This window comes from Gorilla gorilla, chromosome 2, assembly GCF_029281585.2.
Source record: "Gorilla gorilla gorilla isolate KB3781 chromosome 2, NHGRI_mGorGor1-v2.1_pri, whole genome shotgun sequence".
NCBI lineage: Eukaryota > Metazoa > Chordata > Mammalia > Primates > Hominidae > Gorilla > Gorilla gorilla.
The window spans coordinates 160,484,339-160,556,427 of NC_086017.1; the positions used below are offsets into that span (position 1 = coordinate 160,484,339).

Here is a 72,089-nt window from a genome sequence, read left to right on the forward strand (position 1 = left end):
TTGTTTCCTGACTTTTTAATGATTGCCATTCTAACTGGTGTGAGATGATATCTCATAGTGGTTTTGATTTGCATTTCTCTGATGGCCAGTGATGATGAGCATTTTTTCATGTGTTTTTTGGCTGCATAAATGTCTTCTTTTGAGAAGTGTCTGTTCATGTCCTTCGCCCACTTTTTGATGGGGTTGTTTGTTTTTTTCTTGTAAATTTGTTTGAGTTCATTGTAGATTCTGGATATTAGCCCTTTGTCAGATGAGTAGGTTGCGAAAATTTTCTCCCATGTTGTAGGTTGCCTGTTCACTCTGATGGTAGTTTCTTTTGCTGTGCAGAAGCGCTTTAGTTTAATTAGATCCCATTTGTCAATTTTGTCTTTTGTTGCCATTGCTTTTGGTGTTTTGGACATGAAGTCCTTGCCCATGCCTATGTCCTGAATGGTAATGCCTAGGTTTTCTTCTAGGGTTTTTATGGTTTTAGGTCTAAAGTTTAAATCTTTAATCCATCTTGAATTGATTTTTGTATAAGGTGTAAGGAAGGGATCCACTTTCAGCTTTCTACATATGGCTAGCCAGTTTTCCCAGCACCATTTATTAAACAGGGAATCCTTTCCCCATTGCTTGTTTTTCTCAGGTTTGTCAAAGATCAGATAGTTGTAGGTATGCGGCGTTATTTCTGAGGGCTCTGTTCTGTTCCATTGATCTATATCTCTGTTTTGGTACCAGTACCATGCTGTTTTGGTTACTGTAGCCTTGTAGTATAGTTTGAAGTCAGGTAGTGTGATGCCTCCAGCTTTGTTCTTTTGGCTTAGGATTGACTTGGCGATGCGGGCTCTTTTTTGGTTCCATATGAACTTTAAAGTAGTTTTTTCCAATTCTGTGAAGAAAGTCATTGGTAGCTTGATGGGGATGGCATTGAATCTGTAAATTACCTTGGGCAGTATGGCCATTTTCACGATATTGATTCTTCCTACCCATGAGCATGGAATGTTCTTCCATTTGTTTGTATCCTCTTTTATTTCCTTGAGCAGTGGTTTGTAGTTCTCGTTGAAGAGGTCCTTCACATCCCTTGTAAGTTGGATTCCTAGGTATTTTATTCTCTTTGAAGCAATTGTGAATGGGAGTTCACTCATGATTTGGCTCTCTGTTTGTCTGTTGTTGGTGTATAAGAATGCTTGTGATTTTTGTACATTGATTTTGTATCCTGAGACTTTGCTGAAGTTGCTTATCAGCTTAAGGAGATTTTGGGCTGAGACGATGGGGTTTTCTAGATAAACAATCATGTCGTCTGCAAACAGGGACAATTTGACTTCCTCTTTTCCTAATTGAATACCCTTTATTTCCTTCTCCTGCCTGATTGCCCTGGCCAGAACTTCCAACACTATGTTGAATAGGAGCGGTGAGAGAGGGCATCCCTGTCTTGTGCCAGTTTTCAAAGGGAATGCTTCCAGTTTTTGCCCATTCAGTATGATATTGGCTGTGGGTTTGTCATAGATAGCTCTTATTATTTTGAAATATGTCCCATCAGTACCTAATTTATTGAGAGTTTTTAGCATGAAGGGTTGTTGAATTTTGTCAAAGGCTTTTTCTGCATCTATTGAGATAATCATGTGGTTTTTGTCTTTGGCTCTGTTTATATGCTGGATTACATTTATTGATTTGCGTATATTGAACCAGCCTTGCATCCCAGGGATGAAGCCCACTTGATCATGGTAGATAAGCTTTTTGATGTGCTGCTGGATTTGGTTTGCCAGTATTTTATTGAGGATTTTTGCGTCAATGTTCATCAAGGATATTGGTCTAAAATTCTCTTTTTTGGTTGTGTCTCTGCCCGGCTCTGGTATCAGAATGATGCTGGCCTCATAAAATGAGTTAGGGAGGATTCCCTCTTTTTCTATTGATTGGAATAGTTTCAGAAGGAATGGTACCAGTTCCTCCTTGTACCTCTGGTAGAATTCGGCTGTGAATCCATCTGGTCCTGGACTCTTTTTGGTTGGTAAACTATTGATTATTGCCACAATTTCAGCTCCTGTTATTGGTCTATTCAGAGATTCAACTTCTTCCTGGTTTAGTCTTGGGAGAGTGTATGTGTCGAGGAATGTATCCATTTCTTCTAGATTTTCTAGTTTATTTGTGTAGAGGTGTTTGTAGTATTCTCTGATGGTAGTTTGTATTTCTGTGGGATCGGTGGTGATATCCCCTTTATCATTTTTTACTGTGTCTATTTGATTCTTCTCTCTTTTTTTCTTTATTAGTCTTGCTAGCGGTCTATCAATTTTGTTGATCCTTTCAAAAAACCAGCTCCTGGATTCACTGATTTTTTGAAGGGTTTTTTGCATCTCTATTTCCTTCAGTTCTGCTCTGATTTTAGTTATTTCTTGTCTTCTGCTAGCTTTTGAATGTGTTTGCTCTTGCTTTTCTAGTTCTTTTAATTGTGATGTTAGGGTGTCAATTTTGGATCTTTCCTGCTTTCTCTTGTGGGCATTTAGTGCTATAAATTTCCCTCTACACACTGGTTTGAATGCATCCCAGAGATTCTGGTATGTTGTGTGTTTGTTCTTGTTGGTTTCAAAGAACATCTTTATTTCTGCCTTCATTTCGTTATGTACCCAGTAGTCATTCAGGAGCAGGTTGTTCAGTTTCCATGTAGTTGAGCGGCTTTGAGTGAGATTTTTAATCCTGAGTTCTAGTTTGATTGCACTGTGGTCTGAGAGATAGTTTGTTATAATTTCTGTTCTTTTACATTTGCTGAGGAGAGCTTTACTTCCAACTATGTGGTCAATTTTGGAATAGGTGTGGTGTGGTGCTGAAAAAAATGTATATTCTGTTGATTTGGGGTGGAGAGTTCTGTAGATGTCTATTAGGTCCGCTTGGTGCAGAGCTGAGTTCAATTCCTGGGTATCCTTGTTGACTTTCTGTCTCGTTGATCTGCCTAATGTTGACAGTGGGGTGTTAAAGTCTCCCATTATTAATGTGTGGGAGTCTAAGTCTCTTTGTAGGTCACTCAGGACTTGCTTTGTGAATCTGGGTGCTCCTGTATTGGGTGCATATATATTTAGGATAGTTAGCTCCTCTTGTTGAATTGATCCCTTTACCATTACGTAATGGCCTTCTTTGTCTCTTTTGATCTTTGTTGGTTTAAAGTCTGTTTTATCAGACACTAGGATTGCAACCCCTGCCTTTTTTTGTTTTCCATTTGCTTGGTAGATCTTCCTCCATCCTTTTATTTTGAGCCTATGTGTGTCTCTGCACGTGAGATGGGTTTCCTGAATACAGCACACTGATGGGTCTTGACTCTTTATCCAACTTGCCAGTCTGTGTCTTTTAATTCGAGAATTTAGTCCATTTACATTTAAAGTTAATATTGTTATGTGTGAATTTGATCCTGTCATTATGATGTTAGCTGGTGATTTTGCTCATTAGTTGATGCAGTTTCTTCCTAGTCTCGATGGTCTTTACATTTTGGCATGATTTTGCAGCGGCTGGGACCGGTTGTTCCTTTCCATGTTTAGCGCTTCCTTCAGGAGCTCTTTTAGGGCAGGCCTGGTGGTGACAAAATCTCTCAGCATTTGCTTGTCTGTAAAGTATTTTATTCCTCCTTCACTTATGAAGCTTAGTTTGGCTGGATATGAAATTCTGGGTTGAAAATTCTTTTCTTTAAGAATGTTGAATATTGGCCCCCACTCTCTTCTGGCTTGTAGGGTTTCTGCCGAGAGATCCGCTGTTAGTCTGATGGGCTTCCCTTTGAGGGTAACCCGACCTTTCTCTCTGGCTGCCCTTAACATTTTTTCCTTCATTTCAACTTTGGTGAATCTGACAATTATGTGTCTTGGAGTTGCTCTTCTCGAGGAGTATCTTTGTGGCATTCTCTGTATTTCCTGAATCTGAATGTTGGCCTGCCTTGCTAGATTGGGGAAGTTCTCCTGGATAATATCCTGCAGAGTGTTTTCCAACTTGGTTCCATTCTCCGCATCACTTTCAGGTACACCAATCAGACGTAGATTTGGTCTTTTCACATAGTCCCATGTTTCTTGGAGGCTTTGCTCATTTCTTTTTATTCTTTTTTCTCTAGACTTCCCTTCTCGCTTCATTTCATTCATTTCATCTTCCATTGCTGATACCCTTTCTTCCAGTTGATCGCATCGGCTCCTGAGGCTTCTGCATTCTTCACGTAGTTCTCGAGCCTTGGTTTTCAGCTCCATCAGCTCCTTTAAGCACTTCTCTGTATTGGTTATTCTAGTTATACATTCTTCTAAATTTTTTTCAAAGTTTTCAACTTCTTTGCCTTTGGTTTGAATGTCCTCCCGTAGCTCAGAGTAATTTGATCGTCTGAAGCCTTCTTCTCTCAGCTCGTCAAAATCATTCTCCGTCCAGCTTTGTTCCGTTGCTGGTGAGGAACTGCGTTCCTTTGGAGGAGGAGAGGTGCTCTGCGTTTTAGAGTTTCCAGTTTTTCTGTTCTGTTTTTTCCCCATCTTTGTGGTTTTATCTACTTTTGGTCTTTGATGATGGTGATGTACAGATGGGTTTTCGGTGTGGATGTCCTTTCTGTTTGTTAGTTTTCCTTCTAACAGACAGGACCCTCAGCTGCAGGTCTGTTGGAATACCCTGCGGTGTGAGGTGTCAGTGTGCCCCTGCTGGGGGGTGCCTCCCAGTTAGGCTGCTCGGGGGTCAGGGGTCAGGGACCCACTTGAGGAGGCAGTCTGCCCGTTCTCAGATCTCCAGCTGCGTGCTGGGAGAACCACTGCTCTCTTCAAAGCTGTCAGACAGGGACATTTAAGTCTGCAGAGGTTACTGCTGTCTTTTTGTTTGTCTGTGCCCTGCCCTCAGAGGTGGAGCCTACAGAGGCAGGCAGGCCTCCTTGAGCTGTGGTGGGCTCCACCCAGTTCGAGCTTCCCGGCTGCTTTGTTTACCTAAGCAAGCCTGGGCAATGGCGGGCGCCCCTCCCCCAGCCTCGCTGCCGCCTTGCAGTTTGATCTCAGACTGCTGTGCTAGCAATCAGCGAGATTCCGTGGGCGTAGGACCCTCCGAGCCAGGTGTGGGATATAGTCTCGTGGTGCGCCGTTTTTTAAGCCGGTCTGAAAAGCACAATATTCGGGTGGGAGTGACCCGATTTTCCAGGTGCGTCCGTCACCCCTTTCTTTGACTCAGAAAGGGAACTCCCTGACCCCTTGCGCTTCCCAGGTGAGGCAATGTCTCGCCCTGCTTCGGCTCGCGCACGGTGCGCTGCACCCACTGGCCTGCGCCCACTGTCTGGCACTCCCTAGTGAGATGAACCCGGTACCTCAGATGGAAATGCAGAAATCACCCGTCTTCTGCGTCGCTCACGCTGGGAGCTGTAGACCAGAGCTGTTCCTATTCGGCCATCTTGGCTCCTCTCCCGATAATATGTATGGGTGGTAAAATTATTAAATGAGAGGCTATATAAGGCCGGGCACGGTGGCTCACGCCTGTAATCCCAGCACTTTGGGAGGCCGAGGAGGGCGGATCATGAGGTCAGGAGATCAAGACCATGCTGGTTAACATGGTGAAACCTCATCTCTATTAAAAATACAAAAAATTAGCTGGGCATGGTGGCGGGCGCCTGTAGTCCCAGCTGCTCGGGAGGCTGAGGCAGGAGAATGGCCTCACTACACCATTTTTAAAAGTTATTATTTTCTTTAGTGATCATTTTTGTTATTTACTAATTTTTATATGTCAAAAACAAAGTCAGATCAAGTTAGAAAATTTTAAAGAATGTATTGTACTTACAAAAGAACAGTTTTCCAACCAGGAGACTTTGAATAAATGTAAGAAGGTAATAATGGTAAGAAGCTCACCTTACAGCAGTTATAGCACAGTGTATAAAGTATAAAGGAGAAATTATTTGGACCTTTTTCGTGATTGGCTATTATACATTAACATTCTTTTTAGGACAAATAGTGCTGTTCAAGCTAATTTATCTATAGCTGATTGGCTTAATTTCACTGAATTATACTGGCAAGGACATAAAGTTATGTTTTGTGTTTTATTTATGATTAGAAATTAGCATTTCAGAAAATCAAGATGAATAAAGTTTTGGTTATATGGTTAAAGATGGTTAGCCTTGGGGTATATCTGAACTGTAGCCTCCATTTGTATTTTTCTTTAACACGTAAATACTTGGGTCTATTTGGAAATGTCTAGTCTGTTCCATTTTTCTGTCTCTCTATTCATGCTGTATACTTTTTAATCATATGCAAGTGTTACTCTCCTATTTCTCTTGAAAGATAATTATAAGGAAAAAGTGCTGTGCCCATGGGACTTGGTGACTAATTGAATGTGGAGTTTGGAATAGAGGAAAGTGTCCAGGATAACTCCCATACTTCTTTCCCAGATGGCTGGGTTGGAAAGTAAGGCTGTTTGCCAAGATATGGCATGGAGACAGTATAAGGGGAGAGTATTAACAAAGGATGGAAACTTTGTATTGCACTAGGAGTATGCCTAGGAAGAGGAAACCAGAAAAAGGACTGAGAACAAAGAGTTAAAGAGATGTGTATTCATTTTACTACCTACCATGGGGGTCTTGGGCTCTCAATGCAATAAAAATTGAGGCCAAGTTTGGTGGCTCATGCTTGTAGTCCTAGCACTTTGGGAGGCTGAGGCAGGAGGATCCCTCGAGGCCAGGAGTTTGAAACCAGCCTGGACAGGATAGTGAGACTCTGTCTCTTAAAGAAAAAGAAAAAGAAATTGACATGAGATCAAGAGTTTTCTCAGACAAGGTTCAAGCGTAAGGGAGGTAGCACAAGAAAGAGATTCTCTGGCTGGCCTCCTCGGTAGGTGACAGAAAGGTAGTTTTAAAGGAGTGAGGTTTAGGCATGCAGAGGCAGGGAACTTTTAGCACCTGCACAGTTTGATTTCATGCTCCTTCAAATATCACACGTCTTATTAGCATATTAACTCTCTACCTCTGGATGTGATTTTTAGTATTCTAATGAAGCTAACGTTAGGGATTGGTCACTCTCCTGGCCTTGTATGCATGCGGGAGATAGGGTTAACTTCCTTGAGTAAGATTTGTGGTGGGAGTTGCTTATTTCAGCTTCCTTAAGGTCCTGCAATCAGTGGGTATAGCACCTTGAGCAAGATTTATAGTACAAGGTCTGGATGGTCTGGTTGGGGTCTGGTCCATGCTTGCCCCCAACAGCTTGCAGTAGAGGTCCTCAGTTGTCACAGGGCAAGTAGGCAGTGAGTTCATTCCAGATCTGTCGCAGCCTCTTATAGCTGGCATAACAAATTATCACAAACTAGGTGGCTTAAAACAAGAGAATTGTCTGTATTGTATTGTCTCCCAGTTCAGGTGACTAAAGGTCTGAAATTAAGCTGCTGGCAGGGTTGGTTTCTTCTGGAAGTTTTGAGAGACAATCTGTTCCATGCCCATGTCCTAGCTTTGGTGGTTGCCAGCAATCCTTGATGTTCCTTAGTTAAGCAGCAACACTTCATCTCTGCACTTTGCACAGAGTAGATTCTTTATAACTGTTTGCTGAATGAATGAACTAATGAATATATTTTAAAGTAGATGACAATACAAAGCATATTATTCTATAAATTGCTTTTTTGTTGTTGTCATAATTTCCTTTTTTTCCTCTTAACAGTAAATTAATTTACCTGGTAACTTCTCATACAGATTTATGTAGCAATATTTGAAACTCTTCTCTAACCACTCCTGGACTCCTGGAGTGAGGACTCTCAAATTGGGTATTTCAGTGTTAGTTTCTCACCACTAAGATGTAGATTAATTTAAAGTCCCATATGGTCTGTTTATACTGATGCATCTTGGAGTAAATTACAGATGATATAAAACTGAGTTAAAAAGTATATTTTATTTAGCACTTATATGGTGCTTACTATCTTCCAGCTACTGTTTTAAGTGTTCTACCAATACTAGCTCATTTAATCCTCACAACAATCCAATGAAGTGGGTACCATTACTATCTTCAAGAAATTAAGGCACAGCGAGGTGAAATTACTTGCCTGAATTCATACTGCTGGTAAGGGTTAAGCTGAGATTCAAACTGAGTAATGTGGCTTTGCATGGAGTCTATGCTCTAGGCTGTCTCTTAAGAAAGTGCCTTTAACATTTTGTTAGGTTGGCAGTTGCCTTTTTCTGCGATGTGGGTTGAAGAGATCAGCCTGCATATTTGTCCTGTGATCCCCATCTACAAGCACCACAGCTGCATCCAGCTGCTCACAACATAACACACACAACTCTGTAAGAACACACAATCATGTACACACACACACTAGGCAGTCCAAATCAGAGAACAAGAAGCCATTTTCCAAAGTCACCACAACACAGAAGGCATCTTTCTGCTTAAAAAGCATCCTTCCACCCCCAAATTGACATGACTAATTAAAATCCTTAATTCGAATTCTGGTTACTTTTTATCTTTCTCTATAAAATTTCATGAATTTTGGTGCTCTATATTTGCATAACAAAAAAATATAGTAATTATTTTTCCATAACAAAGGAATCATTAGGCAGAGCCTGCTGGGTAAAGGGGTGTTTTTAGATGAATTTTAGATTTGTCATGATAGGTCATTGATTAGGATAGAAAATAGAGCGCACTGCAGTATTGTTTTTGTGAAACCTTGTATACAGATTTTCTGTTTTATATATAACAATTCCCTATACAAGGTTATTCTGTATACAAGATTTTATATGCCTGAATTAGCACAGCTCTGCTACAAGGTGGTAGAAAAGTTAGCACTGGACAGCAAAAGCTATGACTTATGAAACAGCAGTTTTTACAGTTTCAGAAAGTATAATGTCTAATCTCCACTGGGTACTTAATTCCATTCATATATCATGGTTTACAATGTACTTTACTGACACAGTCTCATGGACCTAATAACTACTCTGCTAGGTTGTAGGAAGGACACTGTCATCTCCATTAACACACAAAGAGATAAGAAAGCCAAGATGGGAGAGGTGGGAGAGGCAGTCTCTTGGCTGTGCTAGGATGGAGCTGCCCCTGGAATCCACCTTTCTAGGCATTCCACAGTTGCTGGTTGAGGAACCTGACCTGGTACTGATAGGGTCACAAAGGCCTCAAGGGTTTAACAGGATGGGAGATACAGTTAATTTTGAGCACCAGTTGGTAGAGGTGACTCCCTTTCCCAATGGTGTTTCCAAGATCACTTCTAGCTCAGAATGTGGGTTTATAAGGGGAAAGTCCTCATCAGCAACTGCTCTGGTTGTCTGTGACCCAAGCGTAGATCTGCTCAACCTCCATAGTCAGTTAAACCAGTGGGTCCCAACCCTGGCTGCACATTAATTCCTGATTAAAAATCCTAAACCCCAAAGCATACTAGAGACCAATTGTATCACACTATTTGGGGTTGAGGTCTGGGCGACAGTATTTTTAAAACTCCCCAGGTGATAGTATTTTTAAAACTCCCCAGGTGATTTTAATGTGTAGCTGAGGTCAAGATTCATAGAATTAGAGAAATATGGTGTTCAGTTAAGTTCAGCCTAAAGCTGCCTGCTTACATATTTTAAATCTGGCCTAAAGTTTTCTCCATACATAATGAACTATTACCTAACTGGATATCTAAACAGGCTGTTACCTACTCTTTTACTCTTTTACCAGTCACTGAGTTTTGGCCACTAAAGGTGGCCAACTATTCAAACCATGTTCAAATAATGCAAATGCCAAGCTGTAACCAAGCCAACTATTTCTGTTCATCACTTCTGTTTTCTGTATGCCACTTTCCTTTTTCTGTCCATAAATTTTCTTCCATCACACGACAGTGCCAGAGTCTCTCTGAACCTATTTTGGTTCAGGAGGCTGCCCAATTCGTGAATCCTTTTTTGCTCAATTAAACTCTGCTAAATTTAAATTGTCTAAATTTTTGTAAAGAGATAGGGTCTCACTCTATCACCCAGGGTGAAGTACAGTGGCATGATCATAGGTCACTGCAGCCTCAAACTTCTGGGCTCAAGCCTCCCGCCTCAGCCTCCTAAGTATCTGGCACTACAGGTGTGGGCCACTATACTTGGCTATTTTTTTTTTTTATTTTTTAAAGATGGGGTCTTGATATGTTGACCAAGCTTGTCTCAAACTCTTGGCCTTAAGTGGTCCTCCCACCTCAGCCTCCTGGGTTGATAGGACTAAAGGCATAAGCCACTGTGCCCAGCTAGAAAGTTTTTCTTTTAATAATGGTGAATCTCATCTGGTCTAAACCTGTAGCTCTTTATTAAATGGATTCAACTCTTGATGTGAACATAAGAAAAATGCATCGATGATCTGATTGATCTACAAATTTTTGATTCAATTTCATGATTATAATAAAGCTCAATGTATAAAGCAATCCTGCTCAGTATTTCACTTTGCCAGTATTATCTAATTTAAACCTCTTTTAAGGTAGATATATATTCTTTCTAAATCACAGATGAGAAGGCTGAGGCACATAGGGTGATGTGCTCAGATCACACATTTAGTAAATGTGGAACTGGGATTCAAAACCAAGTATCCTTGACTCCAACACCTGACAATTTCTGAGCAGCATTCCCTCCCATGTAAATTATTGATTTCATGAACTGGTTCTACTTTTGATTTTCGGTATTTGTACATGCTTTTATGTCTCTCAAAGTTAGTGGCAGCAACTGAAATTAGCTCAGATCTTCCTCCTCTCTGCTCCTAAAACTGTCCTGTGCTTCTCTCCAGCCAAGTAGATTCCTTGAGTGGAGAGGTTGTGTTCTGGTCTATACTGCTGTCTGTTCCATGCCCAGAACAATGCCTGACACTTACTGGGGCTAACACTCTAAACCACATGAACTATAGACATTGACTAATTCACACAGTCATATTCCTATATATTAAAAAATGCCATAAGAAACAGACTGCGGTGTTCAACTAGAAATAAAATCAAACATTCCAACTATAAGACCATAGTGAGTGGCATGAATAACTTTCCCAGGAGATTCTTTAAAAATTAAACAGTTCCATATAAAATTGTAGACATTTCAACTGAAAGATACGTTAGAGAAAAACCTAATAATTCAGTGTAGTGTTATTTGAAATTCAAAAATTGGGTCATCCCACTCTTCCCTCTTCCTCTTTAAAAACAACAACAACAATAACAAAAAAACAAGTTTGCATACCATGAAGTGAAACAAGAAATGAAATGAAGCTGTGTTCAGTGGCCTGGAGTGTGATGCTCAAGGGCTCCCAAGAACTTGCAAAAGTCAATATTATGTAGTTATGAATTTTCAGAAATATAAGTAAAGTCAACTTGTAACATTTGATTTAACCAATAGGAACTGCTCCAACAACTCAATGTATCAACTCTGAAAACAAATTACTGTATCCCCTGCCTACTCTAGTAATTAGAAGGTCAGTGCCTCCCTCCTGAAGTGTACCTCTCAACGGCCCAAGTTTGGGTTTAGGCTGGCCAGGCATCTTCAACCCAAAGGGAGAGATCATTGGTCAGGGCTGTCTTTACTGCTCTAGACCACACGGTGTCACTATTGAAGACCAGTTGGTTCACCAAACATCTCTGCTGTGAGGAGCCGGGGGTGGGGCGGTGGTGCCAGTCCCTGCTGGGGCCGCATGGCCCTTTTTGGAGGACAATGGCCTCCCACAACATGTAGCTCTGCCTGGGGCCCCAGTGTGGCAGCCCTTTAAATTCATAAACTCAGTTTACGTACACTGGAGCTGGCCCCAGAAGCTTTGAGTCAAATGGATTCCACTGTTTACAGAACTGCCTCCCATTGTTTCTTTCTAATCATGGCCAAGGGGTAGGTGGCAGTGTTATTTCCAACACAACTCTGCAACTCAGAAAACATAAAGGGTCTCTCTAATACCACCTTTTTCTAGACAATCTAGGTTACTCACCCTTTACTTACCTCTCTTCTGGTTAAATGATATGTATCCCCTTAAGAAAAAACTCCTCCTGGGAGTTCATAAGGCTATTTTTCATCCTGGCCCATAAGAAAAAGTTGCTTGCACTTCTCTTACTAAAAACTGAAGAGCCACAAGAGAAGATTAGCTTCTCTTATAGGGCTAAGATAAAATAATACCAAATATATTTTCATTCATTTTTATATTTTAGTAAAGTTATAGATCTGTGATATAATACCTTTGTGATTTTAAATATATCTAATCCCTCAGGGGTATTTTATCCTTTTATTTTCCCCACCCTCAGACCTGCCCACATTTCCACCATACTCTGCTTAAATATTGTCTGGCCTAATGCCATGTTTATTGAGAAGGAAGTGAACTTGATCAAGTCAGGGGCAAATGTGAGACTGAGAGCCCTGACTACTAGTACATGCTCTTTCCACAGCATGATCCTGTGTCTCCATTTCTGGAGGTATTATTAGGTTTGGAAGGCTGAAGAATTACGTACAGACTGGATGGAAGCTGGAAGTGAGTCGAGGTGGGTGGTTAAGTTAGGTCTGTCAGCATCTGCACTGGTTTTCTACTTTCCAGCACTGAATACACAAGCATTTGACCAGGGGCCACTGAGTTCCAATTGCAACTGGTCATTGGAGCCACCTCACTCTGCTCTCTATTTTCCATGTCCCTCTCTCCATCCCAGGTACTTGTGAGGTTCCCACCATGTCCACTCATAGCAACCATGTATTATTGTTTTGACCACCTGGAATCTCCTTTTTCTTGCCTTTTGAGAACTACCCTCTAGCATTCATGTGATCCTGTTCAGTTGGCCAATCACAGTGGTCTGTTCCAGCTACCCACTGAATTAGGTAGATAGACTTTGCATGGACTGTCAAAATATCTCAACTCCGGGGCCACAGTGAGTTGTTCTTGTGACCTATCTTAACCCTTTTGTACTGCTATAACAAAATACTACTCTCTGGGTGATTTATAAACAATAGAAATTTATTTCTCACAGTGCCTGGAAGCTGAGCTGTCCAAGGTCAAGACAGTGGAATTTGGTGTCTGATGAGGGCCTTTTTGTTGTGTCCTCATGTGACAGAAGCCAGAAGGACAAAAAAGGGCCTAAGCTAGCTTTCTTCAGCATTTCTTTCAAAACAGATGTCAGTAAAATTCTAAGATTTTCCAACTTGATACAAGATAGGTGAAAGCTCTTCATCTGTCACCAACAATACCAACTAGTCAAACACAAAATACACTCTTCAGCATCTTTCTCTCATTCCAGTTGCCACTCCAGATATGCAACTGGAGTTGATATAGACTGAAGTTATTGAGTTTGATGATAATACAAATTCAAGTGTAGACTCAATCTCTTTCAACAGCATCCACATGAGGTAAAAAGGAAAGAAACTAACACTTATTTCTTATTTTATTTTCATCATTCAGTGTGTTGAATTCTATGATGGCCAGTCTCCAAGGTGGTTCCCAGTGATCCCTGCCTCCTGTGTAGTCCCTTCCCATCTTGTACTGTTGTTGCCCAGTGTGACCAATAGGATATGAAAGAAGGAATAATAGGTAACTTCCAAGATTAGGTATAAAAGACTGCAGCTTCCATTTTGGGCTCTCTTTCTCATCACTCACTGTAGAAGAAGCCAGTTGCCTTATTGTAAGAAGCTCTGTGGAGAGGCTCACAGTGTGGAGAACTGAAGCCTTCTACCAACAGTTGTGTGGGTGATTTTGGAAGTGGATCCTCCACTAGCAAGCCGTAGATGGCAGCAGACCCAGCTGACACCTTGACTGTAACCTCTTCAGAGACCCTGAGGCAGAACCTGAGCTAATCTGCTCCTGGATTCCTGGCCCGCAGAAACTGTGAGAAAAAAACTGTTGTTTTAAACTCTTATGTTTTGAAGTAATCTGCTATGTAGCAGTAAATAATGAATAAGTGCTTTTCCAAGGTTACCCCCTGCACAATCCTGAGAGATAGTTACTGTCATATTTAACTTAATCTAAGATGCCTCAATTTGAAGATGACCCATCTATGAGCCCTTCTGTCCATGAGCTAGTCTATGAAATAGTTAAAAGGGCAAAAAATGCTGCTAATGAATCTATGACCTGCCCTCAATTGTAAGATACGCGCAAATTTCAGGTATGTTATCGGGTGACAAAAATGTGCATCTTATAATTGATGAAACATATTATCTGCATTTTGTAACAGGGATTTCTTCTCATACACTGGGAAAATAAAAGCTTTCTTTTCATCCTCATTATTCGGTTTGATGAGGAGTAGCCAGTCAGTATATGTTTGTTGAAAGGTTTTGTTCTTAATAGAGATGGATATAACATGACTTCTAGGATAAAGCAGGACTCAGCAGAGAGTTTTTTGTTTGTTTGTTTGTTTCTGAGATGGAGTCTTGCTCTGTCGCCCAGGCTGGAGTGTAGTGGCGTGATCTTGGCTCACTGTAAGCTCCGCCTCCCGGGTTCACGCCATTCTCCTGCCTCAGCCTCCCGAGTAGCTGGGACTACATGCACCAGCAACCACACCCAGCTAACTTTTTGTATTTTTAGTAGAGACGGTCTACTAAAAATACAAAAAGTAGAGGATGGTCTCAATCTCCTGAGCTCGTGATCTGCCCGCCTCGGCCTCTCAGAGTGAACACAGATCTTGTTCTTAACTATTGATCCGCATGGGAAGTGTTTTGAAGACATAATTTCTTCTCATTCTCATGTTAATCAAAGGAAGGCTCTTTTCCAGATTCTTAATCAGCACTGTCCTCTACATTTTATTCTGCTTAATTGAGAATGTACTGCCTATGTGGCTCTTTAAAATCAGCCTAAGGCAGTTCCCAGCTCCTTAGAATAACTGACACTGAATGTCTACTCCATGCCAGCATTCTCACTTACGTTACCTGAGCCAGACATTATCATTCCCGTCGGACATATGAGGGAAGAGAAGCTGAAGGATGCTATGAAACTTGCTTAAGATCACAAAACTAAAAAGTGATAGAAGCTGGAGTTCTACCAGGTTGTTCTCACTGCTCCCCTTCCCATGTCACTGCACCTTCTCTAAAGAATGGTGGTGTGGCCCATCCCTTGGCCTTAAAGGATTTTCACCGCAAAGCAAAAAAGGCAGCCAAGTTGGGCGACAGTTTTCAGAGACCTCTCAATGTGCCTTTTACGTGAATAACATGCTGTCTCTCATCTTGGGAACACAGAGTGTTTCATAAACATTATCTCATTAGACCTCACAACGCCAGACATTTTCAAACAAACGAGTTAATGTTTGCAGAAAGTCCTTGAGATATGAAGATTGTAGGCACAGTATGAATGTACAGCATTGTCCTAAAGCCTGAACAGCTGTCAAAGGGTCACGGCCTTGGAGAGCTTTCCTATGAAAATGTCAGATTTTTCAAGTCATGGAGATGGAGGCAGGAATGGACTGGTCAGGTCCAACAAAGCGATCTCTGGTTGGGGGATGGAATAGATGTACAATTCAGAGATGCCAAAGGGAATTCCACTGGCAACTCAGATCAATTATTGATCCTGCTTGACAGGCTGAGGAGAGGTGGATTTCAAAGCCTAGGCTCACTGGCAAGCAGAATGAGTAGCGATGTTTGCCATGGGGGTAGAACTGAGCGTTGGAAGCATATGTTCTAGGAATTTACCATTCTTGAGATCAGTGATTCTCAATCATGGCTTTATAATAGAATCATCTGAAGAGCTTTTAAAAATACTAATACCTAGGCGTTGCTCCAGATCAAATGAGTCAGAATTTCAGCAAGTGGGGCTTGGTTACCTATATATATATTTTAAAGTGCCTGGGTAATTCTAACTGGCAGTTCTAATCTAACTCTAAGTGAGATTCAAGTGGTGAGTCTAACCTAACTCTAACTGAGTAGCATTCTTTAGGGCAGTAGTTCTCAGCCTTGGCAGTACTTTGAGATTCATGGGCTCTATTAAAAACTTACTGATGTCTAGGTCGCACCTCATATATCCTGAGGTAATTGATTTGGGGTTTGGCCTAGGCTTTGAGAATTTTGAAAGCTATTGGGTGATATTTTTAATGCAGACCTTATTTTATTTTATTTGGTTTTATTTTTCCAAATATACAATTTGTTGGGCCTGTTCCTGCATCTTCACCAGAAGCTGGAGCACCTCCGCACTAGGTGTTTCTGGTGTAAATTATTTGAGCTCTGTGCACTGAAACTAGTTTGATAAGTCTGTTACTAAACAGCTCCTGAAAGGCTGCCCTGGACAGACAACTTTTAATTTTCAGTCTTTCAGAGACCTCAGTTGGGGTTATAAGCTTACTGTTGGGACTTTCTTACTGAGTATGTCATATGTAGCTTTGTCAAACAAGACTAGGTTATTGAGCTTGTCCCAAACTTTGCCTTTGGACCACTTCTTCTTTCTGTCCTTGCCACCAGATTTGTTCATTGGGTCTCTGTCTTTCTTGTCTGACTTTCCAGTGTCTTTCTTCTTCCTATCGTCCTTGGGCAGCATCACGATGCCCAGGGGACAGCAGCAACCACTTTAAGCTTGCTAAGATGTCAGACAAAAAGCTATTTAGTTTTAAGATCACTTTTAAGTTCACAGCAACATTGAACTGAAAGCAAAGAGGGGTCAGCTCACATATACCTTCTTTCCCCACCCCCAACCCTGCAGCCACCTCCCTACACACAAAATCTCCCTCACTTCCAACATCCTGCATCAGAGCAGTAAATTAGTTGTGACTGATGAACTTCCACTGACACATCATTATCACTAAAAGTCCATAATGTACATTAGAGTTCACTTGCTGTTGTATATTCTATCGACTTGGACAAATGAATAATGACATATATCCACCATTATAATGTCATACAGAGTAGTTTCACTCTCTTAAAATTCCTTTATGCTCCACCTATTCCTCCCTCCCTCCTCACTAACACTTGGCAACCACTGATCTAGTTACTGTCTCCATAGTGTTGCCTTTTCCGTGGCATTTATAGTTGGAATCATACCATATGTAGTATTTTCAGATTGGCTTCTTTCACTTCATAATATACATTTAAGGTTTCTCCATGTCTTTTCATCATTTTATAGATCATTTCTTTTTAGTGCTAGATAATATCCCACAGTGCAGAAGTCCAGATGTATCACAGTTTATTTATTCATTCATCTAGTGAAAGACATCTTGGTTGCTTCCAAGTGTTTTGGCAACTATAAATAAAGCTGCTATAAGCAGCCTTGCATAGATTTTTGTGTGAACATAAGATTTCTACTTATTTGGGTAAATACCAAGGAGTGTAATTATTGGATTGTATGGTAAGAGTATATTTAGTTTTGTAAAAAACTGTCAAACTGTCTTCTAAAACTGCATTCCCATCAGCAACGGATGAGAGCTCTTCTTACTCCACATCCTCACCTGTATTTGGTGTTGTCAATGTTAAGGACCTTGACCATTCTAATAGGATTATAATGGTATCTTGTTTTAATTCGAAATCTCTAATGATATCTGATGTTGAACATCTTTTAATATGCCTATTTGTCTTCTGTGTATATTTTTTGATGATGTGTCTGGTCGGGTCTTTCATCCATTTATTAATCAGGTTGTTTGTTTTCTTATGTTGAGTTTTGAGAGTTCTTTGTATATTTTGTGTAACAGTCTTTTAACAGATAAGTATTTTGCAAATATTCTCTTCCAATCTGTTATTTGTCTTCTGATTCCTTTTGATAGTGTCTTTCGTAGAGCAGAAGATTTTAATTTTAGTGAAGTCCAACTTGTCAATTATTTCTTTTATAGATTGTGCCTTGGGTGTTATATCTTAGAAAGTCATCTCCATAGGTCATCTATGCTTTCTACAATGTTATCTTCTGGGAGTTTTATAATTTTACATTTCACATTTAGGTCAATGATCCATTTTGAGTTAATTTTTGTGAAAGGTATAAGTTCTGTGTCTGGATTATTTTTTCTGGCATGTGACGTTCAGTTGTTTCAACACCATTTATTGAAAAAAACTGTCTTTTCTCTATTATATTGACTTTGCTCCTTTGTCAAAGATCACTTGACTATATTTATGTGGGTCGATTTCTGGGCTCTATTCTGTTTCATTGATCTATTGTTCTATTCTTTCACCAATACCATATTGTCTTGATGACTGTAGCTTTTATAGTAAGTCTTGAAGTCAGACAGTGTCAGTGCTGTAATGCTGCTCTTCTCCTGCAACATCATGTTGGCTACTGTGGATCTTTTGCCTCTCCATATAAACTTTAAAATCAGTCTTGACACCCGTAAAATGACTTGCTGGGATTGCATCAAACTAAAAAGCTTCTGCACAGCAAAGGAAACAATTGACAAAATGAGAAGGCAACCTATGAAATGGGAGAAAATATTTGCAAATCGTATATCTGATAAGTAGTTAATGTCCACAATATATAGGGAACTTAATAGCAACAAACAAACAAACAAACCCAAATAGACATTTTTCCAAAGAAGACATACAAGTGGCCAACAGGTTTATGAAAAGGTGCTCAGCATCACTAATCATCAGGAAAATGCAAATCAAGACCACAGTGCCATATCACCTCACACCTGTTAGGATGACTATTATAAAAAAGACAAGAGATAACAAACATTGTCAAGGGTGTGGAGAAAAGGGGACCCTTGCACACTGTTGGTGGGAATGCCTTTAACATTAGTACAGCCATTATAGAAAACAGTATGAAGCTTCCTCAAAAAAATAAAACTAGAACTAATATATAATCTAGCAATCTCAATTCTGGGTTTAATACATTCAAAGGAAATGAAATCAGTACCTTGATGAGATATCTATACTTCCATGTTAATTTCAGTATTAAGTGTCCATTGACAGATGAATAAAGAAAATATATATGTGAAATATTTTAAGTCATAAAAAAAAGTAAATTCTTCAACTTTCAACAACATGGGTGAACTTGGAGGACATTGTGCTAAGTGAAATAAGCCAGATATAGAAAGAAAAAAATACTGCAGGATCTCACTTATATGTAAAATCTTAAGAAGTTGAACTTATAGAAGCAGAGGATAGAATGATGGTTGTCAGGGGCCTGATGGTGGGGAAAATCAGGAGATGTTGGCAAAAGATACAGACTTTCTGATATAAGATAAGTAAATTCTGAGGATTTAATGTACAGAATGGTGCTTATAGTTTATAATACTGTATTGTATACTTGAAATTTGCTAAGAGGGTAGATTGTAAGTGTTCTCACTGCACGCATACACACACACACACACACACACAGAAATGGTAACTATGCGGAGTGATGGATGTGTTAATTAACTTAATTGTGGTAATCAATTCACAATGTATATGTATATCAAATCATCACATTCTACATCTTGAATATATAAAATTTTTATTTATTCAGTTATACTTCAATAAAGCTGGGAAGAAGAATCCCAAAGTCCTGTGAGGAAGGGGAAAATGGGGCAAGAACTAAGGAGGCAATTGTATAATAGAACTACAGTTCTAATTTTTTGTGGCCAAAATAATCATATCTGACACATAACTTTATAGTTTATGATGAATTTTCATATGGGATCTAATTGAACCATACCAATCTTGGTATTCAGGTAGAGGTAATATTATAATCTCTATTTTACAGATTAGGAAACTGAGGCTCAGAGAGAAAAAGTGACTTGTCCAAGATGAGCAACCACGACCCAAACAAAAGATTCTTGAGTGAAGCCCAGCACCCTGTTTCTTCAGTTATTCAAATCATATGGGTGCTCAGCTACTTAAAGCTACTTTCTATGTATTTCACAGTTGTTATTTAATTCCCTGTGACATTAAGAACACAATTGTCATTTAATTCTCTGTGACATTAAAGAGAGACTAATTTCCAAAGAAAAAAATTAATATTCACAAAGCCAAATGGGAAAAAAAACGCCTACTTCTGGTCTATGGGAACTGTTTAGTTTGCTGTACCTTCAAACCTGTTTCTGAGTGTTGCCAATGGAAGAGTGGAAGATGGGGAAACATGGAAAGGGTGGTGGTTAAGGAGGACCCAGGGAGCCTCTGCAGCCCTCCTCATTCTTTTTCTCTGTACCTGAGCCCAGTTCTCCCACCTGGCATGGCTCTACAACCATGAAACCCTGATGCCCTCACATGCATAAGAAGCCCTGACAAAGTGGATGTGGATATTTCTCTCCCTCTGCAAAATGAGACTCACGATGACCTGCCGTGTGATGCTTCTTTGGGCCAAAAAAAAAAAAAAAAAAAAAAACCCCACCTCATTGCTTTCAGGTTGCCTGACTCACAGGGCACCTTGATGCTCTGGCCAGGGACACTGAAGACTGAATCACCTAGCTTGCCTTTGCAGAAACTATTTACTAATATGTCATTTCATTTCTGTCTTTTTCCAACCTCAAGCTTTGTGTGCCCCTCATCCACAGCATGTCCTTGCCCCCCATACCTCTACTCCCATGCATAAAAGGATGCATAGGCAAATGTACATGGAAGTCTCTTTTCAACCTCTGCAGGGGATTGTAGGTGAAATATACTATTGCCAACACTTATGTACAAGGATACCCTATGATATCCTTGGGTATCCTTGTACATAGTGGGATTAAGAAATACTGAGTGGTATTTCTATCTCTGAAATTCTATTGTCTCTCCCACTTAGAGAAGACTATTACAAGTCAGCTACAATAGGACTTTTTTTCTCCAAAGTTGTGACATTGGAAATCAGGACTCCCCTTACAAACCCAGGTAGCTGATTTGTTTAAAGAACACATAGTATTTTCCTAGAGAATTGGAGCAAGAACAACAGGGTAGAAGCCCTGCAGACCTGTTTGAGTGCAGAAGACACGGACAAAGCGTATCCGTGTTCCCATCCATTGAACAGGCAGCAGCTAATAATGTAATGAATTCTCTTCTGTCATCCTAAGCTTTTGGTTGTGGTTGAAGTACTCTTCTGAATTCCACCTATTATCATTTAATGAGTGTTTGCTATGTTTCCAGCTCTGTGCTTTTTTTTTTACATCTGCTATTCATTCTCTTTCCAAAGCTGTAGCCCCACAGTCTCATAGTTAAATAATTCAGATGTTTTGAGTTAAATAGGTTTTTACAACAAGACTTTTCAGAGCTAGTGGAAGGTCCATGTGTGTAGTGAATCTTTGGGAAGATTTATTTGGTATATATTATTTCCCAGATTTTTTCAAGGGCATCTCATAAGACATGTTTAGTTCAGAAGATGCTACTGAGGTCTCAGAGACTGCTATCTCTTTCTCTGTTATGAGTTGAGTTGTGTCTTCTTAAAAAAGACATGTTGAGGTCCATACACTTTAGAGTGTGACCTTTTTTGGAAATACAGGCTTCACAGAGGTAATCAAGTTAAAACGAAGTCATTAGAGTGAGCCTTAATCCAACATGACTAGTGTCCTTATAAAAAGGAAGAAATTTGGACAGAGGGGCAGACATGAGGGATGACAATGTGAGGAGACACAGGGAGAAGATGACCATCTACAAGCCCAGGAATGTCTGACGTTTCCCGGAGCTAGGAGAGAGGTCTGTAACAGATCCTTTCCCAGTGCCTTCAGAGGGAGCATGAGCCTGCTGACACGATTTCAGACTTCTGGCCTCCAGAAACATGAGACAATATATTTCTGTTTTTCTAAGCTACCTACCAGTTTGTCGGACTTTGTTTTGGCAGCCCTAGGAAACTCATATGTTCTTCTAGCTGGGTGGTGGGTAAATCAGGCTCAGTTTCTCCCCTCTTTACTTCTTTATTTTAAAAAATATATTGGAAAACTTCTATCATAAGTATAAAATTAACAAAAATACACATTTATCTCCTTTTCCATTGTAATAGAAGTATCCATTTTTATCTAGGCAAATAGCCAGCTACATTAGAAACAAACTTTTCCTGCAAAAGACCACAGAATAAATATTTCAGGCTTTATGCGACATGTAGTCTCTGTCAACTGTTCAGCTCTGCCATTATAGGGGAAAAGCAACCATACACAACATGTAAACAAATCAGTGTTGCTGTATTCCCATAAAATTCCATTGACAAAGCAGGCAGCAGACCAGATTTGTCCCGTGGGCCATAGTTTGCTGACCCTGGATTACTGAGCACCTACTATATGCCAGGCACTATTTTAGAAGTTGGCAATGCAATAGTGAGCAACACAGTCAAGGTCTCTGCTCTCACAGAGCCTGGAAAATCTTGTTCACAGCTGTGTCCTCAGCACCTTGTGCAGTGCATGACATGCAATGAGCAATCCATAAATACTGAATCAGTGAGTGACTGGAAGTCCCCCAGGCAGGAAGAGATGAGCCAAACCTTGAGAGTGCTAGGCTAGAGGAAAACTCTGGGAACTCTGGGATGCTAACTAATGCAAAACAAAAGAAGCTCCACTAGCAGTTTGATTCCTTGACAACAAACAAACAAACAAACAAACAAACAAAAATCAATGTGTTCTCATATGCACCGAATGCACCAAAAGACATGTACAAAAATGATCACAGCAGCATATTTCCTAAGATCCCTGAAAACAGCTAAGATCCCTGAAAGCAACTCAAATGTCCATCAATAGAATGATGGATATTATTCTACCCCATTGAAACATTTCACACACAAGTTTTGTGTTTTATTTTTATTTATTTATTTATTTTTCATGTCAATGAATTCAAAGGAATCACACATAGGTTTTTGTATAGAAACAACACTACATTTCTGTAAGAGGTGCTTTTTCAAGATATCTATGTTCACTAGTTGTAGCCTACAACTAGAAGGCTCTGTCTCAAACATTCCACTTGCTACTAATTCCTACCATACCCCTCTTTGTTCCCAGAACATTGTACCCCACATGTACCCCAGAACTTAAAAGTATAACAAAAAATAAAAATAAAAAATAAAAATAATAATGAAAAAACTTAAAAAAGAAAAAACGAAAAGAAAAAGAAAAGGAATGGTGAGAGGAGATAACTTTGCTTTGTACACAATCTTAGTGGGAAAGTTTCTAGTTCCTCACCTTTAAGTATTATGTTAGCTACTTTTTCATAGATGTTCTTCATCAAGTTGAGGAAGTTCTCCTCTATTTCCAGCTTGCTGGGAGTTTTTATCATTAAAGAGTGTTGAATTTTGTCAAATACTTTTTCTGTATCTGGTGATATAATCCTGTGATTTTTCCTCTATACCCTGTTGGTGTGATGGATTACATTACTCAATTTTCAAATGTTGAACCAGACTTTGATACCTGAAATAAATACTATTTGGTCATGGTGTTAAAAAAAAAAAAAAGAAACCCAAAGACAGGAAGCCTTCAGTAAAGATTATGATATGATTGTTTAAGACTGGGGGAAACAGCAAGGCAGGACTTTGAGGTAGGGGGTTCAAAGGCTCTTGAGATATAAACTGTTGATGTTTTCTATTGAGGAGATGGTGGATCTTTCAGAGATCCCAATGATAAATAATAAAGTTATTTGCTTAGGAAAGAGTCTCCTGGAATAGTAAAACTGTGCTCAAGAAGAGTATGGAATAATACAATCATGAGAATGTTAACAGTAAGCTGTGGAGCAGTTTATGGTTTCGATTCTCCTTGCCCAATTTATGTGAGTCTTGGTGGAGAAGGGAGTAGATGGTTTGGGTTCTTAATATTTGTGGGAGTCTTTCATGTACTGAATATATGACAGTTTATTATATGGATATCATCTATCATCTGAGACAGTAGTGGCCATTTCAATTGGCCCTTAGTCTTGCACACGAATCAAGGATATCTGTACACATGTAACAAAGAGGGGTGTGGTGAAAATTAGTAGCTAGTGTAATGCTTGACACAGAGCTTTCTAGTTGCAGGCTGCAACGACTGATCACAGGTACTTGAAATGGCACCTCTTGAGAAACTATCATTGCTCCTATACGAAAATCTGTGTGTGAAATGTTCATAAGAGATCTACTGTCTCTGTCACAAGGAGTTAGCTGCATTAGCTGAGATTACATCCAGAACTGGGGGGCAGGGAGGGAGGAGAGATTGTTTTGAGTCTATTTATTTATTTATTTATTTAAGACAGATTCTCGCTCTGTTACCCAGGCTGGACTGCAGTGGTGCCATCTTGGCTCACTATAACCTCGACCTCCTGGGTACAAGCGATTCTCCTGTTTCAGCCTTCCCAGTAGCTGAGATTATAGACATGCACCACCATGCCTGGCTAATTTTTGTATTTTTAGTTGAGATGGGGTTTGCTATGTTGGCCAGGCTTGTCTTGAACTCCTGACTTCAGGTGATCCACCTGTCTTGGCCTCCCGAAGTGCTGGGATTACAGGCCTGAGCCACAGCGCCTGGCCTTGATTCTCATTATTTACAAGATTCATCCACGTTGTCTCATGCAGCAGTAGTTTGTTCTTTTTAATTGCTGTATATTAGGAAAGTGTGTGTGTGTGTGTGTGTTTGTGTGTGTGGGTGTGTGTGTGTGTGAGAAAGAGAGAGAGAGAAAGAGAGAAAAAGAGAGAGAGAGAAATGAGAGCAAATAATTGATTCTAGGAAGTAACATGAAATCTAGCTCCAGAAAAACCTAGTAGACTTCTTTAACTACAATAATTAAAATATGTGTCTAAATTGGCCAGGACTTGCGTACACAAACTATTTAATGTTAAGAGAAGGAGGGCCGGGTAGGGTGGCTCACACCTGTAATCCCAGCACGTTGGGAGGCTGAGGTGGGAGGATCACGATGTCAGGAGTTCGAGACCAGCCTGGCCAACATGGTGAAACCCTGTCTCTACTAAAAATACAAAAATTAGCCAGGCATGGTGGCATGAGCCTGTAATCCCAGCCACTTGGGAGGCTGAGACAGGAGACTTGCTTGAACTCAGGAGGCAGAGGTTGCAGTGAGCAGAGAAAATTAAAATAAGGAAAATCCAAGCTGTAGTACACAAAGCCCTGATAAAAAGCCAATGTTCAAAGTAAAGGTATGCCATTTCGTTTTAAAATACAGAAAACAGATACGTGGTTGATATTTGTAAAAATCTTACTTAGTGGCTAGTCTAAGAAGAAACTGTGCACTTAACATTTCCCAAACACGCAATTGAAATTATAGGCTCCCCATTATATTTTTAGCCTATGGTTACTGCCAGCCTCACCTGGCCCATCCCTTCACCTAATTACAGGCATAATTATTCCCCTGTATTTACTGTAGGATGACTCCTCTGTCCAAGCACAAGAACAATGGTTTTCTTACGTACCTGGGGAGTTTCCCTTAAAGACTGAGGGCTCCTCCCTGAATTATTTTAGGACTGAATCTTTCTTCTCATCTCATTTTTGTTTTATTTCTAAAAGTAATATGTGCTTATAGTAGAAATTTCAGAAAGTATAGATAAGCGAAATGAATCAAGACAAAAATCACATTGAATCTGATTGAAATTCCTTTTCAGTAATATATTTAAATGGTATTTATAATATACATATACCTAGTAGAGAAAGACATAGAACCCTTCTTTTCTATATTTTCAAAACTTTCTCTTTCATGTAATGTTGTGCGGTTCATACATTTACCCTGATTTAACAGCCACTGACTACATTTATCAAACCAATTCCTTGTTATCAGAGATTTAGGCTCTTGCCATTTTTCCTGGTGTTACAAACAATACTCCCATAATTATTACTGGAAACTGAACTATTGTGAACATCCTTGATGATTTTCTTAAAATAAATTTCTACAAGTAAAAATACTTGGCTAAAGGATGTGTAGGCTTTATATATTGTTGACACAGATCACCAAATGGCTTTTCTGAAAAGTTGCATCAAATCCCATACCTGTTCTCACCATGGGTAAGCGTCAGAGAAAACAATAAAAAAGATCTCACACACATACAAGAAACTCATACTGTGGTAAAGGTAGCATTCTATCAATTGTCTGAGATTTCAATGCATGAGATTTCCTTTATGTAGGAATGTATTTGTAAATTTGATCACTATGGTAAATTGACACTCAGAGGCCACGTGTACTGTTCAAGTGATTCAGATTCTACAGTAATTTTTATTGTTTTAATGTTGTCAGGTGAGAATGAGCTGTTTTAATACAACCCCTGAGGGAGTTTCCAGCCAAATTGAAAGGCCTAGAATATTACAAACCAGGAGCGTAGGCTATAAACAGAACTTAAGGAGGGTGTAAGGTAATTTGTGTAAGCTATTTCCTTCAGGTGATGACAATGTCTGCTATTAAAAGATTCACAAACAAGGGGAAATGTTGAGTCACTCAAACTTAGGCTCTAGGATAGGGATGACTAAGGCTCTCAGGGGCCTGTCAAAGTCCCCATTAGGTGGGTGGAGTATCTGAGTGCCAGTGTAGGATAGGAGGAAGACTCTAGCCCCTGGGCCCTGGTGGCAGAGCAGGTAGATGAGGCAGAGGAGAGGAGCAGGGAAAACACCATGTTCATGTTACACCGACTTGGAGTCAAATCAGTGTTTTTTTTTTTGCTACAGTTTTTTTCATTTGCTAAAGATGTGGCCTTGGACAGATTACTTAACCCCACTGAGCTTTGAGTCTATAAAATAGAGAGAAGTAATACCTTCTAGGGCTGCTGAGAGATTTCAGTGGAATAGTATGTGTAAAACTAATTACAATAAGTGACATACTGAAGGGACTCAAGAAATTGTTGCTGTTATTATGATAATGGTTGATAATTATTATTGCCATGTCCTTTGAGGATAGATTTAGGAAAAAGTGATGCTTATGACTGATTATTATGCCTTTTATCTTGGATCCTGTATTGCAGGGGTTTTTAATCTGGTGTCCAAGAATTCCCAAAAGACCCCATGGATAAATAACTGGGGGAGTGGGGTGTTAAACTTAGATGGGAAAAAAGTGTCATTTTTTACTAACTTATAACAAAAATTTAATATTTCCTTTAATTATGACTATGCAACAAACCAAAGTAGCATCAGTAATACTGATCATACTTTGATCTACAATAAAAATTTGCATATATTTTCATATCACATTAAATTTGCTGCAGGTATCTCGAAATATCATTTTAATTGAAATTGTATTTCAAAAGTACGATAGTTAGGGGGCTGGGGGGCAAGGGGAGGGAGGGCAAATACCTAATGCGTGTGGTTGATGATGGGTTGATGGGTGCAGCAAACCACCATGGCACATGCATACCTATGTAACAAACCTGCACGTTCCGTCCCAGAACTTAAAGAAAATAAAAAATAATAAAAATAAAAATAAATAAATAATAAAAGTGCTTAGCATATTGGCTAACTCTGCTCAGTGAAAAAAAAAAAAAAGTAGGATAGTTCTTAGACCGACTCCTTAGAAGGCTGTTAGGACACACGTTATTGCTATCCACAGGTGTTGACGTGACAGAGCTGGCTGTCAAGACAACTACACTATACGTTTAAAAAAACATTTTCATAAAATATTCTAGTATATTGGTTTTCTTCATAATTCTATGCATTTTATGAATTTATGAACATTATTCTTCGAAGGTGTCTGTAGGTTTCACCAGCCTGCCAGAGGGACTATGGTACAGAATGGGCTGAAACCTTCAGTCAGGAGCCGCCCACTGCAGGGCAGCTTGCCCATAGGAGGAGCTCTGCTGTCTAATAGCTGGTTATGCTTCTTTATAAATTTGCTTGTCTGTTGTTGTCCAGACCAATGAACACCAAAAACGGAACATTTCTATAGAAAATTCCTAATAAGTCCAGGAATCCTGTCACTTGAAAGAGCCTAACCCTGTACAGTAAGGAGAAAAATGCCTGTTACCCTTCCAGGGAGGCTGATACTTGCAGCACCTGGTAGAAAGGACCACTGCCTAACTGGGCTGATGATCCCACAGGTACAGCAATGGCAATTTACAGACAGCAGAGAAAGAAGAGGAGAAAGAGGATGAGAGAGTAGGATAAAGAAACAAAAAGACAGGAAGCCGTTAGCAATAGGGGCCACATAACTTGCAAACTGGAAAAGAAAAGGGGGGGAGAAAAAAGAGAACTTTTAAGGATGATGAAACTAAACAACAACAACATGGTAGTGAATACTTTATTTTGTTGTAAACAAGTTAGTTTTGAGGGTATTTCCTCGTGGTCCTCCTGCCGTCACTCCTCCCCGTGTTCCAATGATGCTGATCAACTGTTTTATTCAGTTTCCCATCTTTCTTCTTGCCCAGTCATCGTAGCCTTTCTTTTTTTAAACACATGATCCCTAGTACTCATCTTTGGAGGACAAAAGGCTTTCCGTATGTTAGAAAAATTTGAATCTCATAGTACTCACAACAACGAGCAGCATTGTAAGTTGTGATGCATTCATTTGGATTGGAACATTCTCAATCAGTCCTTCCACTCTAAGTAAATATTTGTTTCTCACAGAACACAAGGCAGTTCAAAGGGCCTCTTGTTAGAGATTTATAGGTGTATGAATGGGAAACATCATACAAGCAGTGAAAACAAAAATCTTTCCAGGTTGTCGGATTTTCTCCTTCTTGGTCTTATAAAAAGCAACTAGACATCTTTAATTTAAAAAATACATGCACATATATACAATAGTGATTGGAATGTTATTTTTATCCAAAACATTATAGAGTTTATCTCAGATATACTGAGGACTGTCACTCAGTCTGTAAATTACCCCCAGAGGGTGGTTTGTTTCCTCATTCCTTAAAAAAAACAAAAACAAATAAACAAACAAAAAAGAAGTTTACTAAATTTAAACACTGACATCCTGTGAAGATGCCAGTCTTTATAGGCGTTTGTAAAAGTAGATTGTGGGGAGTATGTTACACTAATACAAAGTTTTACAAATGAATACAAGTGAAATATATAAATTACAATGAAATACAGGAAGATTGTGGCTCTGTCCTGGGGGGGTTCTTTTAGCAGTCATATTGCTGTAAAGAAAATAAAATACCATTAGGTTATAATCAAGATAAATAATGATATTTTAGTCCTTTAAGTTCCTATTTTAAGCAAACATAAACAGACTGATCTCAGCTTCAGCAAAGCTTAGGCCAACCATACTTAAGGCTTGGACAATGGTCACAAAATGTTTCCTAAACAAACCCAGATCCCTTGTCTTCCATGAGTAAAGGCTGCAGAAAGGGCCCATAGAAACTGCAGGATACTGATGTTGGGTTGCTTTGAGTGCATTTGTGTGGGGTTTTAATCTTAGGGATTTAAAAGATAATGCCATGGAAGTTTCACACTGGTATGAGCTCAATGTGGATAACCTTTCAAATTAAATGCTACCGAGTTATGGACCTGACTCTTCTACATGAAAAGGCCTGCCCTTTGAAAGTGTCTTTTGTCTTATAAACAAAGGTAACAGAGCTTCCCTGTAGTATCTGGGAAGAAGCCATCCCTACAGTGACTCAGCTGGGAAACCCGGTGTATTTACTACCCCAAATCAGAGGAGAGTATCATTCCCTGCCAAATCACTTCAGCCATTTTGGTCATTGGCTCTTTATGCCTGTCCCCAAAATGTACTAAGTGTACTAAGTGAGTACATTTAGTACAAGTAATCACTTACTTTGAACACTGCCTTGTATGAAATTCAAGGCTAAAGGTAAGCTGCATGACAGGAATCCCTAGAGGATACTTCTCTGCCCTTCCCCAACCGTATTGCTTGAAAGAAGCTCCATATTGAAGGTTTCCCATTCCCTTATTTTCTTGGAAATTTGCCAAAGAAATTATTAATCTTGCTATACTTGCCTGATAAGGAAAACTAGATTTTCATTTTAACCTTCCCCCAAAATTACAGAAAGTTTCCTTTTATTTTCAGCAAAGTTTTTCATGGTAGCAATGGGCTTTCAGTTTTCATTAGGTTTTTTCTTATTTTTAAAAGAAAGTTAACAGATCTGGCACCAGAGGAGTAAATGGTTTGAAAAATATAAGACATAAAATAACCCTCTCAAAGATAGGATCAAAGCTGGACTTTCATCAATTCAATAAGATATATATTTTAGGAGGATATAGAAACAAGAACTTTCACTGCTACAAACAAATGCATTTTTTTCTCCTAAATCATATCCCCAGGAAACAAGTGCTTCCTGGTTTTCTTTCACAACGAAAGGCTTTTCATGAGCTGCTGTTCAAAGATTGCTAGTGATTCTCCATACCTACTGCTTAGGCATTTTTATGACTCCTTATTAGGAAGGAATTGCAGAAAATCCAACCAAACAGCAAGTGTGGAACACAGGTTAAAAGTAGGAGCTTTTGCACAAAGCGACTCAAGGTTTGAGGCCTGTTATTTCCTGAGTAGGTGATCTCAAGCCTATTGCTTAATATTTGAGTCATAGTCTCATCTGAAAAATGGGTTTAGCATAGTGCCTGATGCATTGAATGGTTGGCTATTACTTATGTATACTAGTTGGGAATATAACAGCAAACAAAGTGCAGACATCACTTTTTTTCTGTCTCTGCAGCGAGAGCAGAGGCAGTGGATTAGATCCTGAAGGGAGCGCTGTGTCTATGGGCAGCATGTTCTTGTGTACATAGAGCCAACTGCAAAGAACTAAGACAATCCTGTGACTGTGAGACTCGAGGAAGCTTGTTACTGACAGCTAAAGTGAATGCTATAATTGTGTTGCTACAAAGATGATATCAGAATAAATGCTGGTAGGTCGAGCATGTTTGGTTTTGCCTTTTTCTTTATGAAGAAAACAATGGTATATTAACACCAGGGCCAGACTACGACATTTTCATGTAGGTTCTTACCTGTTGGCGAGAGCAGCAAAAGCCACATATGCCTCCAAGCACTCCATTTATTACTTGAATAAGACACAAGATGAATTCAATTCCACCAAGAGCCAAGAGGATAGAAAACAGAGATACATTCCATTCCACAATGTGCTTGGGTTCAGTGCACTCGGACCATGTGGAGGTATCCAGAAGGTACCTGTGGGTAAAAAGAGAAACTTCTGACACACGGTCATACTTGAGGGGATACTTCATAAACTACTTTTGTTTGGTGGTTTTTCATTCAGAAAAAAGGAATGAATTATTCAATATCCTGTGTAAGTTTCTTCCACTGCATGTCATTCCACAAAATGGAGGAATTTAGCCCAGATCCTACTGTAATGATAAACATAAAACTATCATTTATAATTTTTGACCCCAATCTAGGATTACATGGTCAGAAATTCTCACCTTATAATGATGTTTATATTCCCTAACAGGCATCTGAATTCTTATAAACAAAAATAAAAATGCAGAAATATATTTGTGCTGTGTTTAAAGCTAGGTAAGATTCATGTATGTATAGGAAATAAACTATGAGCAAATGCGGAAAAATGAAAATAATTCATGTGCTAAAGTAGAGTACGTGTAGGTGTTTTTTAAAACTGTTTTCCAATTTTATTGTTGTTATTGGTATAAAAGATGGGTATTTGTATTCAATATCAAGTGAATATTTAGAAAATACAATCTCTTTAGGCTAGTTTTTTTTTGAACTTTAAAATATTAATTTAGATCATTTTATTACATCTCAATTTGTTACTGCTGTAAATTATCCAGATTCTGGCAAGTTTGGATATTTAATATGCTGGAATTTTTCAACTGAGACCTTTGGAGCAAAGCTATTTTTTGTTTTTAAGGAATAAATTAATTTGCAACATGAAGCAAATTCATGGGATTAAACCCAACTAATTTGATAGCTCTTTACTTTTTTCTGAGATGGAGTCTGGCTCTGTTGCCCAGGCTGGAGTGCAATGGCGCAATCTTGGCTCATTGCAACCTCTACGTCCCGGGTTCAAGCCGTTCTCCTGCCTCAGCCTCCCAAAGTGCTGGGATTACAGGCGTGAACCACCACGCCCGGCTGATAGCTCTTCACTTTCATGATGCTGTGCCCAAGAGTTGATAATAGCATGTAGCACACTGCATTCGCTCATTCAACAAAGATTATTGAGCACTCAGTGTGAGTCTGACACTGAGCCAGAGCTGGGGATATAATGGAGCACAGGGCACGGGCTCTGTCCTGAAAGAGCATAGCTTCTAAAGGAAGAGACAAGTCACAAGTAATCTCAATGCAACAGATATGCTGATCGGTAAACAAAGTATGGAAGAGCCACAGAGGAAGGGCACCTAACCTAGTCCAGGGAGAACACCTGCTTATGTATCTATTCAATAAGGCTGAGCTCCATGAAGGTAGGAGCCAGACCTATTCATCATTGTATATCCAGCCGCTAGAACAATATCTGACACACAATAGCCACTCAACACATTTTAAAAGCAGTTGAATGATAAATAACAACGTGAAGTTGCTTTGTGAAATGTCAGCAAACCATACTGAGGTGATATCTGACTATAGATTCTAGGATTTAGTCGATTTTATAAATACCTGGATATTCTTCCAGTCTGAAAAATTCTACTTCTGATAGCTCTCCTAGAATTTCAGCCTTTGCTACAGAGTATTTGGATTCTTAACGAAATATAATACAATCATGTGGGAAAATCAAGGTTTGACTTAATTCCACAAAGAGGCCTGGTATAATTCTTTTCTTATCACGACTTCCTTCCACAACAGAACAAAGGGGCTTGGAATTTGAGACCTAACTTTAGAATAGTTCATTAAGCCAATCAGAGATTATAGTTGTTCATTTCAAAAAAAGTTCTGTTTTTGTGGCCCTGTGTTTCTGCATGTCAGCAGAACAAAAATCTATATTTTCAGGTCTCAATGTAAAAAAAATTTGTTGGCTCCACCTGGCTCCCAGGCAACTAACCTGTGGCTTGTGACTGTTAGTTATTTCCCATATTGAAATCCTTGGACAGTTTTAAATGAAGAATGACATAGAAGAGGAGGAAGGTTTCTTGTAGAATCCAGAGTGGATAATGGGAGGGGCAAACAGTCAAATAGCTATTAAAACCCGTTTAGTGATACTACCACCTCTCCCTGCATTCTGGCTGCAGAAGTCATGACTTTTCTTAGAAGTCTGTTTGTGCAATAGTTTTGTATGTTTGTACATATGTGAATAGCCATTTTCTACTAGTACATCCAGTATGTTCTGATAAAAGCTGAGTCATGATTGATCACAGTTTTGAACACCAAAATTTCAAACTTCTGTAAGTATCAATTTTCCTTCAAAGGCTACCATTGGGTTATGTTTATTGTAAGGTAGTAGCTAATATTAACAGCTAACAGTGGCAGTTGCACACAATGTGGCAGCCTCTGTGGGGAACATTTTACATATTATTTCATTAATTCTCATGACAATTGCCACTGATTTTATTTTACCAGTGGAGTAACTGAGATACAGAGAGCTCATTTCACCTTTTCCTACAGATAGGTGCAGAGCTGTGATTGAACCCAGCTAATTCAAATTCATGATCTCATAACTGTGCTAAATTTGTGAGATTCATATATCCTCACTACATGCTTTAAATTCATGGGGACAAACATTCTTGATAATATAATTCATTATTAATATTATTTTTAATCATGAATCTCAAAACTAAACCTTTCAAAATTCAACTTCAGAAAGTTGAGTAGGGAAAAGGTAAACTCAGAATCAACTCCTGCTCAAAGAAACATGTCATCCATTCATCACCACATACATCCGTTTCTATCAGCTGTGCTGTTTCTGTTCTTTTCTGGATAACTGATAAAAAAAATAAGTATCAACATAGAATGGTGGAACAGCACAAATTATCCTGATATTATGATTGTGAATAGGCCTTACTTATATAGCTTAATAACTAAAAAAGGGGGCATTGTACATAGTTTGTATGTTTTATATGAGTGTATGTATGTGTATGTTTTATATGAGTGCATGTATACACACGGGTAAGGGCATGATTTGCCCTGGGCTTGGGTTAAATTCATATAGTTGCCATTCTTATTATGTATGGATTCTATAATACTTTCTTATAAAATAGTAAAATGTGTTACACTTAATCGGGCAATTGTTCTGGTATAATGTATGAAGTAATTGAGATGCACTATATGAACACAAACTGTACATCTAGACTGCCTGGGTTCAAATGCTAACTGCCACTTTCTGGCAACGTGACCTTGGATGAATTACTCCATCTCTCTGTGATTTTGTTTCCTCATCTTTAAAATAGGAAGTCACTTCATAGGGTTATTATAAGGACTGAATTATTGAATCTATTCAAAAGCACTTTGTATTTGGGAAGCTGAGGAAGGGGTATTGCTTGAGCTCAGGAGTTAGAGGCTGCAGTAAGCTATGATTGTGCCACTGCATTCTAGCCTGGGTGACAGATCAAGACCCTGTCTCTGGGGGGGAAAAAAAAGAAAGAAAGAAAAGAAAAGAAGCATTTAGAATTTGTTTAGGTCAGGGACTGGGGATCCATCCTTGGATACCTATTGCCTAAACCATGCCTGAGTCAGTGAGAATAAACACTGGCTAGGTGGGTGGATGGATGGATAAGTGGATGCCTATCTGCTTTGATAGAGCTGCCACTATATACATGTGGTGGATAAAAATGTGTAGCCATGTAGAGAATAATTACATACTGGCCCTCGGTGCTGGCAAAGGTGTAGTTCCACTGGCCGAGGGAATCAAGACATAGTGGTCCTTCTGCTAAGCCAAGGGCTGCCACAATGACACAGTAGCCAGATCCTGCAATTCCAATGAGAGCAGCCAGTACAGAAGAAAGCATCTAGGGAAAAGCAGAAACACAGGAAGTGAGCCACAGAGTGCCACAGCTACATCTTAGGAATCATTTTCACCACCAGGGCAGGAGGACCTACCGCACATCGTTTGCCACAGTTTTCATGGCCACAGCAGCCACAGCAGTCATCCTGTTCCAGCCCAATGAAGACAAATGCTGGCAGGAGCATCTGGTTAGGAAACAAACAAAGTCAGGTCATTGACTTGCTCAGGCTCATATGGGTCGGGTTAGGCATCTCTTGGTAAAATATATTTATTTCCAATGACGTTAACTGGCTTTGATTAGGTTGACCAGATATCTCAATGAATGTAAACCTCTGAGGAGAAAAAGACCATCTAAATGTCATATCTGCTTGTTTTCAAGTAATCTGTCAAAGCATTTTTTAGGGTGAGGGTGTAACATGGGAGGAGTAAAATAATAAACTGTAAATGTGTTTATTCCACAAGAGTTTATCACACAACCCCAGATACAAACTCTGTTTTGGAAATATTAAACCCTTTCTTTAAATCTGATTTTTCCCCTTGTAAAATGCAGAATATACCAACAAATCTTTAATAGAATAACTGAGACTTTTTTGTAAATGGGAGACATGAAAGCTATATATAATAAATATGAACTGCTTCCTTGATTATACAAATGCATAGTTTTAACTTAACAATATTAAGCTCTTAAAATATAGTAAATATGAAATACTTCAGGTTCAAGATCGAAAGAAACTTAAGTGTGATGTGTTTAAGACAAATAATCATGTTAACATGATAATAATGATTAAATTTGAGGCAGACGGGCACTGTGGCTCATGCCTGTAATCCCAGCACTTTGGGAGGCCAAGGTAGGAGGGTCACTTGGGCCCATGAGTTCAAGACCAGCCTGGGCAACATGGCGAAACCCCATCTCATTAAATAAAATAAAATAAAATAAAATAAAATAAAATTGAATCTTATTAAATAAATAATTTAGGGCAGATTTACCATGCCATAATCAGTGTATTAGGTTTAAATGTTTTACTATCTTTTACTTGATTAAGAAAATTCATCACGTATGGTACCATTCCATAAAATTTCTCCTTAAAATTTTTAATCCCAGCACTTTAAAGTAGCAAACTTAAGTTTGTTCACATTCTTTCCATGCTGTGGTTGAAGCTAATGCTTTCAGCTCCCAGGTTGGCAGGGAAATTCCTCTCACTTCAATCAAAAACAATTCTTGGAAAAAACAACACATTCCACTATTAGCTTCAGATACCGACCTGCTGCTAACTGTAGGGTTTTTCCTAGACGCCACACCCCAGCATTACATAAAGGAGAAAGCTTAGAGTTCTTTTAAAATAGCAATGCACTCACAATTCATTATTTTTCCCTATCACAGATGGCTGAAAATAAACAGCAGAGAATTTGGATTCAAAACTGTTGATTTAGGCAGAGAACCAGCCAACCCCTTCCGGCTCCCCAGGGCAAATGTTAAATGACTACCCGTTCTAGTAGAAACTCTATAGTCTCTCAAATCTGATTTAAAAGTGAATATCTGTTTCCTACCTATAGAGTTTAGCAAAAAGGCAGTTCACTTTTAGTTGAAAGAGCGTTTTGTAAAACAACATCTCATAAAATTACTATGCTATACTGTACCAATCTCGCTTTTGTATAATCTGCTTTCAAAGGAATGAACAGCAACAAAAAAGTCACTTGATTTAGAAATATGCATTACAAAAAACTTTCCATGAAAATACATAATGAAAACATCTAGGAAACAGGAGAGAATTCAGTAATAATCCTGAATGACTTACCAGCAGGCCCCCTCCTACGATGCCAGAAAAGAACCACACGAAGCGGCTGAGGTGGTTTTCGGAGGCATACTTTGTTTCCCCATTGGGAAAGTAAAGCAAAATATTAGCTGCAATGCACAGGAGGGCGAGCCCCACCAGAGAATGTCCGATGCATCGTGCACACTTCCCATAGCACATGGTGGTCTGCTAGGTTTTCTCCCCCTTCTCTTTGTCTTCAGCTCAGTGATACCCCAAATTAGATGAAAGTGTGCCCTTCTGGTGGAGAAAGCAAACACCACTCTCAGCCCATTCCTGCTACCTCTTAAATACTGCGATTCTTAGTCACTGGGTGGATGAAGTACTTTGCTTTCATTGGTCCTAATGGCAGGCTCTGGCTGTGGTGCGAAGAGGCAGGGGGAATGTCCCGCCCTTCAGACGAAATCCTTGGGACAGGCAAAACCAGGGGCAGGATGTGAGAAACAGCCTCAGTCATAGGCAACAGGGAAAATGATTAATCTTGAACAAGGCATTGACTGTGCAACTCCTCCACAAGATAAAGAATCAACAGGAAAGCCTAACACGACTTTCCAGTAACTGCCAAGTGTCCGAGATGCAACAGCCCTGGTTGAGGCTTTGAAAGACAGTGAGCTGTGCCCGTGCCCCATGCAGCTGTCTGGACAGCTTCCAATCTGAGAGCTCTGTGTTCATTTCTACCTTTGTGTTGATTTAATTTACAACCTGGGGCAAATCTCCTGAGCTCATTTCCTTGTCTATTAAATACAAGGTGTCTGAGACATCTCCCATGGATTTGAGAAGGCTGTTGAGAAAACTACAGAGCAAACTTCTTTACTCTGCCTACAGCAAGCTCTGCAGGATGGATTTCAGTGTTCAGCGTCCCTGGACATCTGCCTCTAAAACAAATCTGCACCACAACGGAGGTGGCATCAGTCAACACAAAGGGCTCAGGTGCTTTTTAAAAATTATTGAGTGTTGCTGTCAGGAAAAGCAATGCCAGGAAGGGCCAAGGAAGGCCTAAAGCATGGGACAAAAATAAAAAGAGGAAGAAGAGAGGGGGAGGAAGAGAATGGGAGAGAAGGAAAGAGGAAAGGAGGAAGGAAGAGAGGAAGGAAAGAAGAGAAGGAGGGAGAGAAGGAGGGAGGGAAGAAGGGAAGAAGGGAGGAAGGAAGGAAGGAAGGAAGGAAGGAAGGAAGGAAGGAAGGAAGGAAGGAAAGAAGGAAGGAAAAAAGGAAGGAAGGATGAGGGGGAGGGAGAGGGAGAAAAAAATAAGACAAAGGGACCTGGCAAGCAGAGTGGAGAAACAAGGTTCAGAGAAACAGAACTGGCTAGGAGTGTCAGAACCCACACAGAGGTAAACAGATGGTTTACCCAGCCAGATCCTGAGACCAGCTTCCACAGGCTCCCCACACAGGGCAGAGAAAGGGTGTTAGACCAACTTTCTAGGTGGTTACCTTGCAGAAGGAGGGGCTGGGCACTGAATAAATTTATGCCTTGAACAGCAGATTGCACCAGCCAGTGGATGGTGGTGGGAGGTGGACAGGGTGGCCGGGTGGGGCCAGGCCTGGAGGGCCTTGTCACCAGGACAAGATAGAGAGTACAGAAAATAGAAAAGGACCAAGGTAGGTAGGCATTAGCTGAGAAGAAGAAGGTGAATGAGGTTCATGAATCTAGAGTCTGAAGGATTTGGCCTGGAACTAGAGGGAGGGACACATACCAAATTTGAGGAGACCAGCTGTGGTTAGTGATGTGGCACGGGACCGGAGGAGGGCCCAAGAAGTGTGGCCTCAGCACACTAACAGAGGTGAAGCCAGAATCCAGGATGGCCTGAGGAAATAAATCAGTGGAGTTGGGAAGCCTGGAACCACCCACCTGCTCAGGCGGAGGCAGGCAAATCCTCACAAGAGCATCATTGGGTCACCACCATGTGTCCAACAACGGGGAACGTGTGTTTGGCCCGACGGCTTGGAGACAGGATTCCACTGGTGACAGAGCCTATGGGTGAATGATGGCATCCTTTGTTGAAGCATAATCATTGCAACCCTCCTGTCTGCTGATCTATCCCACCTGGGGCCAAAATGGGGGAAAGTGATTCTTAAATCACTGATATGGTTAGGCTTCGTGTCCCCACCCAAATCTCATCTTGAATTGTAATCCCCATAATCCTCACGTGTCAAGTGAGAGACTAGGGGGAGGGAACTGAATCATGGGGGCAGTTTCCCCCATGCTGTTCTTGTGATAGTGAGTGAGTTCTCATGAGATCTGACAGTTTTATAAGCAGCTCTTCCCCCTTCTCTCGACACTTGTCTTTCCTGCTGCCTTGTAAAGAAGGTGTCTTGCAGCCGGGTGCAGTGGCTCATGCCTGTAATCCCAGCACTTTGGGAGGCCGAGGCGGGTGGACCACGAGATCAGGAGATCGAGACCATCCTGGCTAACATGGTGAAACCCCATCTCTACTAAAAAAATACAAAAAAATTAGCCAGGCGTGGTGGCGAGCACCTGTAGTCCCAGCTACTGGGGAGGCTGAGGCAGGAGAATGGTGTGAACCCGGGAGGCGGAGTTTGTGGTGAGCCGAGATAGCGCCACTACACTCCAGCCTGGGTGACAGAGCGAGACTCAGTTTCAAAAAAAAAAAAAAAAAAAAAAAAGAAGGTGTCTTACTTCTCCTTCACCTTCCGCTATAATGGAAAGTTTCCCAAGGCTTCCCCAACCATGCAGAACTGTGAGTCAATTAAATTTCTTTCCTTTATAAATTACCCAGTCTCAGGCAGTTCTTTATCGCAGTGTGAAAATGGACTAATACAAAGACTTCACCCTCAAGTGCTTACATTTCCTTTTGTCTTCTTTCCCCCATCTCCAAGTCAGTAGGGCATGGAGAAGAGTGAGGGGCTTGGAAAGAGAAAGCCTGGAGTGAGACCCCCAACTCTGCTATATTCCAGCTGTGTGGACTCAGTCCAGTCACTTACATTCCAGGACTATTTCCTAATCTATAAGACAAAAAGCAGGGCTAGAAGAGTGGTTCTTAGCAGGTTTTTGAGAATCTTAAAATAAAAAATAAAAGATTTTTTTGAAAATCTTATAATAAAACCCTCTCCCCAGAAAAAAGAAACATACATGCTGCAGGATGCTGCTCATATGTAACTTTGTCAAAGAAGTCCTCTCTAAAGACCTATTTAGTGAAGATATTCCCCCTATCTCTAGTTATGCTCCATCACGTTACTCTGCTGTATTATCATCACAGAATTTATCAGCCTCTGAAGTTATTCTGTGTATTTGCTTGTTTGCTTTTCTGTTGCCGTCTTCCCTCCCCTCCCCACTGAGCGCAGACACCTTCTGCCTTGTCCACCATTGTTTCCCCAGTACCTGGAGCATGTCTGGTGCATAATAGGGGCTCAGTAAATAGTATTGAATAGTTGGATGACTAAAATAAGTGAATCTATGAGTTTTTAAGCCTCTTTTTAACCAGGCTGATGCTCCAGTCTCCCCACCCTCAATTTCATTGTGCCTCTCTGTGAGCCCAAGATCTCCCAGCCACTCACACCATTGCTCCCAGGCCCTACCACTGCCTGGTTGTTTGATTTGGGGCAAGCTATTAACCATTGTGTACCATGTACCTCTATTTCTATAGTTCATTCATTCACCAACATCTATTGATTCCTACTATGTGTTATAAGTGCTGAGGATATAGCAGTAAGCAAAGCAAACAACAAAATTCCTGCCTTTAAGGAGTATCCACTCTATCAAAAAGAGAGAGGCAAATAAAAAATAGTAAGTAAAACACAGAGGGTATTAGATGGTGATAAGAGCAGAAAAGGGGGATAGGTGGGAGAAGGAGAAGGCCTTACTGAGAGGACCTCTCTGAGACAAATAATAGAATCTGCCTTATAGGGTTGTGGTATGCAGAAATGAGTCAATGTGTATAAAGCTTGAAGCATCTTGCATTTAGCAGTCACTCAGAAAAAGTTACTTATGATTATTTACTATTTTTTTCAGCCCGCTCTCTCAGAGGAGATGTCTCTATCTGTGATTCATTATATTTACTTTTCTGGGATTCTATCACTCCAGTATATGTTGGATTCCTTTGTTATCTTTCGTGATAAAGTTTAAAATACTGGACTTCCCCCGGTTATAGTAAAACTCATTTCTAGCTCCCTCATCCCTTCTGGAATCACCCTTAATCCATGATACCCTTGGAAGCGGTAGTTTTTACTGCATCACAGAACTGCAGGTTCCAGAGCATGAGCTGCTGGTTCTCAGCCCCATGTTTTGGATATGCCAAAACTGCCAGAAAGGCCCTGCTATTCTTGCCCAGCCTACCCTACCCCTGCCTTGTTACCCTGACTGAACTTGTTACTTCATCCGTGATGCCTTTCGTCACACCCCTGCCTGCTTCCCCCACCACCCCACCCTCAGCCTGCTCATGACTCCCGCTTTGCTCTTACACACCCCACACCTGCATGGCAGCTCCGATCTGACCACGATGCATGAGTGCGTATCCTACTTAGCTTCCCCACCTTCACTGAAGTCTCAGAGAGCAGGGACCTTCTATTTTCTTCTTTGAGGGCACAGCGGCTAGCATAGTGTCAGGCATTTAGTTGGCTCTCAATATTCGCCAAATTTTGTTCAGATGAAGAGGGAAGTTGAATATGTTCAGTTCTAAGATTAGTGTTTAAGCAAAGTCAAAACATCTTATGAAAAGTTAGGGAAAATTGACATTTACTATATTTAAATTAGAAAATGTTCAATTTTACCTATCATTAACATAAGCAGCTGGTATATGCTTCTTAGGGTTAGCTCTTTCAACCTTTTCATGCACAGAATGTGGCTTCAAGAATAATTCCAGGGGAAACTCCTTTTGCTTATATCAAGTGCTATATAAGCATAGATTTTCATGCTGAAAGAAGCCTCATAGAGTGAATGGAATCATTATGGCCATTTTATAGTTAATCCCACAGGGGTTAAAAACTCTTCCCAAGGTCATCTAGCTAGTTGGCAGTGGAACTGGGTTACCTTTAAGAATTAACATAAACAGTCTATGATTCTATGTGGTTGTGAGATTCTAGAAGGAAGATTTGAACTCAGATCTCCTGCACCCCAGTTGTGTTTTTCCACATGTATTTCTCCTTCCTTGTAGTTTCTTACTCATTTGAACATGACAAATGTAATGATTCCTATATAGTAACAATGCTCATTAGAGCATTCTGATTATAGTAACAGAAGCCAGTTGAGTTACCTAAAACAAAGGGGCATTAATTATAAACTTCAAAGGTGGAGATGCAGATAGGATGATGGAACTCATGGACAGGGGAACAAAGGTCTGGAAATTCGGAATGTCATACTCCACATTTTGCATTTTTGACTCTTTCTATCCATATACTTTATTCTTCTTAGTGCAGTCTCATTGTCTCTGGTTCTCAGTTCACACACAAAAAATATGGCTACTGACAGTTCTGAAGTTTATAGTTTTTTCAGTTCAAGAGATTCATCCCAAGTCCAGATTGTGAGAGAAGGGACATGCATTGGACAAGACCAGGCCAGGTGCCCATGCCTGTGGGGTCAGGTGCCCATGCCTGTGGGGCCTGCATAAACATGGCTGCTGGGAGCCGTCCCTGCAACCAGGTACATGCAGGAGAAGTCATTCTCAGGAAAAGGTGAGTGTGGGACCAGGCAGGGAAGCCAGTTGCTGTCCTTTATTTGGAACTATAATCAAGGCAGACAACCACAGTAAAGAGATGCAGAGGCAGGGAGTAGTGTAAAACCACCTTACACACAGCTTCCTGGCTTTCCCTTCACTTTAGGTTGTAGCTCAAGTTATTCTTGGGCTAAAAAATAAGCTCTGTTGGCCCAATTAAACCAGAATTAATCACCAATTCCCCATCTTTATCTAGTAATTTTAGTTCAACATTGCTCAGCTGATGGCTCATTAAGCCAAGAACTCTCCCAGGTCTCAGTTACCATTTTCAGACAAGACACCTCCTGGGGTGCCTGCCCTGTGGTCTGAATGAAGCTCAAGATGTGGCTCTGGGTCTCCCTTCCTGAGGGCTAGCTACCCAGAAGGGCTGGTGTGACTTCCTCTTGAATGGGTGAGCTGAAGGCATCCAGGGCACCTAGGGCAACTAGTGCACAAATACTTGAAGGGGAAAGGACTCTCGTGTTCTGATTTGAGTATCATTTCCTTGGGTTGAATAATTAGAGCCTGGCATGTGAGATGTGGAGGGCTTCAAAGACCATTTGATTTTCAACAGAAAACGGTCTATGGTTTTCTAAAACGACACACCCTGATTCAGCCCAAGTGAAACAGAATGTCTGTGGATGAGGCCAGGAATCTGCATTTTAAGTAAGTCCTCCAAATGACTCCAGTGCCCAAGCAGAGTTGAAGTCCACTGATGTAGGTGGCCCAACTTTCTAGTTTTATACATGAGGCTACACAAGTCCAGCAAGGTTCATTTCAGTTGAGAAGAAAAACCATTGATTAAAATTTAAAAAAAACCCTAAAAAGTTTAAACTGATGAATTCATGTGTTTGCACCTTTTGAACCTGGTTCACCAAGTGGTTCTCTTTGTGAGCCAGGAGAAGTAGCAGGCCACTTGCAGCTCCTCTCTCTGTCTGATGGGAGACCAGGTCCTCCCTGGAAAAAGTAGCAAGTTCTCTCCTGCTGGCCTCCTTCCACAGATCACAGCTGCCTTTGGGGAGAATGACAAAAACTGTTCAGGGTTCCTGGGTAATACGTATCCAGTTTCTGCGCATTCAGGGGAAGAGGAGCGTGGAGCAGAAGGAGAGTGGGAACATGCAAGTCACTCTGATGCCATCATTTAACTTTACAGCTCCGTTGTGCAAAGCTGTTTACAGGTGAGGAAACTGAAGCTCATCTGGGTTAAGCATGCAGGCCAAAGTCACAAGGCTGGCGAGTAATTAGGCCTGGATTCCTCCTACGCAAGTCTCCCTGACTCACATACCCATGCTCTTTCCTTCACACACTGGGCTGATTTTACTACAATGTTGATCAGATTCGGGGACTGTTTCTTTGGCACTTCTAAATAACACAATTTTGAGACATTAATCACTTGGATTCTACTTTAATTCAATGAATGATTTCAAGGTTAACCTGATGTCTCAAAATTAAAGCTACAGCTCCTGTTCTACAAACTTGGTTTTATCGTAGCAAAATAGAACTATCAACAAACAAGAGATGTGTGCAATTAAAAGTTTTTAAAAGAATTGTCTAGATTCAGTAGAGGAGAGAAATAATAAGGCCTATTTTCATTTCCTTTACCCTGGTCTAACTTGTAAAAGGATTTCCCTACCTGTGTCACTGGTCATGATTGCAAGTTGTCCAGGTTCTTGGCGTTTTGAACAATGAATTGGACAAAACGCCCAGCAAAGCGAAGAATGAAGCAACAAAAGAACAAAAGCAGGGATTTATTGAAAATGAAAGTACACTCCACAGTGTGGAAGTGGACCCGAGCACCAGCTCAAGGGCCTGAATACAGAATCTTCTTAGGTCCAAATACCCCTGGAAGTTTCTCATTGGCCACTTCATGCTTACCTCATGTAAATGAAGTGGTAGCTCGCAATCAGTCTGATTGGTTGCAGAAAGCAGCCAACCAGAGGATGAAGTGAAGTTACAAAGGTCACACTCCTGTGCAAACATCTGATTGGTTGCAAAAAGCAACCAATCAGAGGGTAGGGTGAAGTTACAAAGTTATACTTCTATGCAAACTGAAGACTCCGCCCACAATCAGTCTGATCAGAGCCACTATGCAAACTGAAGACTCCGCCCACAATCAGTCTGATCAGAGCCACAGTCAGACCACTCAGAGTCTGGAGTGAAGTTACTAAATTGCAAACAAAGTCTCTACCAGCAATAAGTCTGATTTGTCGCTTACAGACAACTTCCCAACTGCCACGCAGAAAAGGTCAAAGGGAGTAGCCTCTGGTCCTTCTGTTACTGAGGCATGGAAAGTTAGGGTTTTCCTTTCAATTTAGTTCTAGGAAGTCAGTGTGAAAAGCCTTAGGTTCCCTGCCTCCAGTCTCTATTCTCCTGCCTCACATGGCCTTTTGACCTTATATAAAATATGCTTGCTTTTTTGCAGAAAGGTTGGGGTGAAACTCTCCACTCCTGGTTTCATACCATTTGAAGTTCAGACCAGTGAGATTTCCATCAGTTGGGAGTTGAAGATGCCACAAGGACAAGAACTGAGGATGGTTTGCTCAGAGCTGATTTTTAGACACCATTTTCCAGGGATCCCTGGTGACAGAGGGGCATTTTTTTGTGGTTGAGTTCTGAATTAAAAAGTTTCCTACTATATATTTGTTTGGTCATTTCTATGACTTCAGCACTCTCAAAGACTTGGACAGAAGCATAAATAAGAGGCAGTGTGAGCATTCTCCAAGTAATCATTCCAAGTTGGTGAGTTCATACTCCACCTAGACCTCATGGCCTCGCCACTCTCAGTCAAACTGGTTTTTGTGGCTGTAAAAGTCCAACATGGCAAATTTCCCACTGATACTAAGTGAGCTGAAAACTCAAGTTACAGTTGATTTTGCCCTAGGGAATTTTACCAAGAACAGCTTTACAGCAGTGGAGAGTTGAAACGTGTGTGTGTGTGTGTGTGTGAGAGAGAGAGAGAGAGAGAGACAGAACGAGTCAGCGTATGTGTTAGAAAGATAGACACCCAAAAAAATGTGACAGATTTGGTTTGGCTACACTTCTTGCTCTTCTGGCCCAGGTGGACAGTTGACCTTCCTTCCCCCTACCTGTTCATAGTCTCTGACTGGCTTTGATGCGGGAGAACTGAAGTCCAAATAAGCATGACCCTAGCCTCTAATACAAACACCATGCTTCAGATTTCCTCCCCAGAAAGGGAGTTGAGATTCTAACTAGCTGAATCATCTAGTGACAACTCCCTTTATTGTGTTACGTTACAAAAACATAGTTGTTCACTACGGGAACCCTGATGGGAAATCCATTCCACTTTCAGGTTAAACCGTTAGCCTGGCCTGTTTCAAATGACTGTAAGATTCTACAAGGTCCTGATTTTTCAAGAATGCCTTCACCATGATTTGGAAATTACTTTTTCAGACTTAGAAGGTGAGGAAAACTTGAGCAGGAATTGCAAAGGAACTGAAAAACCAATTTGAAACATAAACATTATCTGGAATGTTTGTAATGCATTTATTCCTTGTCCAATAGAAACCAAATAAGCTTCTCTGATGAGACCCTTCAGAATAGCTGTCCCTAAGAGGAACTAAATCAGGAATTGGGGATAGCTGGCAAGAAGACATCAAAGCAAGCTCAGGATGTGGAATCTCTACATTGCCCTGGATCTTCTTTTGCAGGTGCAGGTTCCTAGAGTTCTTATTCACCATCCTGAGGACACCAGGGGAATAAAAAGGATTGCAGGGCCTCGTCCTTCTTGACCTTCTCCCCCTCTGATTTCCTGACTGTCTTCTCAATGGTCCTGATGTCTTCTATAATGACTTGATGTTTTTAGGAATCAGAGTCCTGGACACAGAGACACATCCAGGTTTGGCACCAGGCTTGTGTGAGTTCTTTTCTATTTTTTTTAATGAAGAAGAAGGAAGAACATAAACAAGTGTAAGTGGAAAGCATTTTTTTCCTTCTAGATCACATATGTGACATTTTACAGGGATTTCTTCTAGGTTGTCAATACGTTAAAGACAACTAACAAGATTATTACAGGGAATTCTTAAAGTCTTAAAGGAAGATAGTCTCACAGGAGGATGAGATCTCTGACAAATCAATATGTTAATTATTGTCTGAAAAGGATGTGGAGCAAGATTTTCCCCTCATTTTCATTCTTCAGTTAGAGCTTCTGATCAACATAAGGATCATTCACCCAACAAATATTTACTGAGTAATCACTGAATGCCGGGCATGAGTCTAAGAGCGTCACACTCATATCTTACTACGTTCCACAGCAACCTTCTGAGGTAGGTGCTATCGTAAACACTATCACACAGGGTATAAAACTGTAAGAGCTTAAGTGCCTTTCCCAAGGCTTCACAGATTGTCCAGGATGGCCAGAATTTTAATTCAGGCAGTCTAGATCCAGAGCCTCTTAACCACTATACGGTGTTGCCTCAAACCTGGAGGAACTGGTCTGAAGAGAACAAGTATTACCACGAGTGTTAATACCATTATAGGTAAAATACATGTAGTGCCCAGATATTGGTTTCTCAATATGGTTCTCCAATGAAAGGAACCAAGGCACTTTGGACTTTGGAGAAGTGGCTGATATCAGGGCTGAAACAACAATATGAGATGATTATGGAATATTTTGTGCTGGTGTTCTGTGTTCTTTCATGAGATAATCATTCAGGTGAGGTCACAAGAGGACATACAAGGAGGCTCAGGAAAACACAGTTTACTGTACTCACAGATCCTAAAGACAAGAGGCACAGGACACCACAAAGGGCCTCGGGGGAAAGCTCCGGGGTGGCCAGGAGGCAGAGGGGCAGGAGTGAGAGGAGATCCAGGCCCATGGCCATGTGAAAAGCAGGGCAAGATGAACTGTTTAGGTTTGAATACTTTCCATAGGCTCTAAGCCATAGAGGTGTCCCCTAGTTGCCTGGTACCTGGCCTTGGAATGACTAAAGCAGAGAAGGGTTACCTCTTGTGTGTATAGCCAAATGGAAGAGATAAGGATCTGGTCTGGTTAGTTTACATATTAGAGACATGCTCCTGGCTGAGAGGGGTGTTGGTCTCTGTCCCCAGCTCTACTGGGAAAGGATTCACTTTGAAGCTTACTCAGGTTGTTGGCAGAATTTATTTCCTAGTATTTGTAGGGCTCATGATTTTTCGAAGTCAGCAGGAGAGCAAGACTCTAGAGTGAGTCTACCAGCAAGACAGATCCTTACATAATGTAACACAATCACAGGAGTGACATCCCATCACCTTTGCCTTATCTTATTGATTAGAAGCAAGTCACAGGTCCCACCCACACTCAAGAGGAGGGGATTATATGAGGATGTGAATACTAGGAGTCAGGGATTTGGCAGGGACATGATAAAGTTGGCCATGGTGATGCTGTGTTCTCATTGCATCCTATGAGGTGGCTTACCATACCCCTTAGTCTACTACAAGCAATGTTTACTTGAATCACTTGATGAAGGTGGTGTCCACCAGGCTTCTCCAGTGCACTTACTCTTTTCCCCCTTTGTAAATAGTATTTTGTGGGGAGATGCATTCAGACAATGTCAATATTGCTTTTTCATCAAACTTTTAGTTAATATCTCTATGAACTCATGAAGTCCTATTTTGTTCAATGAATTATAATCTATTACTAATGCTCAAATTGTCCCAGATTTGGCCTGTGAAAGCCCTTTAAAGCTGGCTCCTGTGTCCTTTTCACAGGACATTATTCTTTGGCCACTTCCTTACTTTCTGGATGTATTGTTTATATTTTTTATTTTCTGTATATTATAATGTTTTGATTCCCTAAAAATCTTGATTATATCCTCATAGAATACCCAGCTAAACTGCCCAGTCTTGATCCACAGGAACTGTGAGATAATAATTATGTGTTGTTTTTAGCTGCTATGTGAAAATTGATTGACTGCAATACAGAAAACCAATATAGTTGTTTCTATTTTATTCTTGCCAAAGATGCCTGCAATCTTCAGTTGCATCAAGGTAACAAAAGTAAGGAAAGACTGAGGAAACATGCTAGGTTGAAGGAGACTGAGGACATATAACCGCACAATGCAAGATACTATTTTGAATTGGATCCTGGACCGGAGGGAAAACTATTGCTATTAAGGACATTACTCTGACAATTGGTAAAATTTAAAATTGGTAAAATTTAAATATGGACCGTGGGTTAGATAACAGCATTTTATAAATGTTTAATTTCCTCATTTTTATTATTATAGTATGGTGGTTATGTAGAAAATTATAAAGTGAATATGACAAGATGTTAATTTGTGAATCTAGTAAAGGGTATATGGGAGGTATTCGTACTATTCTTGCAACGTGGTAGTAAGTTTGAAGTTATTTCAACATAAAAAGAATAGTCCAGCCATGTTTATTCATACCTGTAATCCCAAGACTTTGGGAGGCCAAGGCAGGAGGATCTCTTCAGCCCAGGAGTTTGAGAATAGCCTGGGCAACACAGTGAGACATCGGGTCTACAAAAATATCAAAAAATTAGTCAGGCATTGTGTCATACACCTGTAGTCCCAGCTACTCAGGAGGCTTAGGTGGGAGGATTGCTTAAGCCCAGGAAGTCAGGGCTGCAGTGAGTTGTGATTGCACCACTTAAGCCTGGGTGACAGAGTGAAAAAATAAAAAATAAAAAAAATTTCTATTGTTAGATTTTATTTTTAGAATAGTATTGGAAATCATTCAAATAGCTCTTTTGCCTCTGTGGGAACTTTAGGGACTTGGGGAGCACTAACATATAAGATACTCACCTACCAGTGTCACATAGGTATAAAGAGCATGAATGATACATAACCTTTTATCACATTATATAGGTTTCGTGTGTTGTCAGGAATTTGATGTCAAGACTTGCCCTTTATGACTAATTCTTATGTGTCATTCACCTAGAAGCAATAATCCTTGGATTGGTGTGCAGTAAATTTGGTGTGACAACAATGTTGTCATTGGTAGACCCTGATGGGACACAGTCCAGCTCTCTCTCTGGCCTGAGGCCCTTGTTCCTCCTCCTGCTGACAGTGTGCTATGAGTGTTAGCCATGCACAGCCCAGACTCTCTCAGGGACTGCCCTCTGCCTAAGGAAGCTGCGTCACCCAAGCCATGGCCCCTCCCTGAGGAGAAGCCATCTCTAACCACTGAGGAGGCGGACTATACCTGGCTTCCTTGCCTCAACTGACAAACTCGGTAGGGCCATCCTAGCTCCACAGTTGTCTGTGGGGTTGGCCGAGGCCTCTGTTGAACAGCGTCAGAGTTCATCTGCTGCCCAGCCCTGCTTCTCTCACTCCTCTCTCCTCATAGAGATGATCCTGAGGGCACTCCCTGAAAGACAACCTGCAAGCTCATCTCCACCCAGAATCTGTTTCCCAGGGAAGCCCGTAGTCAGCACATGCCTTCTCCAAACCCATCAACTCACCTCCCGAACCCCAGGCTGCCCGACGACATTGCTGCTGCTTCCTATGGAATGCAGACAGGAACATTTCTGATCCATAAGTAACATGAATTTTTAAATTCCGATTAAAAAAAATCCCAACACATGTATAGGGCCTAAAAGAAATGAGTTAGTTCAACTCCCTGCTGCCAAATTTGGCAAAAAAAAAAAAAAAAAAAAAAGGATATTTCTCAGACCCTCTTGTGATACAATGGCCCTTTTCAGGACAAATTGATCTTTAATGATTTTGTTTACTTAAAAAAAATTTAACATATACAAAATTAGAATAATATAAAGCCCCATAGATTTCCCTCACCTGGCTCCAACAATTATCCGTGACCAATCTATCTGCTTTGATACCTCAACTATTCCCACATTATTTGAAGCATATTCCAGATATAGTATTATTTCATCTGTTTTTTAGTATCTTTAGAAGAGAATGAACACTTTGAAAAAACATAATCCTCATAGCATTATGTAAAATATTACACATTAGTAAAACAAGTTCTTTAATATCATCAAATATCCTTTCAGTGTTGAAATTTCCAGTTGTTTCGTAAATATTATAAAAGTTGTTTTGTTTATACAGTTTGTATATCTGAATCAAGATCCAAATAAGGTCTGTGTATCAAGATTGGTTGATAGTCTCTGAAGGTTCCCCTCGACCTACCTCTTTTTCTCTCCCTTTCTGTTGCTTTGTTGAAGAAAGCTGTAGAGTTTCCCGCAGTCCACAGACTGGAAACCTCTTGTATTGCTTAACATGCCAATTGGCCGTTGGACCTGGACGCTTCATCAGATTCAAAGTTTTTTGGTTCTTTTTTTTTTTTTTTCCTGTATTTGGCAAAACAACTTTTTATGTGGGATTGCGCTTTTTCATTAGGATGCACCTAAGGCCAAGTTGTTTTCCTTTTGGTAAAGCTCACAGCTGTGGGTGGCCAACGCCTGGGTACAATCATTCATTAGGAATTATGAATTTTCTCATTCTGTTTTAATTTATTAGCTGGATCACTTTTTATGAAAGGAAACTCTCCTTGTCTATTATTTGATGACCTGGAGACTCAGTTTGTATTAAAAAGTTAGAATAGGGCCAGGTGCAGTGACTCACCCCTGTAATCCCAGCACTTTGGGAGGCCAAGGTGGGCAGATCACCTGAGGTTGGGAGTTTGAGACCAGCCTGACCAACATAGAGAAACCTTGTCTCTACTAAAAATACAAAATTAGCCAGGTGTGGTGGTGCATGCCTGTAATCCCAGCTACTCGGGAGGCTGAGGCAGGAGAATTGCTTTAACCTGGGAGGAGGAGGTTGCAGTGAGCCGCGATCATGCCATTGCACTCCAGCCTAGGCAACAAGAGCAAAACTCTGTCTCAAAAAAAAAAATTACAATAAATGCTAGATTCTTTGCCTGGATTTACCAATTTTTAAAATAATTCGTTGGTTCCCCATCATCTACCCAGTATGACCAATTAATTTTCATTTTGTTTAACATTAGTATGAACTTTATGCATTCATAATGTATTTCATCATAGCCATTGCAGTTATTATCCTTATTGATGCTTAAGTTGCTCTGTCTTTGGTCAGTAGAAGCCTCTTCAAGTTAGTTCATGAGTCCTTTTGCCATGGCCCTAGTCATCTTCATACCTTTCTTGCTATGTGGTATTAATAAGAGGTGCCAGGCTCATCTTGTACATTTCCTGCCCGAGACCTGCAATCAGTCATTTCTCTAAGAAGTCCTGGTTCTTTTTGAATGGTATTTCAAAACCATCATATAGGCTCAAGGAGGAGTGCCCCGTAATTTTTTTAACTTTTATTTGAAATTTTATCATGTATATTTATTATTTTATTTATTCCACACAAATTATACGTAAGTACACAGTTGAAAAAAAAAGTCAAAGTAAAAAATTTTCCCACGCCTTTCCCATTCTACTTCCTCTGACAGAGATAACTATAGTTAGCAATTTGTTGTGAATTCTTCTAGAGTTTTTCTTAGATAGTATTGTTACCTAAATAAGACTAAGGCACTTAGGATTCCAGATTATATTTTAATCTATTTGGAATATTCAAAGAAACAGAAGTCTGAGAGAAAAATATAATGGACTGCAATTTATATCTTCTTTGGGATCAACAGCCAGAGCCTCCGCATTGCCAACTCCAGGGGGTGCTGTGTACATTCAGGTCTCTGTGACTGATGTCCCCTGACGTTTGCAACACAGCAAACCTGCTAACAAACCAATAGTACAATGAGCAAGGGGTATGAACACACAGAAGATGGTTCATAAATATACGAAAAGATGTTCAAATTTGCTTTTGACAAGACAGTGCAAAATAAAACCACCAAAATATTATTTTTCATCTCTCGGATTGGCAAGGATTAAAATGCTTGTTAACATACCCTTATTCAGTGCTGGTGGAACGACTGCATTTTCAGCAGTTTGGCAATATGTATTCAATTATAAATTTATTTGCTGTTGCTAATTTAAAACACTTCTAAAAATATACCCTACACATACACTTGAGTGTTTGGGAAATAATGTATGTATAAGGCAGGGTTTCTTAACTCGAAGTAAAATTCGTCATTTCCTTTAATTATGAAAGCAAGCAGGAAACCATGATAGTATCAGCCTATGCCTTTGTTACCAATAAAATCACAGATATTTTACATCACATTACAATTGTTGTAGATATTTTGAAACAGCATTTATGCTCATCCATATTTTGAAATTACAAGAATTTGATCCACTGCTAGATCTTATTAAGTTTTAATAAATAAGCACTTACATTTCTAAATAAATGTTTATATAAAGAATATTTTGATACCTATATATCAGCATAATTGGTTTCCTTTTAATCCTGAGGATTTTGCATGCACTTGAAAATATTTTATTAAGAAGAAATTAATATGCTTTACCAGACTGCCAAAGGGGTTCATGACACAAAATAAATTAAAAATTTACAGCATCGTGTATATAATAGCAAATGATCAAAGCAACCAAGAGTGGAAACTGACCAAAAACCAGTTGTACCTTGCTATAGTGAATACTCTGCAGCTGAAAAAAAAAAGGAATGAAGAATCTGCTTAATAAAATGAAACAACATCCAAGATATTTTACAGAGAGTAAAGCAGGATACAAAATAATTTATGTAGCAGGCTGCTACTTGTTTAAAAAAAATGAGAGAGTGAATACATACAAATGTCTGTTTGCTTGTATGTGCATAAAATAGCTCTGGAGGACACACAGGCAACTGATAATATTGGTGGCTTCTGGGGATGAGAACTGGGTGGTTTGGGGCTGGAGTGTTACGGAGACTTTTTCCTGATAAACCCTACAGGACCTTTAAAAATTTTGAACCTTGTAAACATATAATCTATTCAAAAATTAAATTTAAAAAAGGGAACACTTAAGAACTCCTTACTGGAGTCTGTACAGGAGATTCATACACAGCCCCAAGGCAACACCTGGTCGAGTCCTGTCTCTCCTCCTCTGTGGAGCCTCAGCCTGCTCTGCAGCAAGCCCTGTAGCTTCTATGCCCTCAATCTCCTATTCTGAACCCCCAATCATAACTTTCTCTCTAAGGCTTCTTTGGCTCTTGCCTTTTCCAACACCTTTAGCATTTTCTCATTAGCCTAGTCTAATGCAAAACAAGCACACTCCAGCCCTGTCCCTCTATTTTTGCTGCACACAAATTGTTACAAGTCAACTAGGCATTGGTGGAACCGTTCTTAATGGGCAATGAAGTATGTGAATATTCACAAGTGTTTTGTTTCAAATATTTTTTATGTTTTCATAATATAATTATTTTAAAATGAAATCCTATTCATAGAATGAGGGTAAATTTTTAGTTTGTTGGTCACAAGTGGGGCCTAATCACTACTAGTTGTAAGAGGGCATAAATATTATGGGATTAGATCACTAAAATATTTCATCTTCCCAAAACTCCTCTGATAAATTTTCTACTCTTTCAAAAATGAAGCCAAGTTTCAGCACAGTACAGTGATGACCACCCTTATCCAATACATCTTTGGCAATATAGGGTACATTTATACTATAAAAGTAAAATATTTTGAAGAAAACGTTAATGCCAAGCCCTGAGTGATGATACTAGCATGAGTAATGATTGCCAAAATTATGCAAGTTTCAAAACAAATTTAAGCAGGGTTTATAAATATTTGTTTAGAGCCTTATAACAAATGCTGACTCTTCTTGAGATTTGGGTCAGCAGAAGGAAGCCTGCTATATTTTTGGAAAATATTTTGTTTAAAAGGTTCTTTGTGTGATCAACAAAACTATAGCAAGGTCTTTCCATAAGAATCTGCATGAACAAATAATTTAAAATTAAAATAGAACCTTATTATTTTTACGGTGGACTCTGGGAAAATATCTGAGTTCTCAACAGAAACTGCCAGTTTGTTTTGAGTGAGAGATGTGTTTTCTTTGGAGTCATGAACAGGATGAAGAAAACTGGGACAACTGCCAAGACTGGGCTTTGGGTATCTGCATGCTGCAGAACAGAACAGGGCAGCCAGTGGATGTGGTGGGGGTGGGATTTAGAGAGGAGAGGGATAAAATTTCCTGTGGCTTCTGAAGAGCTGAATAACAAGGTCAGTTATTAAGAAAGGAATAACTGGTATTTCCAGCTCCTTTTCTCATTCATGACACCTAGTACAAAAGTTTTCCCAGATTGCGTTCACAAAGGAGGGGCATGGAGGTTAAGTCTTCAGAGTTGAAGACACAGAAGCTACCTAATTTAAGGAAACATTTGATTTTCCTCAGGCTAGGAGTGGGGAGTGTGCACAGGAATCAGGCAGGTTTCTGGAAGGGCCTTGGCTCCTTCATACACGTGTGCTGGCCAGGAATTATTTTGGGATGTGCTTTAGAGGCTCAACACTTAACGCCAAGCTCACAGGAGACATTGAGATCCTGAAGGTCTCTGTGAACCTGTGTGTGGTCAAGGAGTGGACCACCCTGAGGTGCATCTCTGGTCTGGCTGGAACATATGGCCTGTCCAATGCTTTCAAACACTGGTGAGCCACCGAAGACTCTGACAAGGAACCTGCAAGCTTCTGTCACTCCAAACACTAGGAGATTTTTGGATGAACACCAAAGCCCCCAAATATTACTGAGATTGAATTTTCTACCATCACATGAGTGAAAGTACAGAACTAATTTTTCTGTCACATTTACACACCAGAAAGTGGCACAGTGACATTCGTACCTGCTATATTGGAAGTATTTCTATGCAGTCAAGTTTAAAGTTCACCTTCCCTGGGCTACTACTGCTCCCATGCAAACACACATGCATGCACACACTTCTATCAGCATCTTAGAAGTAAGATCGGCTGGGGCTGGCTAACCTCCCTACTCTTCTTTACATACCCCTCAGTCTTCATGTTGCCTGTCTCATTTGTCTCCTTTTACTTGTTGGCCTCGTTCACTTTTCATTCAATTAATTCTGCAGAAAATCTAAAGAACCTAATATTTGCCTGTAACTCAAGGGCATAATTTCGGTCTCAAAATGGTCACGGTCTAGAGTTTGATGTTGAGTCGAGGGTAGAAGGGTATGGTGGGAGGACATGAGAGCAGTGCCTGCCCATGGAAGGAGGACAGGGGATTTTAGCAGTACAGAGGAGTAGGTAACCCAATCCGGAAGAAGAGGAGGGGCCAGATGAAAATTTTACAGGAAACTGATGACTTAGCATTAGCAGATCTTAAGTTGCAGAGAGTAAATAGGGACAAGAAGAGCATTCTAGGGAGATAGATTAGTCAGGAAAATTCTTGGGGACATGAAAAATATGGTCTGCTTCCTGAACCTCAGAGTTTAGCATTGTAAAAATATAAGCTCCAGGGGGAGCAACCAAACACTCTTTCTCCCCATTCTTGTGCGGTTTCTAAACATGCTCTACAAACTACCCTTAATAGTCATCTAACTCATTTTTCCTCCTCTCAAGAGTCTGCCCAGTGTGGATCCATGTAAGAAGCAGCAGCAAACCAAGCAAAATGATATCTAGCAGCAAAATGAAAGAGTAAACTAGACTGTTGGGAGAGTTTTATCAGACAATTCCTGAGCTTCTCCTGCTATATAGGATTAATCAATATATATTAGTCAAATGCCTGGACCCTTTCATTTCTGTACCTAGATTAAGATTTGTAATATAATCGTTTTCTGAGAACAAGCATATATTAACAGATGTTACTGCAAGAAATATATTATCTCATGTGAACAGATTGAATGTATAATGTAGTGCTTGTCAGTTGAAAATAAAATTATGAAATTATTTCATGCATAATTTGATTACCTAGGCTGACAGGACACAGAGAGTTAGGTCAGGGCATGGATTTTCACATAAAGACAAATGTTGTTTTCAGACTCAATGCAGAAGTTCTTCCTCAAGGTAAGATCTTATCGTTGGCTAATTCCTCCACATAGATATTCCTTCCCTTTCCACTTTATTCTGTCTTAAACTGTCATTCCTTTCAGGAAATGTCCCATGAACCAAACTCATTTTGTTTTCAGCACAACGCTAATTTTGCCAAGAATAAAAAGGGACATCATTTCTATGAATGTTTATTGCACATGTGCTATCTGTCAAGAATTCATTCAATCAAGTAAATAAATGGAAGAGATGATGAAATGAAGGAATTGTTGCCCTAACATCTCTCTTCCTTAAAAAAAAAAAAGTTTTGAAAATTTTGTTCCTAGGGAATAATTTAAGATTTTCAGTGAATGTCTTTTTAGAGCAAGTTTTTAAAACTTTTATTTGCACTGTAGACCCATGTGGTAGCAGAGCGATACCTGTACCCCTCTCAGAGTAATGTTTTTAAAGGCATAAAATAGAATACATAAGATTCTATTTGAAATAGACAATTGAAATAGAAAAATAATTATATGGAAATACAATTACCAAAATGACTCTTAAAACTTCATTATAAAATAACATATGTGTGTTTCTTAACATATTAAATAATAAGATCCAGCTGCAAGTCTAGTAGCTACCATATTTTGAAGTTGTGATGAGTGCAGAGGATAGCTTCAAGATACAGTTGTGCATTGCTTGATGGTGAAGGATGAGGGTACATCCTGAGAAATGTGTCATTAGGCGATTTTGTCACTGTGCAAATATCGACAAAGTGTACTTACACAAACCTATGATGATATAGCCTACTACACAGCTGGATGTATAGTATAGACTATTGTTCCTAGGCTGCAGCAAGTTACTGTACTGAATACTGTAAGAAATTGTCACACAACAGAAGGTATTTGTGTATCCAAACATAGAAAATGTACAGTAAACATATATAATCTTATGGGACCACTGTTGCATAAGCAGTCTGTAGTTAACTGGAATTTTTATGCAGCGCATTACTATATTTAAAATTATGTGATAGGAAAATATATTGTATTTATATTGGTGACATACTTATAGGAAGAGCTAATAATTGCCATGGTTTGGAGTCTAAATTCATAACTGAGAGAAATGCTAGAGGTTCAGGAAATCAAAAACAGGAATTTTTTTCTTCATCCAGGCCCATGGACTGCCTGAATTCTATCCCTGGACCCAAAGAACCCTTGTTTTCAGGGGCCCAAGATCAACATATTGACTCAATTTCTGCCATTAATATAGAGATGACCCTAATGCGATCAATTTCTTCACAAGAATGCAAGGAGCTTCTTAATCCCTGATTATAAGATATGAGAAGGAAGAGGAGGTTTACTATTGTGTTGTCCCTCTAAGATGCTTCACCGCAAACTCATTCTGCACTCTCTCCTACCATAATCCATTCTAACTATTTCAGAATTTACTTTTTAAAAAGTTTTAACCCAGAGGCAGCCCAGAAGAATGAAACAACCATGAGCTTGACAGAGGCCTCTTAAGCCCCAGCTTCATCTCCTGCGTGACCTTGGTATGTCCCTTAACTTTGATTGTCAGTTTATTCACCATAAAACAGGTGCAATTATGCCTACATAGCAGTGTCATAGTGATGTTTAAACATGATGACAGTTATGAAAATGATTTGTAAGCGACAAAGAGCTGTGCAGTCTTTTCTATGTCTTTTTCTCACTATAGTACAGGACTATGGGATAAGAGAAAGGCAAAGCTAATGACAGTACATTAAGGAAGAAGAGCCCAGGTTTGATTGGTACAGAGCATGAGAAAAGCAGAGAATATTCCCTACACATTGGAGGATCTCAGAACTTTTTTCCCTGCTACTTCATGGCTATATAAAAGCATTCTGCCCCACCAGCCCTCACAAGAACAACAAAAGTCCACGTTTGCTTTAGCCACCCAAGTGTTCATCCTTCCATCCACCCACAGTCATGAGAGGATGTTAGAAATGGCTTTGCAGGTGCCAACCAATTGGAATTACATGGGCAAATGATCCAAATAGACATATTAATATCTCAAAAGACAGACAAATGACCACAAATATATATATGAAAAAATTCTCAACATCATTAATCATCAGAGAGATGCAAATCAAAACCACAATGAAATATCACCTCACCCCTGTTAGAACGGCTATTGTGAAAACAACAAAAAATAACAAATGCTGGCAAGGATGCAGAAAAGGGGGAACCCTTATACACTGTTGGTGGGAGTGTGAATTAGTAAACCCATTGTGGAAAATAGTGTGGAGGTTTCTCAAAAAACTAAAAATAGAACTACCATATGATCCAGCAATTCTACTATTAGGTAGTTATCCAAAGGAAAGAAGTCAGTATATCAAAGGGATATCTACATTCCCATGTTTATAGCAGTACTATTCCCAATAGCCAATGTATGGAATCAACCAAAATGTCCATCAACAGAAGAATAGAAAGAAAATGTGAGATACACACTGGAATACTACTTGGCCATAAAAAAGAATAAAATTCTGTCATTCATGGCAATATGGATGAGCCAGGAAGACATTATGTTAAGCAAAATAACCCAGGCACAGAAAGATAAGTACTGCATGTTCTTACTCATGTGTGGGGGCTAAAAAAATTCTGTGCTAATAGAAGTAGAGAGTAGAATTTTGACTATTACAGGCTGGGAACAGTAGGGGGCTGGGGAGGTTGGGGAGAGGTTGGTTAACAGATACAAAATTACAGCTAGATAGAAGGAAGGAATTCTGGTGCTCTACAGCACTGCAAGGGGAATATTGTTAATGATAATTTATTGCATATTTTTAAAAAGCTAAAAGAGGATTTTGAATGTTCACAATACAAAGAAATGATACATATTTGAGATGATGGATGTGCTGATTACTCTCATTTGATCATTATCCATTGTATACATGGGTATCGAAATATGACTGTATCCCATAATATATACAATTATTACATGTCAACTAAAAATAAAAAGAAAAGTAAAAAATAAAAATTCAATCATGTATACATAGCACTCAAGGGCACATTTGCTTAATCCTTAGAGTGACATTTTGTTCAGTGCAAAAGAGTGATGCAAGAAGTTAAAAGCAATGTGCTGGGTATACTCCTTACTAATAATACGAACAATACTTCTATTTATATAAAATTCTGTGGTCTTCAAAGCCCTTCTAAATGTATAACCAAAATGTTGAGAAAAGGCTATATGGTTGTTACATTTACTGACCAGAATTGAGCTATTTTGTTTGATGCTTAAAACAATGTTTGATATAGGTAGAGAAGGTGTTTTATTACTTCATCGTTATTATTATTATTTTACGACTGGAAAAACTAAGAGAGTTCAGATGGCTTGCCCAGAATCCAGAAAAAGTAGCAAGACTAGAAGTAAACCTATGTCTCCAATCCTAGTACCTTTTCTCTCCTAATATATCACACAGTTTCTAAGATAATTGTGAAAGGTGATTGACTTGAAATCACTTGTTTACCTTTGAAGAGAGATTTTCTTTCCAGATCTCCAGTTGCCTGTCACTAGCCCTCTGTCAAGACCCTTGGAGTCATGACTAACAGGAAGGGAGCAGGTGGCAGCGTGGCCACCTGCCATGCAGAAAGACTGGGTCACTTCCTGTTGGTAAAGGGTTTCCTGGTTCAGGTTTGTTAGGCATTCTAAAATGGAGAGAAAAAAAAATGCACCTCTAAAGCACATGGAAAAATAAACACCAAAGTCAATGTTTTTGTGTTCCAAATGAAAATGTCACTCTAAAGAGAATCAGCTGTTATTTTTAGAAAGAAAGAATAAAATTTCAGCTCTGTATACCAAAACTATAGCCTCATCCATTAGGGACACTGATGTAGAAGCAAGTAGAAACTATCCAAAGTCTGCAGTTCCTACCTGACTAGGTAATGCTTAAATAAATAATCCGTTCCCATCATGCAACTCAATGTTTAGCTGAGTCCAAACATACTGCTGCCAACATTTTAAAGTCAACAACGATATCTAAAATAAACATAGGCTGACTAACACACACTGGTACTTTAATGAAAATATATTGTGAAATAGCTCCTTGCCAATAGAAGTTCTTGCGCTCTTTCTTTGGATAACTGTGGACTATTCAAAAGAATGTTAAGCCACCTATATTTTTTTAATTAATTAATTCAACAACCTTCCCCCTTTTTCGAGCACTTACTCTTAAGAATTTGAAGGATCTGAGATTTTAGCCTATTTTATCCTATTTTGAAGCTATTTGTTAGCTTGCCAGTTTCAAAGGAGCTGGTAGAAGTCATGAGATTCTTGGGTCAGAGACAAGTGACTTTGTTACAGCAGTAGCAGTAGCCAGTGTCAGCATTTGAGAGGAACTCTGAGCTTAGGGAAATCAGGCCTTTTACACCGAACAGGAAGCATGCCTACTCACTACTCTTGAGACACTTTTTCACTCTTCCAAGGTGGTTTCCTACACAAACACCCTTGAAAAATAGTCCAGAACAAAGTCAGTCAATCCCTTTACTCATGAGACATGTAGAAATGTAAGAAATCCAAGGAGAATTGTCTCCAGACACTTACTCTCTACCAGACATTGTAATAGATGCTAAACATACGAAGATAGAAAGAAAGAACATGCTACCTAATTCTTGATAAATATAATAGTGCTAATAAATTCAACTATGACATTAAACTCTCAAGTTCTGTCCATAGAAAATGTGGGAAGTTCAGTTTGTTTAGTAACCCTCTTTAAATTCTTCTAATCAAGAAAATTGGTGAAGTATTCACAAGGCAGAAAGCCTGCCTTTTCATCACCAGCTTGTTTGCCAGTGAAGTGCTGAAGTACTATGTGTTGGCAAAATGGGACTGACGCATTACAATTACATTAGAGTGCAATATCTCTGCACTTTCCAAAGTTTTCAGTCTGTGGCATAATGATCAAGATGACATAAAGGCAAAGGTCACTGGCAGGGGAAGTAGATAAGAAAAAAGTGAAAGCCTATAGAAAAATATTATCAAGGAAACCTTTCTTAATTGTACTGATAGGACTTTGCTATAAAAGAAATTAGAATTAAGCCACACCAAAATTCAGACCAAAACACCTGACTCTAGCAAATGCATGAGTTACAAATGCCTTTAGAATACAATTTAGAGGTGCGTTTTTCTTTTTTTTCCTAAAACAAAACAAAAGGGATACATGTGCAGAATGTGCAGGTTTGTTACCTAGGTATACGTGTGCCATGGTGGTTTGCTGCACCTATTGATCCGTCCTGTAAGTTCCCTCCCTTCACCCCCCACCCTCCACCCCCCACCGCCCAACACGCCCTGGTGTGTGATGTTCCTCTCTCTGTGTCCATGTGTTCTCATTGTTCAACTCCCGCTTATGAGTGAGAACATGCAGTGTTTGGTTAGAGGTGAGTTTTTCTATGGGGACTTGAGCATTATTACCAGAATGAATTTTAAAACAAAATTTTAAAATTCCACCGAAAATATACAGTCTGAGCTCTGAAAAAGACATAGACATGTTACCTAAATCATTTCAACTTCAGTTAATTCTTTATAATGCCATTTCTCCCATTATTCTGATCCAGCTCCCTTTAGGCTCACTCGGTTTTTAACAAGGAACTTTTCAAAAGTAAATTGACTTCCTAGGCAGACTTTTCCACAAGTGAGAGAAAATTCTGACCTGACAATATGGATATTTCAGATTCTTTAATAGCACTCTTTTTTTTTTCCATTCCAAATTAGTTAATTGGCGGTTTGATTTTTCAATAAGGTTCTTGTGAATTTAGTCAGCGTAAGCCACTTCCATCAGAGTCTTTCTCCTGGGTAACATGAAAATAACTACTGGATATTTTGAAGATGCAAACAAACTGTTGAGAAATACTTTGTTCCTAAGTGGACTCATGCTGAGGCTCCACTGACAAGTGCAAGTCCTCTGGAGACTGAATGGCTTACCTGATGGCTGTTCTCCCTTTGATTTTTTTCAATATAATAATAATTTTGTCTTTTTCCTTTGATTTTTCCATGAAAGTTAAAATTTAAGAACCTGTTGAAGATCTATCTCTAGTATAGTACACAAAACACCATTTCCCACATCTGAGCTAATATTATTCTCTTGGGCTACCTACAAAACTGGCAATTTCTGTGTAGGGTAGCATACAGTCATGTCTGTAATTCTTTGATCTGTCACAGGTACAGGAGTTCCTCTAAGATTATAGATGTATGTTTATAAAACTGGTAACATATACTACACTTGATTTCAGCCAAAATGCTGAGAAATGATTTTATATATGTGTATATATGTATGTACACACACAAATACATATATGCATATATAGGATTGCCAGTATATATATAAATATAGTATTTTGAGACATAGTGAAATAATATTGGATAACAAAGACCTAAGTGGAAATACAATGTATGTTTAGATTATTTAAAATAATTTAATAATAGTAAATAATTATCCCCAAATTAATTTATCATCCTGAACTATTTGAATCATTTAGCACTTAGGAAATTTTTTAATTTCCCAGTATTTCGGGAACTTTTCCCAAGAGTATTGATTCCAGTGTACTTTGATTGTGAGGAAATGCTGTGAAACAAGTCTTGTTATCTCCATATTCAGAGGCATCCAATGTTGTGAGTGTTCTTAGAAAGATTATAAAAGTCATAAAACTTACCACTGTGAAGAGAATTAATAAAATACTTCTATAATATCTATTGTCTGTGTCTGAAAGAGTTAATGCTAAGGGTAATGTGGCTGTTAGGTGGGGTTCTGAGGAAATGGTGGGAGAGGCCCTGGTGAGGCGTCTCCATGAGAACCTACCCCACAAACCCATTCACTTACCCATAGCAAGAGATTTCCAGAGCAAAGCCTCCTTGGATGTGTAAGGAGTAAGGAAGGAAAAATCAAACCAGTGGAGCCAAATTTGCTTCTCTATGATTTCTTTTTGGGTCGCCATCAGTCAGAGGTGTGTGCCTTTTCCCAGCTGTCAATAACCTGAGTCATAACAGAAGGAAGATAGCAGATCACCCAGAGGAGGTGATGAGCCATAGCCAATCAATTTTTGCAGGAAATGGTGTGGGCATTTGAAGAGAGATTAAACATGCGCACAGGAGCCAGGGGGAGGTCTGGTGTCTACCCCTTGAATGGAGTTTCCAAAAGTTGTACATTTTACAAACAAATGTGGCACATGTTATAAGGCTTAATGTTTTTAGGAAACGACTTTGATATGACAATCGTGAAGGCTATGATGAAAAGACAAAACAGAAAACAGTGTAAAAGTAGGAGCCTGACATTACAAAGAATGACACCTTTGTGTGTTGCTCCCCCAACAGCCAGCACCAGGCCTTGCTTTCCAGCCAGCGCTACTGCAGGTTTGTACTCTCTGAAGTTAGACGCTGGTTATTCCCCGGAGCAAAGCAAGGGATATAAACAAAAAAGAAAAAAGAAAAGAAAAAGGAAGAAAAGAAAAGCACCCATCCACCTGAGTTAGAATCTTAGCTGCCATTCTCTAACTTGACTCGGTTACTTGGCTGAGTCTCAGTTTCCTCACCTGCAGGATGGAGTTTTTTAAACACCTACCTCCCAGAGCACTATAAAAATTTAATAAAATAAAGTTTGTGTCTCAGCTTGGGTTCCCAGAAGAGACCTGAAACTAGGACTTGAGTGCGAGTAGTTTATTTGGAAGGTGAAGGGAACACTCAAAGAGGAGTGGGAGCTCAGATAAAGGAAAGGAAGGAGCTCTTCAAAGGAGCATTAGCCGAGCCTGGGCAACATAGTGTAAACTTGTCTCTACGAAAAAAGATAATAAAAAAATTAGCTGGGTGTTGTGGTATATGCCTGTAGTCCCAGCTACTCGGGAGGCCAAGGTGGGAGGCTGACTGTAGCCCGTAAGATAGAGGCTGCAGTGAGCTGTGATCGTGCCACTGCACTCCAGCCTGGGCAACAGAGCAAGCCCCGTCTCAAAAAATTACACAAAAAAACTATTAGCAAGCCACCTTTCCCTGTGTGTTACTGGAGCTTAGAATATCACTAATAATTCTTTGAAAGAAGGAAAAAAGTCAGAAAATATATATGCATATATACAAATACACATGTATATTTGTTCATGCAAAAAATATCTTTAAACACAAAAATGTGTTAGAGAGGTTGCCTCTGGGGAAGAAAATTGGAGGACAGGGAAACATGAGTAGGAGGCATACTTAAATTTGCTCATATCACCTCCCATACCTCAAATTTTCCGTGCTTATATATACTTTTAAATTAAGAAAATTGACAAAGTTTGCTAATACTGATTTTTCCCTAGCCTACTCCCTTTTCTTCATTAATCTTGAGGTTCATTACCTGACAAACTCAGTGTTATAGAATAACTTTTAAAAGTTTTAAATGTGAAGCTGGGCTGAGTGGCTTGCATCCCGTAATCCCAGCCACTTGGGAGGCTGAGGCAGACTTGCTTGAAGCTAGGAGTTTGAGACCAACCTGGGCAACATAGTAAGACCCGTCTCTATTTGAAGAAAAAAAAAAAGAAAGGAAGAAAGAAAGAGAGAGAGAGAGAAAGAGAGAAAGAAAGAAAGAAAAAAGAAAGAAAGAAAAAAGAAAGAAAGAAAGAGAAAGGACGGAAGGAAGAAAGAAAGAAGGAAAGAAAGAAAGAAGAAAGAAAGAGGAAGGAAGAAAGAAAGAAAAAAGAAAGAGAAAAGTAAGGAAGAAAGAAGGAAAGAAAGAAAGAAAGAAGGAAAGAGAGGAGAGAGAGAGGGAGGGAGGGAGGGAGGAAGGAAGGAAGGAAGGAAAGTTCTATATGGGAAACAACCCAAATGTCCATCAATGGATGTATGAATAAACAAGTCACGATCTATATGAGGGAATATTATTCGGCCATAAAAAGAAATGGAGTACTGACACACAGTACAATGTGGACAAACCTCAAAAATATGCTAAGTAGAAGACATCAGACACAAAATTCACATATCTTATGATTCCATTTATAGAAAATATCCAGAAGAGGTATCCACAGAGATCAAAAGCAGATTTGTGGTTCTTAGGGACTGCGGTTAGGGGAGAATGAGGAATAACTGCTTAATAGATATAAAGTTTCATTTGGGGATGATGAAAATGTTTTAGACTTACAGGTGGTGGTTGCAAAATACTGTGAATGTACTAAATGCCAGTAAATTGTTCACTTTAAATGGTTAATTTTATGTTACGTTAATTTCATCTCAATGAAAAAAATTAAAAAGTCTTATAATCATAAAAGGAATAAATCGATGCCCACTTTAGGTTTAAAGAACAGAGGTTTAAAAAGAAAGAAAAGAGACAGGAAAGAAGGAAGAAAGGGAAGAAGGGAGGGAGACACAAAGAAAAGGAGAAAGGACCACTCCTATATCCACCATTCAGGGAAATTCATCATTAATATTTTGAGTTAATATTTTGGTATCTTGGTATTACCTTGCAGTCTGATAATAATAGTCAAATATATTCCAGACGCACAATGCTTGGTATTACACAACCTTCCAGTCCTTTTTTCTCTACACAAATAAACTTTTTTTAAAGAAAATAAAACATGATATTATGTTGTCTATATGTTTACATCTCCTGCTTTGTTCATTTAATATAGCACAGGTTTTCACATCATTAGTCTTCCACATGATGTTTAATTCTGTATTGTACTCCAGAGCATAACATACTATAATCTATTCAACTAATCCTTTAATGTTAGATGTTTAGGCATGCAGAGTTATTGCTGAGAGATGAAAACATAAAGACTATCATTATGAGACTGGTTTTTGTGTGTGACTTGAGGTACTAGTTTTTTCCCTGATAGTGTCACCTCATTCATGTAAAGTCAGCACAGCTCCCTCTACTTTCTCACAACTGAGGCACCCCCCACTTAGCCAAAATCATATGTAGAGTGTTTTATTTATAAAGAAGCCTTTCGTTAATACTGGGAAACTGAAAAAAACCCAGTACATTAAAAATAGTTCACAAATCATTCACTCATGATTATGACACTAACTGGAAACTGTGGAATTATCTTTTAAATGTCAAGATACAAGGAGGTGCTCATTTTATTTTATAGAAAGTATCACAGGGTTTGAGCAAACTTGCCCAGGAACCAGAACATTTGCAGAGCAGAAATGCAGAGAGAAAATGGAGCATGTTTATCAAATAATGTAAATAAAGTTATCAGTGGTTTGATAGCTTCTGAAAACAACAGACTCTTGCATTTAACAAAGTCATTTCAATCAACCATCTGTTCAAAAACCACGATTCCATACAAGGTCAGGCTTCTAAAGGTACAAAGCTGAAAGGAACTTCACAGGCTGAAATTCTCAGTTTCCCACAATGTCTGTACCCTAGGGGCTTGGAGGGATGCTGCTGTCTACTGCACCATCTCAGAAAGTGGGACTTGAGCAGCTCAGACCCTGCCCTGTGGTTTGAAGACTTGAAGGCTCTGAGAAGTGCTTCCATAGCAGAGTAGTGACCTTGGGAGCTAACTGGCTAAATATGTGATTAAAATCATTATGAAAATAATACTTATTTTTAGAAAACTTGATGTTACAATCAACATTGACATGTATATTAAATTTGACCCAACTGTTTGAAAATCTTTTGATATATGTCTTATACCTTAAACATAATGTTAATACATGCTATTCATTCATGCAATAAATATTTATTTGGTGCTTGTTGCCAGACACCCTTCCCAAGAAAAGAGCAGAAAAAGCCCTTCCGTCATGAATCTTACATTCTCATGTTAGGGGCTGTCCATAAAATAAATAAGCCAACAAATTAATAAAATAATTGCAATGACTATCAATAAGTGCTATGAAGAAAGTAAACATGGGCTGAGTTGAGAAAAATGAAGGGAGATGTTCTTTAGGTAGGCAGCCAGGGAGGAACTCTTAAAGGAGATGAAGTTTAACCTGAGATGTATCTCCAAGAAGAGAGAGATCTAAGCTTGGGAGCGTGGGAGGAGGGACATTCCAAGTAGAGGGAACAGCCTCCCAGGCCTCTGACGATAGATCAGACCTGGCATATCTGAAGAACTGAAAGAAGACAAGCATGGCAGAGTGTGGTGATGTAGGAGTGGGACAAGGTGAGGCTGAAGAGATGGTTAGGACCCTGTTAAACAAGGCCTTGTAGGCTGAATAGGAACCTGGTTTTTTCTCAGAATGCTAAGTCCATCATCACGTTTGTAACGATGCTTTCCTAAAGGTCCTACTCAAGAAGTTAAACAAACTCAAAGTCAATGAATTGTTCTATTTTAAGAATAAAGACATAAGAGTTCTTTTAATGCGAACTCAGGGGACTTACAGCATCATGCAGCTAAATTCAACCAGTCAAAGTGGGTTGGGGCTAGGGAGATCATATATCCCAGTTTGCTCTGAAGAGTCCCAGTTCACACCTGTATTTCCAGCATCCTCTTGGTGTGTACCATTTGTCCCAAATACTTCACTTTTTAATGGAGTGTGCTTGCTAGTAGTTGCATTAAAACAAGCCAGAATGGATTGGTCAGACAGCTACTTTATACTTCCAGCTTCTCTCCTTTCATGGTGTTATGGAATAGTGTGCGAGACATATATATTATGTTGACTTTTCACTTTAACATATGGTAAAATCTGACAGACGCTAACAATAACCCATTTCTCTTTTTTCAGCTCTTTCCAGCAGCAATGTAGCTAATATTTTCTTTTCAGGAGAACCATACAGGACTGTTGCTGATAAAATGAAGTTGGCAGTCATTCCTTGGAGATATTGCAGGTTCAGTTCCAGACCACCACAATAAATTGAATATTGTGATAAGCAAGTCACATAAATTTTCTGGCTTCCTAGTGTATGTAAAAGTTATGTTACATGCCAGGCATGGTGGCATGCACCAGCTACTTGGGAGGCTAAATTTGGGGTATCACTTGAGCTCAGGAGTTTGAGACCAGCCTTGGCAACATAGTGAGACCCTGTCTCACAAAAAATTTTAAAAATTATTTGCCAGGCATGGTGATGCATTCCGGTAGTCTCAGCTATAGGCTGAGATGGGAGGATTTCTGGGCCCAGGATGTCAAGGCTACAGTGAGCCATGATCATGCCACTGCACTCCAGCCTGGATGACATAATGAGACCCTGTCTCCAATAATAAAATACCAATCATCTGAGCCTTCGTCGAGTCATAATCCTTTTGCTGGGGGAGGGTCTTCCTACCCGTAAGAAGCAACTCCTCATCTGTTCAAGTTTGATCATGAGATTGCAGCCACTTAGTCTCATCTTCAGGCTCTACTTCTAGTTCTAGTTTTCTTGCTATTTCCACCACCTCTGCAGTTACTTCCTGCCTGAAGTCTTGAACCCCTTAAAGTCATCCACGAAGGTTGGAATTAACTTCTTCCAAACTCCTGTTAATGTTGACATTTCGACATCCTCCCATGGATCACAAATTTTCTTGATGACATCTAGAATAATGAATCTTTCCTAGAAGGTTTTCAATTTACTTTGCCCAGATCCATCAGGGGAATCACTATATATGACAGTTTATGAAATGTGTTTTTGTATAATAAGACTTGAAAGCCAAAAAATTATTACTTGATCCATATGCTGCAGAATAAATGCTAGATTTTCAGATGGCAAATGAGAATTGGCTTCATCTTAAAGTCACCAGTTGCATTAGCCCCTAACAAGGGAGTCAGCCTGTCCTTTGAAGCTTTGAAGCCAGGCATAGACTTGTCTTCCTCTCTAGCTACAAAAGCCTTGGAAGACATCTTCTTCCAATGGAAGAAGATCTGTTTTACTTACATTGAAAATCTGTTGTTCATTGTAGCCACCACCATCAATGATCATAGCTAGATTTTCTGGCTAACTGACTGCACCTTCTACATCAGCACTTGCTGCTTCACCCTGTACTTTTATGTTATGGAGATACAACTTCTTTCCTTAAACCTCATGAATCAACCTCTGCTAGCTTCAAACTTTTCTCATGGAGCTTCATCACCTCTTTCTGCATTCATAGAATTGAAGAGAGTTGGGGCCTTTCTCTTGATTAAGCTTCAGCTTAAGGGAATGTTGTGGCTGGTTTGATCTTCTAACCATACCACTCCAACTTTCTCCATATCAACAAGAAGGGTGTTTCACTTTCTTATCATTCATGTGTTCCCTGGAAGTAATTTTCTTCAAGAACTTTTCCTTTGCGTTCACAATGTGGCTACGTTTTTGGCTCAAGAGGCCTAGCTTCTGGCCTGTCTTGGCTTCCATAAGCTTCACTAAGCTTAATAATTTCTAGCTTTTGCTTTAAAGTGAGATGTGAGACTCTTCCTTTCACCTGAACACTTAGAAGCCATTGTAGGGTTATTAATTGGCCCAATTTCAATATTCTTGTGTCCCAGAAAATAGGGTGGCCCAAGGAGAGGGAGAGAGATGGGGAAAGGCTTGTTGGTGGAGCTGTCAGAACACACATAGCATTTATTGATTAAGTTCAATGTCTTATATGGGCATGGTTTGTGGCACCTCAAAACAGTTACAATAGTAACATCAAAGATCACTGACCATAGATCACCATGACAGATATAATAATAAGGAAAAAGTTTGAAATACTAATAATAAGGAAAAAGTTAGAATTACTAAAACGTGGCACAGAGACACGATGTGAGCACATGCTGTTGGAAAAATGGCACCAAGAGACCAACGCAGGGTTGCCACAAACCTTCAATTTGTAAACATCATAATACACAGCTCAATAAAGTAAAGCACAATAAAACAAGGTATGCCTGTACTCAGTCATGAGCAGTTAGGGACAGATAACTCCTGGTCTCGGGTGGTGGTAAAAAAGATATTCTATGCTGCTGGCCCTGCCAGACAGTCTATCAGCTTGTGCCACTCTCTATAAATGCACAAAGTCAGCAAGTCACCAAGTTAGTGGAAAACGTGGGAAAACATGGGTTAGGTACGTATAAAGTATGTACGGAAGACAGAAGACAAGCAGTCCTGCCGTAGAACTTACTGTGTAGTCTGAATGCTGCAATTGTTTTGCCATTTATTGAATTGAATGGCATAAATCCAAATAAATCCATGACTATTTTGTTGTTCTGCAATGCTTTTTTATTTTACAATAAACCCTTTCAATAGCAATGACCTCAAGGAAATGAAAACATGAGTTTAGTACAAAATCAAGTACAGAATTGCCATTTCTCAAGAAAGTAAATGATTAAAGTGAAACTTGCACAAAATGTAGACATTTGCCATCCACCGTGGGACCCATTGTGATATCACTGACCACTTGAAAACAAGGAAATACAAATCTGCTGAAAAATCATCAGGGTCTACTTCGAAAGTTAATAGTAAATTTAAGAAGATGCATGTTGAATGTGACAACAGTTGAGCAGGTGCAGCTTCAGAAGGTGCATTTATACAACCTCTTTTAAAGCATAACTTTTCATTTAGGTTAAATGATCGTTTGTCTATTTTAATTTTGTTCTTTTAAAATCCCGTTTCCTCATGTACATACACTTGTAAAGTGTTAGTGAATAATGATAGCGCATAATTAGCATAAGAAGAACTTGCCAAAATGGCCTCAATTTTGTATCAATGTCATCTGGTGATTCAAGTAAAAATCTAGTTAACTCTGATGACAGTTGAAGGCCCTCATCCAATTCAGGGAACCAAAGTAAAACTTTTAGGATTTTCTTTTGTTGAAAGTGAAACATCTGAGATTTTGCGAATGCTATTGTAAATTCTGTTACAGAGTACAGCACTGAGGATTAAATGACTTGTTTTTGCATCCATAATATGCTTACAAATTCTGGCGATGTACACCATTGTGGAAAAAATAATGCTCTTACTAAATTAAACTTGTAGAGCAAAAATGTACTTGGAATCAATTGCCATGCACATGACTCATAATTGGGTTAAACAAGCTATGATATTCTACCAATTGACATAGAAGCTGTATTGCCAAAACTCACAAATATTTTTACATATACACAGATAAAATAACTGAACTACATAGTTTTCATGGTGATACTGATATTGAAGAAAGAAAATACTTGCGTATAGCAACATGTGAACCCACTCTTTGCTGTTCATCATTAATTAGATTTTAGAAACATTTGAGTCCTTGAAAAACAAATTTGTAACACAACATAAGTATCCTATATTGGCATTGACATTTTTTGGTAAATGTGTCCTTTAAATTTTGGTTGCATTTCATTCAAAATCAGCTGGAAATCTTTAATCAAGGTATCAAATGAGTAGAGCACCCCAAAACTTCAGCTTTTAAATTTTGGCGAACTGCAATTATCGAAGGCAAAGCTTATGAACAAGAAGATATTAAAATTAAGCGATACAAAAGCATGGGAGGAACTGAACAAAACAATAAATGACAGTTTAAATGGTTTATAAGATTTCGTTTTAAAGCTTCATGATTGTGCTCTGGGCTATTTTAAGTTATATAAAAAATGTTTGGTAGACCTCTCATTTTTAGTTGCGTAAGTTTGTATTCTGTACTAGAATAAAATGAAACGGAAAGGACCTATATTTTTGCAGTATCTATATTTGTTCAAACACTCAAAGAATCATATTATAGAGAACTTTTAAATAATTTTTCCCTTTTTAAAAATGTTTGTCAAAGGTACCAAACTGATAGTCAAAAGAGACAAAAATGACAGTATTTATAAAAACATTTGGACTTAAATATTTATATATATTTCAATACAAAAAAATAAAATTAGGGTTAAAACTCTTCTGTTTATAATTTTCTCTGCACTTACCAAGTATTATGTAGACCTTACATTTAATTATTATTATTATTATTATTATTATTATTATTATTATTATTGAGATGGAGTCTCACTCTGTCACCCAGGCTGGAGTGCAATGGCACCATCTCGGCTCACTGCAACCTCTGTCTCCCAAGTTCAAGCAATTCTGCCTCAGCCTCTTGAGTAGCTGGGATTACAGGCACCCCCTACCATACCCAGCTAATTTTTTGTATTTTTAGTAGAGACGGGGTTTCATCATGTGGGCCAGGCTGGTCTTGAACTCCTGACCTCAAGGATCCTCCTGCCTTAGCCTTCCAAAGTGCTGGGATTACAGGCATGAATCACTGCTCCCAGCTGTAAATTTAAAAAATTTGATATATAACTACAGAAAAAAGGCGCTAATGGTTTCAAATTAATTAATTATAAGATACAAATTTGAAGGCTATTTCAGATAATTTTATGAAAAATTAAAAATAAAAAGACCTTATTGAAAAAGAATATATACAGTCTTCAGAAAAAACATACACTGTGATATGGCATTAGAGACAAGGTATATCTAGGAAATACAGTGAAGTATGTTACTGCATACCAAGAATAATTATTCTTATGTGATTAATTTTCAAAGGATCGATATGAGTAAGTCTTTTTACATTTTGCCTTAGTAAATATGAATATGTTATTTTT

At 39.4% G+C, this 72,089-nt stretch overlaps 2 protein-coding genes and 1 pseudogene across 3 annotated transcripts; 1 reads left to right on the forward strand and 2 right to left on the reverse strand.

Moving 5' to 3' along the window:
- Window positions 1-15,915: 15,915 nt before the first annotated feature.
- LOC134757980 (small ribosomal subunit protein eS25-like) lies at window positions 15,916-16,346 on the reverse strand (annotated as a pseudogene).
- An 11,490-nt stretch (window positions 16,347-27,836) lies between these two features.
- On the reverse strand, window positions 27,837-36,643 carry TM4SF1 (transmembrane 4 L six family member 1). 2 transcript variants are annotated; one of them, XM_019023846.4, is made up of 5 exons: window positions 36,215-36,643; window positions 34,514-34,603; window positions 34,277-34,422; window positions 30,520-30,700; window positions 27,837-28,694 (listed from the first exon to the last, which is right to left on the reverse strand). In XM_019023846.4, the coding sequence occupies exons 1-5, from the start codon at window positions 36,389-36,391 to the stop codon at window positions 28,680-28,682; spliced, it is 609 nt and encodes a 202-aa protein (XP_018879391.1). In that variant the 5' UTR covers window positions 36,392-36,643; the 3' UTR covers window positions 27,837-28,679. The 2 variants fall into 2 exon arrangements, with proteins under 2 accessions (XP_018879391.1, XP_018879392.3); XM_019023847.4 differs by having other exon boundaries at window positions 30,500-30,700; window positions 36,215-36,583.
- On the forward strand, window positions 36,622-44,516 carry LOC134758104 (uncharacterized). The gene is made up of 3 exons (XM_063704292.1): window positions 36,622-37,159; window positions 42,881-43,057; window positions 44,302-44,516. The coding sequence occupies exons 1-3, from the start codon at window positions 36,996-36,998 to the stop codon at window positions 44,486-44,488; spliced, it is 528 nt and encodes a 175-aa protein (XP_063560362.1). The 5' UTR covers window positions 36,622-36,995; the 3' UTR covers window positions 44,489-44,516.
- Window positions 44,517-72,089: the final 27,573 nt, after the last annotated feature.

Bases quoted from the DNA above. Each gene is read 5' to 3' on its own strand.
- TM4SF1 (XM_019023847.4), bottom strand. From the start codon at position 36,391: ATGTGCTATGGGAAGTGTGCACGATGCATCGGACATTCTCTGGTGGGG. The intron at 30,701-34,276 runs GTATGTAATTAT...TTTTACCCACAG, and splicing joins TTTGCCAGCACCGAGGGCCA to GTACCTTCTGGATACCTCCA. The intron at 28,695-30,499 runs GTCGTAGTCTGG...TTTTCTTTACAG, and splicing joins GTAAGAACCTACATGAAAAT to CAATATGACTGCTAAAAGAA.
- LOC134758104 (XM_063704292.1), top strand. From the start codon at position 36,996: ATGGATTTGAGAAGGCTGTTGAGAAAACTACAGAGCAAACTTCTTTAC. The intron at 37,160-42,880 runs GTGCTTTTTAAA...CTCCTTCCACAG, and splicing joins AGTCAACACAAAGGGCTCAG to ATCACAGCTGCCTTTGGGGA. The intron at 43,058-44,301 runs GTGAGGAAACTG...GCTTTTTTGCAG, and splicing joins TTGTGCAAAGCTGTTTACAG to AAAGGTTGGGGTGAAACTCT.